Source organism: Mustela nigripes, chromosome 7, assembly GCF_022355385.1.
Source record: "Mustela nigripes isolate SB6536 chromosome 7, MUSNIG.SB6536, whole genome shotgun sequence".
In the NCBI taxonomy this organism is placed as follows: domain Eukaryota; kingdom Metazoa; phylum Chordata; class Mammalia; order Carnivora; family Mustelidae; genus Mustela; species Mustela nigripes.
In genome coordinates this window covers 41,177,255-41,244,640 of record NC_081563.1, presented here as the reverse complement: position 1 = coordinate 41,244,640, position 67,386 = coordinate 41,177,255, and the positions used below count along the sequence as shown (strand labels likewise).

Here is a 67,386-nt window from a genome sequence, read left to right as displayed (position 1 = left end):
ATACTACCTGGCTTGGAAAAAGTGTCTTTGCTTAGGTGATTAAGTGAAGGCTGAATAAAGAGATGAAGAGATTATCCTGGATTATCCAGAGGAGTCCTAACTGCCAAGGAAACCCAACAAACCCCAACAGCCTCCTCAAGCTGATGACTGTCCCCCAGAGCCTCTGGAGGTGTTGCGGACCTGCTGACATCTTGATTTTGGACTCCAGCCTCCAGAATTGTGAGAGAATAAATTCCTCTTGTATTCCTGCCCAGTTTGTGGTCATTTGTTGTGGCAGTCCTGGGAAACTAACAGAGGGCTACTTATTTCTCTTAACTGTAACGACTTACTGATTCCCACAAAGAATATTCAAAATCCTAATACTAATTTAAATTGCCAACCGCTTCAGAATTTAGTATTTCCAATTCCAAGTAATAATAATGTCCATTCAGAGGTCAAGCTTCTCACCTCTTTGACCGTCACTATCCCTACTCCCACTCCCACCTCAGCCCAGCCTCCAGCGGGGCCCAGGGCCTGCCTCAGTCAGAAAGTCCGGTGGCAGGGACAGGGCACAGTTGGGTTCTTTCCTCCCCCACCTCCTCCCCACCATCTTCCACACTTGGCAGCTGCTGTTTCTCACACTTCCAGCGTCAGAGTAGGAGAGCTGGAAAGTTCTAACTTGACCAACACTATCACAAACTGGCTTTGCTCTGTCCAGTCATGGGTGCTGTTTATAGATGATTCCTACTCCCTTCAGGTTCTTATCTCCTCATTCCCACTCCATCACCAGAAACCTGTCACCAGCCTCTCTCACACTCTTCTCTGGATCAGTGCTAGCAATCACCAAAGACCAACCAGATCACACTAAGGATCTCAGTACTTCCCCGGTGTCAAAATGAAAGTTCTTGCATATCAAGATGTTGTTAATTCAGCAGCCGAGAATGCTCTCCTTCCCATATCAGAATACTAATGAGCAAAAATGGTATTAAAAGATAGAACTCCTTTACTGGAATAAGAGCCATCTGCACGGACCTTCACAACATCAGCTCAATTTTCCCATGGATTACAGCATACCTTACCAAGCTTTTGATATTGAGCAATTTTGAATCTTGATTCTAGATCTGAGAGAGCAAACACCAGACACCAAGGCCCACAGAGTTTGATGGGATTCTTTTTTTTTTTAAGATTATGTTTATTTATTTGACACACAGAGATCACAAGTAGGCAGAGGGGCAGGCAGAGAGAGAGGAGGAAGCAGGCTCCCTGCTGAGCAGAGAACACGATGCGGGGCTCCATCCCAGGACCCTGGGATCATGACCCGAGCCAAAGGCAGAGGCTTAACCCACTGAGCCACCCAGGCGCCCCTGATGGGATTCTTGATAAAGTAAAATTGATGAGGAATCATGGTTCCCTTTCTGGAGGCTTATCTGAAAGCTGTTAAGTCCACCTGGAATCATCCATCCCCACGGGCTGTGGTCAGCACATTAGTGAGACAAGTCTAGCTCTGTGACACTGAAGCCAAAAACAAGGTTTTCACTCCTGCCTGATTCTCCAGCTTTACTCCATCTGAAAGCCATAGACCACTCTCGGATCGTGCCCCCTGCTAGGCTGAGCCTATCCCACTTGTAGAGTATATAAAACTCAAGGAAGGAGGGCCACCACCACCACTGTATTCACACTGTTTGAATACCTATTTCTGTGTGTGCAGATTCCTTGAAAATGCTGTCTATTCTAAGCACCTCCGATCCCCTCCAACCACTTTGTGATGACCAGCTCTGATGTCCTCCCCTTGAGTGAGGCCCAGTCCTGGGATTCTGGAGGACAACCCATTCCAAATTTCAAATTTTGCTTTTGCCACCAACTTGGTTGTGATTTTAGGCCTAAAATCATTCATCAGCTCTCCCACCTGCAAAATGAGGCTAGGTCAATCTTTCTTCAGATCTTTTCTGTACAGCAGCTCTGTGTCATCTGGGAGACAGGGGACAATGACAAACTGTCTGGAACCCCCATGAAGGGAATTCTTCCTGGGCCAGGGTCACGTGCCTTGGAGCCTTAGGTACAAGTCCTGTCCTGCCTGCCACACTCTGAGCAAACTGTACCATGCCAGGGGATTTCCGGAGAACCAGAGAGCAGCCTGGGACCAAGGAGTTCACAGCTGCACCGTTGCCTCCTGATGCTGGGAAACCACAGAGCAGGAGTCCTAGGCTCTCTGCAAACACTGCATTGGCCCAGCCTCCTGTCCTCTCCCCTCCCGGGTCCCAGGCTGTTCACCTCCCAGGCCCCAGGGTGCTCATCTGCCCCGACAGCCTCCCTTCCTTGAACATCCTAAAGCTTACTTCATGTGTCTCACGGGACACTCACCAAACCTCATACCATGGTCTACCCACCAAAAATGCCCCTTTATCTTTCCACACCCTAGGGAGCACACAAATAACTATTCCCCCCTGCCTGGGGAATACTACTTAGGGTAAAATTTAAAATTCCACTAAAGGTTTCCCTGGGGGTGTCAGTTGTTGTCCCAAATGTGCCCATGCTGATCTGCCACCATACCTGATGCCAATTTTCCCCCAAATGGACTTGCAGCTGCCCTGGCTGGGATATTATCCAAGTGTGAAGCCACGGCGGATAAAATCATGATTCTCCATGGACCTCTCCATATCCCTTCTCCACCCTTCTCTGCCCTGCTCAGCTCTGCTCTGTGGCCCCAGGAGGCTGCCCTATGCATGGCATCATCAGGGTTTGCCCACCCCTGCTTTTCAGTTGGGTCGAGCTAGTCCTCATACTGGCAGGAGACAAGAGGACAGAAGGGGTGTGAGATCAAGGCATTCAATCCCCTCATTTCTACCATGTCAGGTCTTGACTGACTGGTCCCTTCCTCAAGGCCATAACACCTGCCCAGGCACTCTCACAGAGCTACTGGTCTCACCTTGGGAAAACAGCTTCCTCTCATTGCTAATCAGGCATAAAGGTGGTAATGGCTTCTCACTCTTTCTGATCCCAGGGCACTTTATTTTTGAATGTGCCATCTGTCAGCCACCTCCCAGAGACCACCCAGGGGGCAGAGTGCTAAAAGGCACAGGGATACCCAAGCCAAAATCCACTGAAGGGAGCCAACGTTCAAATACATGAGAGAACAAGCTCTAATGCCCAGTGCAGGAGCAAACCAGGAATCAAGGTAGAAGATGCAGGGCCGAAAGGTCAGGACCCGGAGAAGACAGGACCAAATGAACCAGCCTGGTCAGAAACAAGCAAAGGGGCTGTCAAGGGGCTTGCCAATGGCAATCATGCTCAACTTTCTAGGCAGCAGTTTAAGAGTTGATTGCTTAGGATAGACTGGTTTCAAGGAGGAAGGGCACAATGAACTCTCTAATTTTCATGTAAAGTTCCTTCTCCAAAAGCTTAACATTAAAATACAAATGCAAAAAATAAAAAATACACACACACACACACACAGGGCTCTAATATGGAGACCACAGTATGTGAGGGTATGTATTTCTGGGCAGAGGCCACAGCATTTATTGAATTCAACAAGGGATCTAGGGTCAGAAATGGTCATCATTTCCAATGAACCTTATCATCCATTTACCGCTCAGTTTTTCCTTGGAAAAAAAGTCCCAACTGCTTTCTGTTATATCAGTACTAATTTCTTATCATTTTCCAAATTCTCCACATGGCCCTGCCTCCTTATTGCCCTACTCCCCAGCCCAGGCCTTGCAATTCAAATATGTAACATCTAAGGGCACCTGGGTGGCTCAGTGGGTTAAAGCCTCTGCCTTCGGCTCAGGTCATGATCCCAGGGTCCTGGGATTGAGCTCCACGTCAGGCTCTCTGCTCAGCGGAGAGCCTGCTTCCACCCCCCCCTGCCCCCGCCTGCCTTTCTACTTGTGATATGTCTGTCAAATAATAAATAAAAATCTTAAAAAAAAAAAAAAGTAACATCTACGACGAATGCCACTTTGAAAACAGAGGCAAAGCCTGGTAAACTCTCATAGCTCCACAGAAAATGTTTCTGTTCCTCTCAAAAGTACAATCCAGGATGATAAAGCCCTCCTGGGTGCCCCCTTATATGTCAGAGTTGGCATTTGCCATCCACGGGTTCCAAAGGACATTTGGAACCTTCACAACGTCAGCTCAATTTTCCCTTGAAAATTCTCATAAAGACGTGTGATCTGAAGGGCTGCACTCATGGGATGATCACTGAGTTCCCACTCCCCAACAAGTCTTGGGAGTCTGAACTCTGCACAGCAGGCTTTAGCATCAGAAAGGACCTTCAGTTATGGCCGTGTCTTCTAGAAGGCACACTGTACCATTCTTTGTGCCGTTGGTACGCTCGAGCTCCATCTGAGTCTGACCTCCGGATGGCGTGGAAATGCTCAGAGACGGGGTGGTCCAGACCTTCTCTTCTGTTTCCCTAGATACTCATCATCATTCCTGTAGCTTATGTGATTCCTGCACAAAGACAAGCCAGGGTGCCCAGAACTCACATGGACCGTAGCTTACCTGACCTTGTCACCTGGAGGAAATGTCAAATTCAACACTTCATCTCAAGTTTCCTCCTTTTTTTTTTTTTTTAAGATTTATTTATTTATTTGACAGACAGAGATCACAAGTAGGCAGAAAGGCAGGCAGAGAGAGAGAGGAGGAAGCAGGCTCTCTGCTGAGCAGAGAGCCCGATGCGGGGCTCAATCCCAGGACCCTGGGATCATGACCTGAGCCGAAGGCAGAGGCTTTAACCCACTGAGCCACCCAGGCGCCCCAAGTTTCCTCCTTTTCTATCAAGCCAGGGCCTCAGATGTCTCGCTGCTCAAGCTGGAAACCAACTGGATGTCTCATCTCTCATCCTTCCTCCCGTAAGTCCAATGACTCACAGGTATTGTCCAGTTCACTCCTCACAGATCTCTCAGACCCAAGCACAGCCATCCTCATCTCTCTCTCTCTCTCCTGCCACCATTCTGGCCCAAGAAACCACCAGCCCTCAGCGGCATTAATGCAATGAACTGCTGATTGCTCTCCTGCATCCACATGGGAGCCAGAAAGCTTTCTCAAAAATGCAGATGCTGCTACTTCAAACTCTTCAAGAGCTTTCACTGTTCTTGGAATACAGTGCAAAAGTCTTAACTTGGGGGTACCTGGGTAGCTCAGTCAGTTAAGCATCTACCTTCAGCTCAGGTCATGATCCCAGCGTCCTGGAACCAAGCACCACATCGGGGGAAGCCTATTTCTCCTTCTCCCACTTGTGCTTTAAACATTCTCTCTCTCTCTCTAGTAAATACATAAAATCTTTTTTAAAAAATTATTAACTTGGCCTTCAAGATCTCTTCTCATTTTAATTCTCTAGCTTTGTCGATGGCACATTTCTTCACCCTGGTCCATTCCAGAAAATAGAGGGAAAAGGAACATATTGTGGCATATCCAGGCAAGGGAGTAGAGAGCAGCAGTAAGTGGGAATGAACCGTGGACCCATGCACTGGCCCAGTGAACATCACAGAAATTATGCTGAATGAAAGAGGCCAACATAAAAGACGGTGCACTAAAGACTCCCTTCATATAAATGTCTAGGACAGACACAAGTAATATAAGAAGAATACAGTACACCGATCGGGTAGGCTAGAATGGAAACTTCTGGGAGGTTGGAAACGTTCTGTGTCATGAGAAGGATGTAGTTTCACAGTTCCATCCATTTGTCAGATGTCTTTGGTTAAGATTTATCTGTTTCAGCATAAGTACATCTTGCCTTCACAAAACAACTGTAATAGCACTGGGGGCATTGTGGGAAGGCATGACTGGAGGTACAGCTCATAGAACAATAGCAGGATAAGAGCAGAATGCTGATCATTTCCAAAGCTGGGTGATGGGTAGAAGGGGCTCCGTATTTTATCATAATTGTTTTATAAATGCTTCAAAGTTTCTGTAACAATAGTTTTTAAAAACAGACTGGCAGAGTGCCTGGGTGGCTCAGTCAGTTAGGCGTCTGACTGCTCATTTTGGCTCAGGTCACAATCTCAGAGATTGAGCCCCGCGTGGGCTCCGTGTTGGGCATGGAGACTGCTTAAGATTCTCCCTCTCCCTCTCCCTTCTCTTTCAAAAAAAAAAAAAAACAAAGAAAATGCACTCAGGTCTTGAGTGGGACTTTCATTCCTGGCTTGGTAATAATGAAGTCAGAGGAAACAGAACCCAAGTGTCTCTCCTGTTGCTGCTTGAGCTGCTGGGACCAGAGGTGGTGGCAGTGGCCAGAGGGGAAAGGTGGTCAGGAGGAAGTGGTTTCACAAGGCCCTGGGAGGGATGGAGAGGTGTGGGATGGGGAGGATGGGGCTGGGAGAGAGAAGAAAGGGTTGAGAGGGCACTGAGCTTGCTGGTATAGGCAACAGGAACAGAGCTGTAAGGCAAGAGATGTTGTCTTGGGGTAGATGTTCAGGGGACAGGACAGGGCTGAGCCAGGCCTAGAGCTGCCTGGAATCAGGAGTGGACACTCAAAAGCATCTCTTCCGGTAGGGTCACCTGCCCCTCACCTGGATTGTGTTCCTATCACAAAGCCTCAGTTAGACAAAAGAAGGTGATGTTTACCTCGTAGGGACCTTGGGGTGGGGGTGCCAAACAAGAAGACAGGAAGTGCCTTCCTCCCTGGCCATGGGTGTCAGCCTGGGCTGCCCTCACTCAGCACAACAGGAGGCAGGTTCAGTTTAGGAGCAATGCCAAGCCCCAGGCGAGCCCACCGCGTGAAGAGCAGCCTCACATATCCCATGAGGTACCCTGTGGGATGGGGCTTATCATCCCCACTTTCAAGATGAGGGAACAGCTATGAGCAGGAACTGAGGACCATCAGACCCAAAGCGCATCACCATGTGTCCCTTGGTCCAGGCAGAATCCCTTTGTGCCCTCAGCAGCCCGAGCATGGTCATGGGAATTCCAAAAGCACCTGTCTCCCCTGCCCCCCAAACTCTCCTCCAGCCCCTCCCAGGGCTCACTGCCCCGGGAGATGCAGCACTCCTTTACCTCCTCAAAGTGAGCTCTTCCCCTCCTGCTGCCCCTGCCTGGGCACTCGGCCTGCTGCGTGACTGGTACCTTCCCAGCCTCCAGGTCCCAACTCATAGCCTCTCCCCGGGAAGGCCTCTCCCAGACAGTCTTTCTTCAGAGCCTTCTCCCTAATCCTATGTTTGTTTCCTTCAGGGTAGTTACACAATTTGAGACTATCCACTGGAATTGCTTCTTGTTAACAAGCTCCCTTTTAAACCAAAGTAGCATGGCTAACCATTTTCCTGGGGTTTTTGGCAGCAGATGTCTTAAATCTCAAGCAAAGAATAGCAGGCTCTGGAGGGGGAAGGGGACAGCCCTCTGCAGAACCACAGAAAAACACAGCACTACTGCAACCTTCCATATCTCAGCTGAAACACAGGTGAGCTTCTGCCTGGAGTCCAGCTGGGGCTGCTGCTGCTGGCGGCGTGGACAACAATGAAGCTGCTTATTACGTGCTCTAATCCTCAAAACTGCCCTTCGGGGGCACGTGGGTGGCTCAGTGGGCTAAAGCCTCTGCCCTCGGCTCAGGTCATGATCTCAGAGTCCTGGGATTGAGTCCCACATTAGGCTCTCTGCTTGTCGGGGAGCCTGCTTCCTCCTCTCTCTCTGCCTGCCTCTCTGCCTACTTGTGATCTCTCGCTGTCAAATAAATAAATAAAATCTTAAAACAAAACAAAACAAAACAAAAACAAAAATCCTGCCCTGCAATACAGTGCCGTTAGCCAGACCCATTAGAAAACGAGGATTCCGAAGAGAACTAAAGTCATTCGACGTCTGAGATAAGGAGACCGCCGCCACCCTGACATTTTTACAGCTTCATTCTCTCTCAAGTTTGTTACGCTGTTCTCTACAGAGCCCATCAAACTCCACACAGCTCCCCCCACACACCTCCGTTTCTCCCACTCTCCCTCATCCCCGCCTTGTCGGAACACTGGAAAGCTGCAAAGGCATATTCAAATCAAATGGTAGGTTTATTGGCTGTCTGTTCCATAATGAGGTGGAAACATCTCAATTTAGGACAGTCTGAACCTTATTTTGGCTTCCTGCTACTGACAGACCAGCGACAGGCACACGGGCTGACAATTAGGGACAACAGAAGCAAACCGCTGCTGCTTCATATTTCCATAATGATTCATTCCATAGGTTTAGGGAACTTCTTGTTTCCTTTTTCATAGCATCTTCCTCTTTTCAAACTCCTTCAGAAAGAGAAAGGCAGAGAAGAGAGAGAGGATAAAAAGATTTAAGATTCAAATATCATTCCCGGTCAAAGTGATTCTGAAACCTCTTATATTTAGGATCCTTTGAACAACCAAAAATTACAGAAGTGAAATGTACCAGGCTGAGGGTGCTTGAACACAACAGAACAGCTTCACATTGGGCTGTGTCAGCTGGAATTTCACGAACCTAGATATACAGCCTCTACTTTATATCTCCCAAACACAGAGCTCGAGAGGCTGTGAACTGTACTTGTTTTTCTGTGGCAGTATTATTATTAAGAGCTGACAAACTTGACTACTTAAGCAAACCCTAAAAGGCCACACATGAACCACACTGGACTTTTTAATAAGGCAATGGAAACAGCTTTGCTTAGTTTCTCCAAGAGACTAAATGCCGATTCAGTTAAGATTTGAACAGAATGTCAAGCACCTCAGAAACATCTGAAAAGAAAACAATACTGAAAATCACATCGCTCTAGACTGAAATCAGAATACGACCGATATGTAGTTGCCTGCTGCCACTTACTGGAGCCAAATGGTAATGCATGTGTCCAAATTGAAGGAAAGAATTTGCTTCACCCTTTTCCTGCCCCCATCCCGCCCCACACACTCACTAACCACCCAGAACTATGGCACATAATGTCTTATTTCAAAAGACAGGATCAGGCAAAGATTCAGTAAAACAAGAAGCGAGGCAAGGGCAAAAAAGATGGAGCCAAAACATGGTTCCCTCCTGGGATACAATTTGTTGTGCCTGATCTCAACATGCTTATGTCTGGTTTCTGCTTTGCTTTTTTGTCAAAGCTATAACCGTCATAAAAATAAAAAGAAAGAGAGCCTTAAATGATCACTTAGAGACAGGCTAAAACTCATTGCAAAGAGATTATAGAGGATACCTAGTCATTCAGAACATTTTGAACTATTATGTTCTATTAAAAAAGGAAAAGCAAAGCTTACAGTTAAGAAGTTGCTCTTCCATCCTGCAAACAATGGCATCCCAACACAGCCAGGGCCAGAAGCTACAGGCTGGAAACCCCTACCTTCCTCTTTTGATATCCCTTCCCCGCTCCCCATCAACACCCCCATCAACGCCCTCATCACCCAGGTTTCATTTCTTGTCACTCAGCCCCTCTCCCTAGAAACAGAAACCTATGAGATCAGGGTAGCTACTATCCCAAAGGCCCTCAATGAGAAAAATGAAATGCAAGGCAATGCTCCACACTCCCCCCAGATGGAATTCATGGCACTTATGGCCTCTGATATACGGTCTTGTAGATCATATTTTGCCCCTCACAAAAGAGCAAATTCCAAAATTGAAAGAAGTTAAGTTCTTTAAAATCTGAACGTTATTCCTGATCATGCCAATAAGGGCCCTGGGACATGAATGGAGCTGCTAGAGACTGTTAAGCTGCACATCAGAAAGAAAGAAACAGTAAGGCCCAGAAGGACGGACCACGGTTTCTGGGCATCCAGTGTGGCCCACGCTACAATGCCTGTTACTTCAGAGCATTCAGGCCACTGTTAAGAGCTCACCTTGTAGATGGTGGTTCCCAGCTGCGCAGGAGACATGCTGACCACAACGCCCGCACTCTGGAGGGCAGAGATCTTCTCTTTGGCTCCACCTTTTCCTCCAGCAATAATCGCCCCTGCATGACCCATTCTCCTGCCAGGAGGAGCAGTTAAACCAGCGATGAAGGACACCACAGGCTTGGCCTTGGGGCCCTGGAAAGTGATATTTTAAACATTCTGATGAAGAAGTTGCCCAAAACTGGACTTCAAATTCACAACTCTGAAAGGGTGGGCATGGCCCACCACTCATCCTCACTGAGAAAATCCACACACACATGAAGCTATAATTGAAACCACTGCATTCACCTTTGAGATGACTTAACTTTTCATATGAACTCAGGGAAACAATCCTGAGCAACGTTTCTGTCTAGATATTAAAAGTCAACTTCACTGGCCACAAGCTATTTTACCAACATATATGTGATTCTTCTATTTGAAAACAAAAACAAAAACAAAAACAAAAACAAAAAAACACACACTTTAAAACATGTTATGTAATTTGTGATAATAATGACTTAAGACATTAGATTAGGTTGTTTTATTTCAACCTGAATTTATGTCTTAATTCATTATTAGTTTACCCATAATAAATTTGCTAGAAGGAAAAAGATGAGGTGGTAAGGCATACTAGAAAAGATGCAGGACTGGAAGTCACCAGATTCAGTTTGCTATTGACTAAAGCTTGTTGACCTTGGACAAGGCACATCAGCTCTGTAAACCTCTGATTCCTCATCTATGAAATGAAATAGCTAAACCAGAATGATGGCCAAGGGTTCCCCTCTCCTCTGAAGTTCTACGAAGTCTAAGGAAGATCAGGACTAGTTTTATTTAATAAAAATCCATTCTAATATGCAACCTCTAGGTAGATAAAGAGCACTATACTAGATTCTGAGACTAAAAATAAAAAGCCACATGGGAAATATAAGGATTCCTGTGCTCTAGACTTAAAATACAGTTAAAGAAATAATATATTGGGGCGCCTGGGTGGCTCAGTGGGTTAGGCCTCTGCCTTCAGCTTGGGTCATGATCTCAGGGTCCTGGGATTGAGCCCTGCATCGGGCTCTCTCCTCAGCGGGGAGACTGCTTCCTCCTATCTCTGTCTCTGCCTGCCTCTCTGCCTACTTGTGATCTGTCTCTCTGTTAAATAAATAAAAATTTAAAAAAAATTTTTTTTAATAAAAACTTAAAACTATTTTTAAAAACATTCTAGTAAGAAGTGTGGTATTATTTTACATTTTTCTAATTCTTGAATGTCAAATTTAACAAAAGGCAAATGGATTCTGATTTTTTTTTAATTTTTTTAAATTTATTTTCAGCATAACAGTATTCATTGTTTTTGTACCACACCCAGTGCTCCATGCAGTCTGTGCCCTCTATAATACCCACAACCTGGTACCCCGACCTCCCACCCCCCCCTGTTTTTCAGAGTCCATAGTCTCTCATGTTTCACCTCCGCATTCAATCTATATACAATAGGCTGAACTAAGAGAAAATCTGGACTCAAACACATACATGGTTTGAAAAGGAGAAGAATTTTAATAGCCTGTGGATATTCTTCATTGATATGACACAAACCTCTTCAAGTCGTAATTTCTTAGGGTTAGTTGCAATGTTGGAATCTGAAACTACAGCAATGAACTTTCTGTCCTTTCCTATTTTAAAATCCATTGAATGTATCTTTTACCTATAATGATTTTCTAACATTCATTAGTCAGATGAAAAATACAGGTTTACTAAGTTATGCACATCTTCTAAATGTTGATACATTTCATTATTCAATATCAACAAATCATAACCATCATTATCAGGTTCAAAGTCTTTAGTAGGAGGAAGTGATCAAGTTCAGTGGCAGAAACAACTTTTCTGATTTATGAATATTCACTTGATAGCTCAAATTTTATCAGTCAATAAATACTGTAAATAGTTTTCCTTGCTATGGCAGGTTCACTCTGTTCATTTTTGAGAAAAGGTCTGCCAAATACCCCAGTCTGAACAACTAGTTTGCTTGCCAATTTCCTGAGAGTAAATGGTGTTCCATGAAAAACACAGCTAGTTCACAGCTCAAATTGGGAAGGTGTTTTACCTCCCACTCCATCACAAAATACGGACTCATGGGTTAGGATTTAATAAAATTAATACTTTTTACTGCTTCATCAAGGACATTCTTAAAGGAAATTGGTTTGGTTTTGTTTTTCTAACTCTATGTGCCAGTGAACGATCTAGAACAGTTGCTTCCACTGCCCAGCTCTGTGGTATGGTGCCAGCATGCCAGGTTCTGCGTGGGCTGACACTGCTGACTCCAGCCTCATCTCCCACCATTTCTCCCTGCTCTTTGTCTTCCAGTAATTCCAGGCTGCTCCACCTCTGCTCCTCTGCAGAGAATGTTCTCCACCCTCCTTGGACACCTAGCCAATTTCTACTTAACTTTGAGACCTGGATCAAGCCTCCTCTTCCCCCATAAGCCTTCTGACTCTTCCTCCCACCATCTCCACAAACACCCTTGTGAAGACCATCTTCTGTTCAGGGATGTCAAAGTTGTGCCTTTGACAAGGTACTACTATTACACTAAGAAGAGCGGCTGTGACTCATTTCCTGCATGTTCCCCTCCCAAACTATGAAATCCCTGAACACAGGAACTTTGTTCTCACTTATTTCCATATGCCTAGCACTGACAGTGGTACAGAGTTCAAGAGAAGACTCTACAAGTCACTTACTCATTCACTCATGGGCTCTGGAGAGTTATGAACATCCCATATTGATCCCTTTGTCTGCATACTCACAGAAAAAGAATACTGTACTAGAAGGAAATAAGATTTCAATGAACCTAGAATATATATTCTGTCCTATTAACAAAGGAGAGTCACTTGAAATTTCTTTAGGAGAGAAAAATAAAATTAAAAAGACTATGAAGAAGCATGATTAGAAAACAGGATACAGAAATGATGAAAAACAGACCAGTTAGGATGATGTCAGTATAGTCCAAGCAGAGGCCCAGGGCTGGCGACCCTTTTCCTGAATCCCTGCAATCTGATTTCTGAATCAGAATCCCTGTATTCTGATTCCAGAATCCTGAATTCTGATTCCTGAGCCCTCCATGATGCAATGGAGACATGAGTCAGACCTGGGATGGATCCCACCCCTTGGTTCATTTGCTGTATACCTACCACTGGCAAGTCATTAACCTCTCTGTGCCAGCTGCCTTATTTATAAAAGGACAAAACCCCTTACCCAAAGGGTCAAGATTAAACAACACCACTTTTACAAGTAAGTATTGTCATAATGATGATAACAATAAAAACAGCAGTGGTGGCAGCAGATAGCACTACTAAGTGTTCACTCTGTGCCAGGGACTGTGCTAAGTGTTTTATGTCACCTGTTCAACCTAGAATCTTGTACACTGTGGGCCCTTAATAAAAATTCGCCCCAAATCAAAACCACAGTGAAATACCATCTCACAGCAGTCAGAATGGCTAAAATGAACAAGTTAGGAAATGACAGATGTTGACAAGGATGCGGAGAAAGGGGAACCCTTCTACACTGTTGGTGGGAATGCAAGCTGGTGCAGCCTCTCAAAAACAGTATGGAGGTTTCTCAAAAAGCTGAAAGTAGAGCTACCCTATGACCCAGCAATCGCACTATTGAGTATTTACCCTAAAGATACAAATATATTGATCTGAAGGGGCATGTGCACCCGAATGTTTATAGCAGAAATGTCCACAATAGTCAAACTATGGAAAGAACCCAGATGTCCATCAACAGATGAATGGATAAAGATGTGGTTATATATATACAGTGAAATACTATGCAGCCATCAAAAGAAACGAAATCTTGCTATTTGCAACCACATGGACGGAACTAGAGGGTATTATGCTAAGTGAAATAAGTCAATCGGAAAAAGTTAATTATCATATGATCACTCTGATATGAGGAATCTAAGAGGCAGGTCGGGGGTGTTGGGGGTAGGGAGGGAACAAATGAAATAAAATGGGATTGGGAGGGAGACAAACCATAAGAGACTTAATCTCACACAACATACTGAGGGTTGTTGGGTGGGGGAAGGTTAGGGAGGCTGCGTTATGGACACTGGGTAGGGTATGTGGTACAGTGAGTGCTGTAAAATATGTAAGCCTGATGATTCACAGACCTGTACCTCTGGGGCAAATAATATATTATATGTTAATAAAAAAATAAAATTTGTCCCACAGGAACTAACCAGGAATAGGAAAACATGTGCCAAATGAAATAAAACATATATGCTTAGCTTTCTCCACTAAATTCTAAGCTATTCAAGGGATCCAGAGTTGAGCCTAAATACATTTTAAAATTTACCTGAATATAGCATAATGTCACATTAACCCGAATCTTTCCTAAAAAGAAGTCCATTTTTACTTGAATTTCAAACTTTACAGCTTCTCTGAATTTAAGAGACTCTAGTAACATTTTACCCCAAACTCCTGACAATCTACTTTATTCTTTCTGTATCCACCACTTACTGGTGTCTAATGTGTGAAGGGAATGGGTTGGGCACCAGGGTACAACAGTCCCTGTCGCCCCAGATACAGGCTAGAATGGGATATTAAGCCTGCCTCGCAGACGGAATGAGCAAAGGCAACTGAGAATGAAAACAACTGGAAGGTCAGATGGGACACGACGTGAAGAAGAGAGTCAGAGAGGTAGGTGTCTAGGCACTAGAATACCATGCTAAGTCCACACTTGATCCTACGTGTGATGGGAAACTGTCACGGTTTAAAACCCGGCGGTAAGAGGCGCCCATGTCTGTGTTTCAGAAGGGCAGATGATCTGGGTAGCCGGAGCAGGATGGCCTCAGAAAGAAGGAAGAGGTGGTGGCTGAGCAACGGGAGTTGAGATTTTCAGAAGAAACTACTGACATGGTCCAGGGGATAGAAGATGGCAGCTCAAACCAGAGCAGAGGGATGAATTACAGACAACGCTCTGATTCTCAACATACTACTGAGGATAGAGCTTGGTAAACAGGTGGAAACAGAAGAGAGAGAAGTAAAAGATGCTTCTGAGGTTTCTGCCTTGGAAACTACATGAAGTATGATGTTTATACCATTCACACTAAAGGAACCGGCCATGGAAAGTACATCCAGGGAAAAATTAAGATGAGAACAAACAGAAGAAAGACCAAGAAGACAGAGAGGAGGAAGAAGGAACGGAGGTGGCCGGTAGCCTCTGCGAAAGCCACGGCAGGAGATTGAGATTCAACAGCAGCATGGCCCTGATAAGAGCACCAAGTGCCAACTGTGTGTGAAGAGCTATATTTTTCCAAACCCAAACCCAAACTTACTGAATTATGTTGCTTCAAAAATTCTGCAGCATTTTCTTCTGCATTACCACCAATTTCACCAATTAATATGATGCCTTCTGTGGCTGGATCATTCAGGAAGATTTCAAGGCAGTCAATAAAATCTGTGCCATTAAAAGGATCACCTCCAATGCCTGAAAAAGTCAAAGAATACCAATATCAGCTGAAAATTTAAGGATGAATCTTACAAATTAGGCCAAGAAATGTTGTTTCAACTCATTTCTTACTTTGTCTACCACTCTTACCAATGTTTTAAAATGCATCATCACTCTTGCATTTAATATTTTCAAAAAATCACAAAGTGCTACGTTTATTCCTGTTCCTAATTATTACATGAATGGTAAATCGTAGCTGATTTCAGATATTCACAAAGACAAGCTTCTTTTTGTTTTTGTTCTTTTGTCAAGCTTCCTTCCTCCCATGAAATTAATCCCAAACAACTCTTTTAAAATGGGCATTTTAAGAAAAAGTGTGTCTATGTTGCAAGCAAGGAAAATTGTCTCTTCTCTATTTAAACATTTTACAAATGTCTTTGCAGAAAGTAACTATAAGATGTGGCGCATTGCAGATAAACCACACGCAAGTTTTAAGACACAAGTCCCAATGAAAGACAGAGTTGAGTGTACACTGACCCCTCTTCCCTTAGATCCAAGGTGAGTGAGACCACAAACACACACATTTAAGGCAGGATTGATTTCCTACCTCTCAATGCACCTCTGAAGAACTAAGCTGAGGAAGAGTAGCAGCATTTATTGAGTGCCAACTGTATATCAAGTACACGCCCCAGCACATTTTAGACCTGTCACTTCCTAATTCTTCCAGCCCCTCTGTGAAATAAGCATTAGTATCAGCAATTTACAAATTAAAGACAGAAGCTGGAGAATATGAATTTTGCAATTCTATTCCAAACCTTTCCTTATTCTCCATCACACTAAGTTACTCTGTGGCTAAGATTATACTTTGTACATAGAGAAGCTCAATTACTATTTCCAATATTGATTTTATGGGTCTGAATCCTAATAAAAAGAGTCCAGGGCTTTATTTCATATTTTACTATATGAGAAGCTACTTTTGAAAGTCTTTTAACAGTTATTCTAAAAATTTGAAGCTATATTTATAAAAATGAGAAATCTGCCTCACTTCTAGCAACTTTTAAAAGTGGTAGGCAATATAATGTAGCAAAAAGAGAAGTTCTGGGGATCTCAACTGTAGATTTTTCTCACGACTAAAGCTGTAATAGTACAACTTCTCAGCTCACAGGTGCCTCAGGGTTGCCTTAAGAAAAAGATAACAAATGGCAAAGAATTCAGTAACTAGGAAGCACTGAATGATAGCTTATAGGAACAATGATAATTATAGTAATCAAAGCCCTAACATGAAGAAACATTTCTTCATAACAAGCGAAGGAAGTGACGTTTTCAGGCACCAAGGCTCTTCAGAGCACGTGTCCCACGATGCTTGTTCCACAACATGTGCAAGTCAATCCTTAGACCATGAATCTTAAAAATAAAGGATGGTGCCTCATACTGAGGCTAAATAAATTTAAGATCTTAACATCTTTTTTAATAAAATGGTTATCAAAACCTCCTGCAAATAACCAAAACAATAATTATTACTGTACTCATTCAATGAAGTTACTGCATTATAATAACATGATTCTATCAAAAATCTCTCACCAACGCACAAAGACTGCCCCAATCCAACTTGTGTCGTTTGGTGAACCGCTTCATAAGTAAGGGTGCCAGATCTGGACACAATACCTTAAAGGAAGAGAATTTTAAAATATTAGATTGTGTCCCTATCATAGTCTATCATGTTACAGATACAAGTATATAAAAGAATCCATTCCACAATTTGTCATCCAAATCAACAAGTGTAAGATCAGTGCATAAATACCTAGCTTCTCACTATGAATTCGAGTGTACGTAACCAGACTGTCTGCACCAACTGATCAAACTGAAAGACGTGTATTTCGGCACTGCTAGTACCCTATGGAATGCTGTTCGATTGCTCTCTTAGAACAACACTGCTTCTCTCCACTCCTGTGTTCACAGTACTTAACACAGATCCTACACAGAAGGAGCTCAATACTTACGTGAATGGCTCAAAGCTGAAAACCCTTCAATGGAGTACAACCTTCCTCTTAAGCAAAACCTAATTCCAATTGTTTTAAGGTCATTCAATCACTGGACCCTAATTCATGACAAATGACCATCACTACCACCATCCCCCATCTGCCTCATTCATCAGTTCTGCCTTATCGTCTGAGCTTTCTCTCCATCTACACACTGTCTCCTTACAACTTCTCATTTCATAACTGAGAAGGTTGGGTAGGTATTACCTACCTACCTATGCATTCAGTACATTTAGCTTTGTTTAAACAAAGTATAGTTGGTAATTTCCTAGTTGTACATCTTGTGTATGATTGTCTAGTCTCCTTTCCACTCTTCCTACTTGACTCTTATGGTACGATTATGGTCTAGGTGTCCACTCAACATCCTAGATTACTGGGAAAAACAACTATTTTATTTATTCTAGTCTGGTGATGGATCAATGTAATAACCAGTGAACACCAGGACGTTATCATTCTTCTAAGGGGCTTTCATGTGATTATATAAGTGATATGTAAATTACATAAATGCAAACTGCATACACTGAAAGTAAAGACAGTCATGTTTTTAGGGTAGATTACTCCTGTCATTCTTAAAGTATCTATAGTAAAAGAGGCTAGCACTTAAAAATACCTATTAATAAGGATACTTCTGCTTCTGAAAAGTAGAATTACTTTCCTCTCTTCTTCCTGAAAGTACAACTAAAAACCTTGGGCATTCTATGTAAAATAAATACAAGAAATCACTAAGAGATGAAAGGAGGCCAAGTGGCTAGGGACCTCGAGACTCGAGGAATGAAACACTGGTGAGTTCCCTGAGTTTTCTTTTGCTTCATGCATCCCAGATACAGAGCCAAAGAAGCCAGCATCCCACAAACAGAAGGGTACAGGAAAAAAGTTTACCCCAAAACCCTGCTCACTCTAGCAAAAGAACCAAGGACAACCTAGCAAAACAGAAAACTTTTTTTAAGATTTTATTTATTTATTGGAGACAGAGAAAGAGCACAGTAGGTAGAGAGGCAGGCAGAGAGGGAAAAGTAGATTCCCCACTGAGCAGGGAGTTTGATGTGGGGCTCGATCCCAAGACCCCAGGATCATGACCTGAGCTGAAGGCAGATGCTCAAGGTTAAGACGCTTAACCAACTGAGCCACCCAGGCACCCCAAAACAGAAAACTTTTGATATAATAACCACTCTGTACTAACTTAACACTACAGAAAATAACTGTGCCTCCACCCTCACTCACATAGGCAAAGGCCAAAGGGATTCCTAGACCTCCACACTTAGGAGGCTACACTGAGGCACCCCAACATGCCAGCCAAGTCGGTGAAAGAGAAGTAGGCAGTCAGGACTTTATTTTTCTAAAACTATTTTTTTTTAAAGATTTTATTTATGTATCTGACAGAGAGAGATCACAAGTAGGCAAAGAGGCATGCAGAGAGAAAAGGGGAAGCAGACTCCCCGCTGAGCAGAGAGCCCAATGCAGGACTCTATCCCAGGACCCTGAGATAATGACCTGAGCCGAAGGCAGAGGCTTAACCCTCTGAGCCACCCAGATGCCCCGGGACATTCATCTATGCCAGACGATAATGAGCTCCTCTTCATCCCCACGATGTTAATTTGATTATTTCCTTGAGGAACTAAACAAGAATTTTCACTAGACATTTTGAGAAAGTTTGTAATATCCGACAAGGCAAAGTCACTGAAAGACCAGATTATAGAAAGATGAACAATAAAAATATTCAAAGCATGTATATATACTTACAAAGGACTTATGCCCAGAATATTTATGGAAGCCCTCGCTACAATCAACAATAAAAAGACAATCCAATAAAAAATGTGCAAAAAACTTGAACTGATAATTCACAAAAGAAGCTATATAAATAGCCTATAAGCACACAAGACAGTGCTCTGCATATTTAGTTGCCAGGGAAAGTCAAATGAAAACCATGAGACAACATTTCACTCCTAGCAGAATGGCTAAAAATAAAGACTGCGAATACTAAATGTTTGCAAAGATGTGGACTGGAACGTTCATACACTGATGGTGGAAATGTAAAATGAATAGCCACTTCACAGAACTACTGGGCAATTTCATTTATTTATTTATTTGACAGAGATCACAAGTAGGCATAGAGGCAGGCAGAGAGAGAGGAGGAAGCAGGGGCTCAATGGGGCTAAATCCCAGGACCCTGGGATCATGACCTGAGCCAAAGGCAGAGGTTTTAACCCACTGAGCCACCCAGGTGCCCCTACTGGGCGATTTCTTAAAAAGCTACACATACGTCAAACCTATGACTTAGTGATTCCATTCTTAAGAATTTTACCCAAGAGAAATGAACATGTGTCCACTGAAAGACCTCTACACAATTGTCACCTTAGCCTTATTCATAATGATTCAAACCTTGGAACCACCCAAATGCTCATCAACAGGAGAATGAACAAACTGTGGCAGAATCACACAACATAGTATTACTTAGCAGTAAAGTGAAATAAACTACCAATACATACGAACACATGGAAGAAACATGCTGAGCAGGAAAAGAATCTTCAAAAACTCCAAAAAAATTCTTCATTGATTCTGCAGAATTATTATGGATTCTTAATCTCATCCAACGCAGGATAGAGAACTGATTCACTACAGACCTCCCTGGTAAATTCCACTACGGTTAATTAATATAAATTACATTTGCACTATCACAAATTCTCTTGGTGAATTTTGAGCTTAGAGCAAAGAATTTTTTTTTTTAATCTATAAGAAACATACCAATTCTTCCTTTCTTGTGAATATGGCCAGGCATGATGCCGATTTTGCATTCTCCAGGCTGAAGGAAAGGAAATCAGCGTTTCAGAAAAATGAAGGAAAAAAAAAAAACACAACAACCAGTAACTAACAGGTCATACACACAAACACACTTGGCCTGACTGAAAGCTAGTTAGCCTTCTGAAAGCCCAAGTCCAGATCTATTTTGGTTTGTGACACTTACATTGATGATTCCAGGGCAGTTAGGCCCAATCAGCCTCGTCTTTCCCTGGCGCAATAGTTTGTGCTTGACCCGTACCATGTCCTGCTGTGGGATACCTTCAGTAATGCACACGACCAAGGGTACTTCCGCTTCGACGGCTTCACTGATTGCAGCAGCAGCGAAAGGAGGAGGAACATATATGACAGAAGCTGTCGCTCCTGTCTTTTCTTTGGCCTGAAACATTAACCATGAAGCCCTTTATTATGGGTTAAGTTGTAAACACTATAAAATTGCATTCAATACCATGATTTTAATAACATCTTGGGATCAGGAAAGGGCACCACCAGGAGACACTGGATGTCTTCATTCTTCCCATTAGCAAGTTCACTGCACTGTCAGAAAAGAGCAGAACCAAGCAGAGCCTCAGGGCCTCCTCTCTGCCCCCACCCTGTGGACTGCCAGTCTGAATTGAAAGGTTCTGTGACACCCCGTTCCCTCAGGTGATGGCACATCAGGAAACCTGAAAGCAGGGCTGATGTGTGTTTGTGTCCTCTCATTCCTGTGGCCATGTTTATTTTTGTTGCCCTACAAGACATCATATCACCTGTTCAGTACCAACGACCCTATACCTCCCCAGGAGAAAAGGGATGAGAGTAAGCTGCCGAGCCTCAGAACTCAGCTCTCAAACAACTCTTCAAAACATATCATACTTGATAATATCATCAAGAGACGTCAAAAATGATGTGGTTTTTATGCTCACAACTTTTATTCTAAACACGTTAATTAAAAATGAACTAAAGTACAAATGCATAAATGGCCACAGAATGAGAATGTGGGCCAAATAAGCATTAGTGTCTACTCTACATCACCCCCCAACAAATGCAAAGCACTTAAGACCACCGGTTTGACCATGGTTCTCTCCGTGTATCAATATAATGTTTCCTTCTCCCCACCTCTATGTGTGGTCTCGTCTCCTCCAATTTAACGGAAGCTCCTTGAAGACAGATATTGTCAGTGATCTCTGACTCTCCAAGAGAGACAGTACCTGTTCTCTGAGAGACCCTGAAAGACGGCTCAAGATAGGTCTTATTAAGGCCTCACCACAACCCTGTATGCTTAGTAATCCCATCTACAAATCAAGATGCTGTGGCCAAAAGACAGTAAATAACTTACACAAGGTCACATAGCTAGGAAGTGAGTGGCAGAGCCAAGATTCAGATCTAAGTATCTCTGATTCCAAAATGTCTGTTCTTTTCAGTGACAGCAGGCTGCCTCCCTATAAATGTTAAAATATAACTTAATCAAGATAGAAATCAAAACCTTTAGGAAGGCTGTGTCATGGGATTTTACAATGGAAAAATACTAAGCTATGAAGCATACAGGTACAACTAGAAGGGGCAGAAGTAAAAGACAGTGACTTTCAGAATCATCCCTGAATGACTCCCCATCCCCAGAGACCAAGGAGCTTTCTCTACATCAGCTCTGTTAAAAAGGGGGATCTTGACACTGACAGAAGAACAGTCACATCATCAACAAACGATGCCAGAGGTTAAAAATAATATTTAAACTCTATTCAATGTGGTAACAGAGAAGAGGGTACAAAAAAATAAAATAAAATAAAACGTAGGTTGGAAGCAAAAGGAGTCAGATCATAGGCATGTAGGTATTTTTTTTGGAAAATAGATCCTGCAGTCTTCCACCTCTTAAGGCTACAAATACTGCCAGAAGCTAACTACGACAACGGGGTCTGTGCTAACAAGCGATACTGGATTCAGAAAAGCTTTCTGAATGTCTTAAAGAAAGCATTTCTGAATCATTCAGAAAGCTTTTTGTAAGTGCTAAACAGGTGAGAAATATAGTATCTGTCAGAGAACTTACAAAATATTGCCAATGTCATATCCATTTGAGTCATGATGAATAATAAATGAGCTGCTTAGCAACAAAAACTTTCTTTAAAAGAAAGCAAAAAAGGCTCATGAAAAAGTCAAATCTACCTAGAGGAATTATGAAAACAGCTCTATTTTGAGGTCATGAAGGCAGTCACAGGAAAACTTACGGGGTGTGGGGAAACACCCAAAAGTTAAAGCAAAAAGACTTTAAATGATTCTTTTACAGAACATAAGACTTTAATTTTTATTTTTTTAGTCTTTAAAATACAGTACACTTAGAACATACATCCACACTTATAGTACACTCTATTTTCAAGTTTAAAGTAAAATGAAAATTCCGCATTTGAATATTTGGGTTTTTTCCCACATTTTAGGATCAAGAATACAAATTAACTTCAATCCGAAGTTAGTATTCTAAAAAAAGGTATTGAGTCTATAAATTTGTATTTTTTAAAAAAGTGATACTTTAAAACATGCCTTAAAACTATGTTTAAGAAGAGGGGGCGGGATACCTCTTTTATCATCAATACATCAGTCCCAAGTACTAAGTTTATTTCCTAGATTCTTTTTTATTACATAGGCAAGACTTTGTACCACAGTTTCTTTTATAATACGATTATTTTTCTATATATTCATGCAAGTGTAGAAAGAGAGTGAAGGAATACACACGGAGCTTACACAAGCTCTCTAGAAAGGCAAAATCTGAGACATGGAAAGCACCATAAAATTTAACTTTACATATATTTATATCATCTAAGAATTTACAATAAGCACATTATTAATTTTGTAACACAATTAAATTTTGTTCAAAATACTTTAAAAAGTGGGGCACCTGGGTGGCTCAGTGGGTTAAAACCTCTGCCTTCAGCTCAGGTCATGATCCCAGGGTCCTGGGATCGAGTCCCACATCAGGCTCTCTGCTCAGCAGGGAGCCTGCTTCCTCCTCTCTCTCTGCCTACTTGGATCTTCAAAATAAAAAAACCAACTTTAAAAAGTACTAAGAGATCAGCAGTTTGGGGAAGAGACTAGAGCTCTGTGACTTGTCTGACTGACTTCACAGCTCAGTTTTTTTCAGGCAGAATCACCATCCTACTTACACTGAGCCATGCTATCTGCCACTTCGCAGCTATGAACGATGGGCAGGATCCATAACCTCTCTGAGTTTACAGTACCCTTGTCTTTAAAATGGGAAGAGGGATAGCACTTGCACCTGAGGGGGTCAACGGGAGGCCTCAATGAAGCAGTGTCTATGAAGCACCTGGCACAGGGCCTGGAACACAGTCTGTTCTCAGTCAGTGTTAGAGGCTGGATGCTGACATGTGCACTGCTAACATCCTGGAAAAAGAAAGAGTAAGGAAAGGAGAAGAAGCCAAATGGAAGCCAAGCTACAGAACTTCTTCTCTTCACAGCGGAACTATGCCCAACAAAAGGACACAGGCGAGGGGAAGGCATCCTGAGTCTGTGTGACTAAAGTAAACCCAGAGGTTTTTACTGGGATTCAAATTTCTTTACATTACTGGATTTTAAAATCACAAGTGACTCTCCCAGAAGGGACACAATTAAAATCTCTATTCAAAGTATGCTTGCTCTGGGGCACCTGGGTGGCTCAGTTATTAAGCGGCAGCCTTTAGCTTAGGTCATGATCCTGGAGACCTGGGATGAGTACAGAATCAGGCTGCCTGCTCAGCAGGAAGCCTGCTTCTCCCCCTTCCACTTCCCCTGCTTGTGTTCCCTCTCTCCCAGCCTCTCACTCTCTGTCACATAAATAAATAAAATCTTAAAAAGAAAAAAATTAACCACGACAACAAAGTATGCTTGCTCTTCTCCTGCTTTTCTTTGCTTAGCAAACTCAGTACCATTAATTACCTCCTTCACAGTATTAAAGACTGGTAAGCCCAGATGTGTCTGGCCTCCTTTCCCTGGAGTGGTTCCTCCGACCAACTGGGTGCCATAATCCAATGCCTGCTGGCTATGAAAGGTGCCCTATGGGGAAAAAACACAACATGAGAAAAGACAGGCTGGGAAGCCAGAAGGCAATCTTCAGCAACCTGGAAGAGAAAAACAAATAGGTTAACTATTTCACAGAATGTGATAGATGCATACATATAGCAGTCTCAACAACCTGATAAACCCAGCTTTGAACCTTGAAACAATACACTCCTCTGCAAAGCCAAAATAGGAGATTTTGGTTTTGCTTTTCTTTTTTAAAGGAGAATATTTTGGGGCACCTAGGTGGCTCAGTGGGTTAAGCCTCTGCCTTCAGCCCAGGTCATGATCTCAGGGTCCGAGGATAGAGCCCCGCATCGGGCTCTCTGCTCAGGAGGGGGCCTGCCTCCCCTCTGCTTGCCTCTCTGCCTCTTTGTGATCTCTCTCTCACTCTGTCAAATAAATAAATAAATCTTTAAAAAATAAAAAATAAAGGAGGATCTTTTTCATTCCATCTTCAAATATGGCTGATGGTCAGAAACACCCATGTGTTTACTTAAAAATCCCTCCTTTTCACTGTTCCTCTGTCAACTCCTGATGTACTCACATCCACAGCTTAAAATCCATTGGCAGTCATTATAAATCCACAACAACCTTGGTTCTCTCTCACTTCAACTTCCACATCTGGCAGAACCACAATCTTGGTTAAATCCAGTCCCCTACCTACTCTAAGTAAGACTGCGGATGTGCAGCCAAGTAGAAGCTGGAAAGAAAACAGAACAGGATAACTGGTCTCACTTTAAATCAATGATCACTAACTTTAGGTGAGCTTTTAATGCTGCCCGGCCGATAGCCTATAGTTTGCTGTCCATCACTCTCCCTCCTCAACCTCGGCTCTACAGACATTTGGTCACACAGATTCATTGTTATGGGAGCTTGTCCTGCGCTTTGTATGAGGTTTAGCAGCATCCCTGGCCCCAACTCAGTAGATTCCAGTACCATGCCTTTCTCTCCACCCCTACCAGCTGTTGTGATAACCCAAAATATCTCCACAAATTGAAAGATTATTTTTCACTAGGCTTCCCCTGGTTTTCCTCTTTTCTTTTTCTCTCCTCAGACTTCTCTTTTTCATATAAATTTGTACCCTTGGTGATCTCATCCCCTATCAGGGCAATAAACATCATTCATATGGCGACCCTTCTCATACACGCGCACGCGCACACACACACACACACACACACCCATACCCAGCCTGGACCTTTGCCTTGAGCTCTAAACTCACACTCTCGACTGCCTATGTCACATCTCCACTTGGAGAACTAGCAGGCATCTCAAACTTAATGTGCCCAAAACCAAATTCCCAATCATTCCTCCCCACACTCCACCCCATCTTGGTTAATGACAATTCCACTCTTAACAGATGTTCAGAACAAAAACACTGAAGCTATCTTTGATTCTCTATCTCACATCAGGCACACTATTGCACTACCTTCAAAATATAACTGACAATGTCTCAATCCCTTCTACTGCTACCATGCTGGTCTAAGTCATCATCAACTCTTGACAGAATACTGCCCCTGGCTCCCTTTCATCTTTCTCAACACAGAAGCCAGAGTAATGCTGTTAAGACATAAGCAAGAACGGATCATTCCTCTGATCATAACTGTCCAGGGGCTTTCCACTTCTTTCACAGTAAAAGCCAAACTCCTTATACTGACTCCTAAGTCAATATTCAGCCTACATCCTCACATCAAAACTCCTTAACTGCCTGGCCTCATTTACTGTTCTCCCGCTGCTCATTTCACTCCATTCACCCTGGTCTTATGACTTCCACACACAACAGGCACAGTCCTGCCTCCGGGCCTTGCTATCTCCTTTGCCTTGAATGCACTTCCCTTCAGATCTGCTGCTTTACTCCCACATTTCCCTTAGATCTTGACTAAGGTCAGGGTTCCCCTGACCACCTAACATAAAATTCCCCCTTCCCCATCCTGATCACACCTCTGCACACAGTCACACATCTCTACCTCTGGTTTATTTTTTCCACAGCATTTATACTTTCTAATATACCACATAATTTTGTGGTATGCTCTGTTGGTTGATTTTGTTGGTATGTTTCTTTCCCTCCCACCACTAAAATGTAAATTACACGAAGGAAGTGATTCTGTCTACTTTTTACACTGAGAGGTGGTACCTAACCCAACACATGACATACAGTAGACATTCAATAAGCAATTGTTGAAACTGAATGGCTACGTGGTCATTCTATAGGGACCTCAAAATGCAAACCCAACAACTCAAGTTCTATTGAAGGCCTAATAGTCGGGGCTAAGAGGGACTTCAGAAATTTCCTGATTCAACTTCTCCGTTTTTCAAAACAGGAAACTTAGCCTCAAGCATGTTAACTAACTTGTCTAAAGTTAATGATGGAGTTTTGAAAAGAACCCAAGCCAATGCTCTCTCTGTAAGTGGTGCTATTCAAAGTGTAATCTGTAGAACCCTGCAGATCTGCAGTGAGATAAACACAAAAAGAAAAAGAATAAAAAATTACAAAAAAGAATACAAAAAAACAAAAATAAAAAAATAAGAGAAAAATTAAATTAATTAAAACAAAATAAAAGAGAATGTTTGCAAACTTTTATAGCAATATAATATTGCTGCAACTTTTACTGTATTTTGCAAAAAATATTGATCTGCATTATACTGGAAATTAAAAGCAAACAGACAACTGAACTGGTCTTTCATTCCAGACAGTTTGAGAAGCACTGCCCTAGATCACTACTTTGTTAGATAAATTCAAATGGACCAATTTTTTAGTCCTAATATAACGGTAAACAAGGTAAACAAAGACATTTCCTGTTAGTAAGTTTATTTTCCTTAGTTTTCCTATCATCACCAGTTACGAACACAGATACTTTCAGCAGCTCAAACCATCTTAAAGCCAATACAAGAAATTCCACCCACTGGAAGCCTGCATTATTGAAATCTACTCCAAAATACAAATATTCCTCATTCATATGGGGAACAATGTATACACCAAATAAAAGAACTAACAAGATACAATGTAGATTTCTTGTGAAAATAAACCCTAAATTTCAGACCTTACTGTTATCTCTATACTAATACAATCTTAACTCACAAATCTGAGACAAGTGAAACTCCCAATTAATTAAATTTAAAAACAGTGAATGAGAAACAATGTACTTGCAGGTAACTGAAAGACAATGAAACCAACCTTGGATTTCAGTATTTAGGCAAACCACCACTTAAATCAGGAAGCAGGAACAGTTCCAAATATTGCTTACACCATGGGCAATGGCTCTTTTTTTTTTTTTTTTTTCAAAGATTTATTTATTTATTTGACGGAGCAAGAGAGATCACAAGTAGGCAGAGAGGCAGGCAGAGAGAGGTGGGGGAAGCAGGCTCCCCACTGAGCAGAGAGCCTGACGCGGGGCTCGATCCCAGACCCTGAGATCATGACCTGAGCTGAAGGCAGAGGTTTAACCCACTGAGCCACCCAGGCGCCTCTGGGCAATGGCTCTTTTAAAAAAAGATCAGAGGTTAAGATGTCACAGGATCATATAAAATTTAGCAAACAAACAAAACAACATATATAATAAACTTATGTGAGGAATTTGGATTAATCAAAACACTTGATTATACGCTAACACAATTAATATATAATCAAAAAGGGACTATGATTTTAATTGGCAAAGGATACAATGTACTTCAAATCTTAAATGAGCATCAATTTTCTTTAGAATATACAGATGTGGAAGTGATACTGATAAAATATATGGCTATCAAAATAATGAAACCAATTTTACCTATGAACAAAATTTCAAAGTTTTGGGTGTTCCTTTTTTTTTTTTTTTTAAGATAGTAGAGGAACAGAAGAAGATCCAGTTATTTCAGAAAAATAACACAGTATTATGTCCAATTACTTCAGAAAGAAGTAAAAAAGTGAAAGGACATTTTATATGAAACAACCTTCCAACCAAATTCATTTAAAAAAAAAAAAAAAAAAACCCTTGTAGAATTTTAAAGCAATTTAAAAACAAAAGTTACAGAAGTTTGGATATTTAGGTATTATCCTATAGATCAAAGTTTGGAAAACTATGGCCTAAAGGTCTAGCCTGCCACTGGTTTTAGAAACCATTTTACTGGTACGCAATCACCATTCACTGACATACTGTCTATGGCTGCTTTTGCTGCTACAGTGCTTTTGGGTCGTTGATACAGCATGGCCTACCAAGCCTAACATTTTCATCTGGTCCTTTTCCAGAATAAACTTGCAGACTCCTGCTCTGCAAGGAGCAGAGAATGGATATACCCAAATACCACAGAATGGACATGAAAATTATTATTATTCTTTTTTAAAGAGTATATTTATTTATTTGACAAAGACCACAAGTAGGCAGAGAGGCAGGCAGAGAGAGAGGGAAGCAGACTCCCTGCTGAGCAGAGAGCCCAATGCGGGGCCGGTCCCAGGACCCTGAGACCATGACCTGAACCGAAGGCAGAGGCTTAACCCACTGAGCCACCCAGATGCCCTGAAAATTCTTTTAATTACAGAAAAATCATTAACTTTTAAATCACACAAAAAAAATCATGAACTGTTTTTATTTTGCCATGTCTTCTTTTAATAATGAAAGGGATACTCTGGGTTAAGGCTCATGGCTATCTTCTAATTGATTTGGTGGTAGTCCTTTGTTTTAAAAAAAAATCCACATCTACTTTGGTGGAACTACAAATCTGTACAAATGTTTTAAAGGGTAACCTAGTGATAGCTATTAAAGTTCTAAATACACAGAACCTTGAGATTCAATTTTTCTTTTATTAATCTATTTTATAGATTATATATAAATGTAGCATATACATTATGGAGTAACATGACAGGAAGGAGGGAAAGGACACTCTTATGTTGCATTTTATTGTGGAATCACATTGCAAATATATTTAGAACTTAGCAAATTCTGTGATGTAAGTAGGGATAGGGAGAGACAATGAATATAAGTGAATGAGAACAAGTTAAAATACTTCAGGCAATTCTGCTTGCTAGTCCCCTCAAAGACCATTTGGCCAGAGAAAGTATAAGATGAGACAAGTCAGCGTGCTGCTTCTTCTGTGTGTCTCGGTTCCCATGCGCCTGACTGGGCTGGAGCATTTCCCCACATCATCCTGTGTTTAACAGGACACAAGCCATTCATTTTACCTAGTTTTTAATTAAACAAATGGTAATGTACTACAAAGCTGGAGGAAAACCAGTGGTGTGAAACTTGCTGAAAGAGAGTATCTGAGTTTCCAACATAATGTGCTTGTAGGAAGGGATTTTCAAGATAAGTTTAAACACAATTTACATCTTACAGGCTGACTATCACACCAAACCCCCGCCTAAGATACAACTCCATCGCTGTACTGTATACTCTTATGCAACAATCATATAACTTTTGTGATTATTAAAAAAAACAGAAAATAGTTTAATGTTTCTGTATCTGTAATATGCATCTTTATAAAACATCTTGACACATACCTGCTTACCAGTGAAACCCTGGCAAATAACTTTCGTATTTTTATCAATATAGAGATGTTTCCGGGAAGCTACATAGGAACAATGCCGAATTCCATTCTGTTGCACTGAAAAGTAAAGAAAATATGACACATTATAATTTTCTTCAAACTTTCGGACCATGAACTCAACTCAGTGACAAAAAAAAAAAATCCTCTCATACAGAGGCTACCTTGTGGTCATGGCAACTTCAGATTAGACACGAAGACTACAGAAAGAGAGAAACAAAAAAAAACACCTTTCTATTTTCCAGAACACCCTCTTTACCAAGAACTATTATGCAGCTTGTTCTAAATGTATAAAGAAAAGCTTAAGTTTATAACTGTCATTCCTCAGAAGGAAAACTGGGGCTCAAAGACTAATGACTCAAATTTAATCCAGGGATGGCAAACTAGGTATCACTTGTACTAACTATGTTTGCTAAACAGCCACACCCTTTGCCCATTTTACGCAATCTTTTTTTTTTTTAAGTTTATTTATCTTCTTAGTAATCTCTACACCCAATGTGGGACTCAAACTCGCAACCCCAAGATCAAGAGCTACATGCTCTTCTAAGCCCAGCAGGCACCCTTTACCCAACCTGTTTAAGCTCCGCATATAATACGTAAGCTAAGAGGTACACTTTGTTGGGAGAACTTGTAGGAACTATTCTGCAACTCATTCCCCAAAACTATATTAAACGTTAACATTAAATATTAAGATTAAACCTTAAATCAAAGATAAAGCTTGTCTGATATATAATCCAAAATTACTTAATTTGATATCTTCTGATGTAAGACACCAGACCTTACATAAAGATGAGATAAGGAAAATAAAATAAATAGATGAAGGGAAAAACATGTAATAAACATCTAACTTATCTTCAGCAACTTACCTCAACAAAAACTGAGAAATCTATGTATTCATAACAGCTCACAGTATTTCAACAGTCAGTTAAAAGTAGGGCATAGATGAATTAAAATTGTGGGCTACTTTCTGACTACTTTTAAACCTTCATTTCAGGTCCAACTTGCTGTCTGTGTGGCCCATCCCTGACCCTTTCAAAGTGTCAGGCCTTCTTCCTACCACTGAGGTAGCCCATAAAAGCTAGCTCCAGAAAAGAACGTCTCATCACGTATTTGTCCAGGGTCCATTCGAGCTTTCTATCTTGAATCACTGCTTCATGCCCTCCTCAATCCTCAGAACTTAGGTTCCATAATTGATTGCATCTGGCCCTCCAGGCATCTCTTGAGTTGTCTTCAACTCCCATGTTAATGTCTGCTTCTAACTCTGAATTTTGGAATGTCCTATACCTCTAGGAAAGAGACAGGCCAGGATTTTGCTCTTACCAAGGGGAAAAGGAATTTTCTGTGTGCATACGGATCTGCTGGGTAATAGACAGCTGCCTTCTCAGACTAGATTATGCTGAACAGGGAGCCATGAGAGGGCACTGAGGGTCAAGTCCTGCCACAGTAGGCACAGCTAAGCACCTGAACCCTGGCACAGCAGACACTACAAAGGGATTTTACGGTGTCAGGGCCCACCCCAGTCAGTGCTGCTACTTAAGGCTCATTCTTGCCTGTGGCTCCCACTTCTCCCAGCTAGAGACCCACAATCACTATACTTGTGGAAGTATTTCTGCCGCTATTCCTGGCAGAATCTGTTCCACCAGTCCTTCCTATTCCTGGAATCTTCAACACATGGTCCATCTATCAGAAGTTTTCAGACAGGATAGCAGATTTGATTATAAGATCCAATCTTAAGATATCTGGAGCCCACACTTATTAAAAGGAAACCGTTGCTTTTTGAAGGTTGGGCCTCCACAAGTATTCTTATACTCAGTCTTAAGTAAGGATCAATCAGTTCACCTCTCCTTCCACAGAGGCAGGGGTGGCCTGGTCACCCTGAGAAAAAGCAGGTCTGCCTACATCCATAAAGCATGACTCAATAGCAGAACTAAGATCACTCTCTTTTCCTACTCCTACTCCAGACCTACTGGATCAACCCTGTGAAGCTCAGGGCTTCTAAACCCAAGATCTCTAGTGCCCATAAAAACTGCATCAGGAAGTGTGATGACTAGCAATTCACCTTCCAGTTTCCTAGCCCTTTGGTACTGCTCAGACTATGCAGTGACCCTGACAGTCTAAACCTTTGGGAAGCCGACTAGGGAGACTTGCCGTGTGCATGTGTATGCACATGTGCATGTGATCTCCTATCTACAGCTGCAGTGAGCTGGAATTAATACTCTCTCATCACTTTGGGCCAAACCCAAAATCTATATTCAAACATAAGAAATTTCTGATCATATTTGGGCCTGACAAGAAATGTATATGCTGTCAGACCAGGTATCACTGGTACTGAAATGAGAGGTTGCTAGAATAGTCAAGCACATATTCCAGTTTCCTGAGTTGTCATCAATTTTTTATTCAATCAGCCATCGGGGAACACCTATGCCAAGCCACAAAGTCAAGTATCAAGGATAAAGTGTTGAATAAGAGAGTCTCAGTCCCCAAGGAATTCACAATCCACCTGAACTGATATAAAACAGGCCATAAGCACACAGTATGAAAAGTACTGTGGCAGGAATAAGTCTTGGACATTTGGGGCATATACACTCTGGGACACCTGGGTGGCTCAGTCAGTGCAGTATCTGCCTTCAGCTCAGGTCATGATCTCAGGGTCCTGGGATCAAGCCCCTCATAGCGCTCCCTGCCCAGTAGAGTGTTTGCTTCTCCATCCCCCTCTTTCTTTGTCCCTCCCTCACTCCTGTGCATTCTCTCTCTCTCCTAATAAATAAATAAATAAAATCTTTATGAAAAAAATGTCCTCTGAAACCCAAAGGAAAACCTGAGACACCCCCAGCAAGCCATGATGGTACTCTATTATCACCACAAATGGTCTTTTAATCCCAGAAACTCGCCTCACACCCAACGAACGTGTCTTAGCCCTGGATCTTACACCAAGCGCACTCTCCCAGCTACCGCGACTGTGAGGAAGGAAGACCTAACCCACACAGACTGGCTGTAGTACACTGTAATTCTCCTCACCTTAATTTCTGCCTCCTCTACAGCTCTGAGATAGAAATAATGCAAAATATGCTTACATTCCAAGTCGAAGCCACCAAATTCTAAGTTACTTGCATCATTCTCCTCATTCTTCCCTACTTTATAATATCCAAAATCCAGAATCACAGATTGCAGGCTCCCCATGAAAGCAACCTGTCCTCAACCCCACCCGGGCACCTCTTCACCTTCCCTCCCACAATCTACCCCCCCATTCTCTTTCTTTCTTTCTTTCTTTCTTTTTAAGATTTTATTTATTTGACAAACAGAGATCACAAGTAGGCAGAGTCAGGCAGAGAGAGGGGTGGAGCAGGGAGGCAGGCTCCCTGCTGGGCAGAAAGCCTGAGGTGGGGCTCGAGCCCAGAACCCTGCTAGAGCCCAGAACCCTGCTAGCGAAGGCAGAGGCTTTAACCCACTGAGCCACCTAGGCGCCCAGCCCAGCTCTCTTTCAAGTGGGCTGGTAGAGCACAAGCCCCTAGCTGCTATAAATATTAAATCTGTCAGACCAGCTCTTTGAATTTTCTTTCCCCACTTGATTTCCTCCCCACCCAAACCAAATGCCCTAAGTAATGAAAAATAGCCTCTTCCACTTCTGCTGAAGAATGCAAACTGATTTACAGTGCAAATCTTCAATCGTCTGTCTACCGCTAAAAGATGCTCAAACTACCAAATATCTAGAATAAATTATTCCATAAAGTTAAAATCCAGAACATAGGGCATACAATAATGGTCAAACCATTTTGCAAATATCTCTCACATTTCAATGACAGAGTCAATGTACTCAACATCTCCCTGAGAATTTCACTAGCGTTAATTCATATAAGTTCACATTTAAATAAAACACTGCACAGTGAGGAATCTTTAAATCTTCACATGACATTCCTGACTTGTGAATATAATGAGGGGTGTTTAAGGGATCTGAGATTAAGAAGAATGGAACCTGAAAACACTTCCATGTGGTATGTAGCACTTATGCCACACGCCGTAAGTGGGGGGATGCACACATTTTGTTACTCCCTTTACTGCATTACTTCTAAGAAAATTATTTAAGGTTAAATTTAGTTCATGATTATTTCAAGTATCATCTATATACTCTAGAATTTCTAACTGTAAATGGAATGACTATAAGGCCCATGCCTTGTATACCATGGTGTCTCCCATATGGTACAGTGACTTACAGAGTTGGAGTACAAAAAATGATTCACTGAATCTAAGGACAGTATATAAAAAGCACACTTATAAAAAGCAGAATGTCCTAAGTTCCATCTCTTTTTTTCCCACTTAGGAGAAAAACCTACATCCATTTTTGGATCATAGGCTTCCCTGAAATTATTATGAAGATTGTACAGAAGTCCAGCCTAAATGCTATTAGCAGTCCTCAAAGCTCTTATCTTAATCCATTACAAACTCCATACTAACATTTAAAAAAAAAAAAAAACAAATAAAATCCAGAAGTACTAATGTAACACAACTGGACTATTTCACAATAGGAGAGTTAAGGCAGTAACAGACCACGAAGAGTCTTCTCATAATATTTAACAGACAAGGAAATAACTTGGGCAACAGGAAGCACCACCAAGGTAGAGCCCAAAGCCTTACAGAAAAACAGAATAAAGGTCATGAACAAGAAACAAAACTAAAGACAGACAAATGATAAATCAACAGACGATGAGATCTCTAACTTAAATAAGAAAATGAGCATTTATTAGGGCAGCGGGAAGGCCTGAGGCTGGACACCAGGAAGAATTTCCCAATGAAGGCCATAGCTGCCACATCTTGGGTCACCTCCAGGGAAGGTGGTGGTGTCACCTTCTCTTCAAATTCTTAGAAACGAAGGCCTAACCCTGGGACTGTATCCCGGGAGCATCTGAGAACTGCTCTGAAGAATCAGACAGGCCTGGGCCTGAGTTTTTACTCTGCTGCTCACCAACCATTGACCTGAAACAAATCTTTTGATCTCCCTTAACCTCAGTTTTCCCTTCTATAAATGGAGTAGCTGCCCATAACAGCACCACTATTCTGTGATTGATATGAGATTATGATTGGGTAAACTGGGTAGCAAAGTAGCTGGTATGCTCCCAATATCGGATGCACATCCTACATGAACACAAAGGTAAAACTATTTCCTAAAAAGAAAAAACATATGATTCATATTTTAAAATAAGTCCAATGTTGGGGCACCTGGGTGATTCAATCAGTTAAGCATCCAACTCTTGATTTCCGTTCAATCAAATCTCAGGGTTGTGAGATGGAGTCCCATGTCCGGCTCTGCGCTGAGCATGGAGCCTGCTTAAAATTCCTTCCCTTTTCCCTTTGCTCCTCCCCTCCTTCTCTCACCCTCTCCCTCTAAAAAAAAAAAAAAAATCCAATGATTTATTTTATATATCTCCTCATGCATATCCTGTTTATCAATAAATATATTAATCCATGTCTACATGTAGTGTGTACAGACATGCTTGTAAATTTTAACCATAACATTTTTAAAGGAGCAGCCTCCCTGTAAAAAAAAAAATGGGGATAGTAATACTATGTACCTCGTTGGCAATATGAGAATTAAATGAGTTTATAATATAAAAAGCACATAGAACAATGCCTAGGGTACGGCGAGTGCTATTTCATTATTAGCTCTCTATTATCATTATGATTACCAATGCAGAATGAAAAGACCATACTGCTTCGAGGTGTTCTTTGTGCCAAGCTATCTGCCCAGTACTAGGAATTCAGGAGCAAACAAGATGGACTCAGGTCCTACCTACATGAAGCATCCTACCCTCTAAGACAGCTAAACAGTAAACAAAGAAACACAAACTACAGAAGTTGCAAACTGTAACAAAGGCTATGAGAGAAACAGGCTGAGTAATGTGAGAGACATGTGCCTTCAAGAAGGGTGATAAATTTGTATCCGTTAGCCACATGCTGAGTCCTCCTCCCCAAAGAGAGCAACCACAGCATTTAGAAGATGGCTGTGGGATGCATGACGGGAGGTCGGGCCAGAGAGCACATGCGCAGATGTGACTCAAACCATAGCCTTGTATGATCAGGACCATGCTCCCAATCAGTAATCTGAATCTCTGTTCATGAAAATACTTCTCTTCCAAAGTCACCTCGCAAACTGTGTCCTTGTGTCCATGCATGCACTCATCAATAAATGGTTATTCATTAATTACATATATTATATATACATTATTATATATACATAATATATATAGGACATCACGGTTCCTACCTAGAACCTTATAGCAGAGTAACTCAGCAGCCACTTACTCCCAAACCCCAAACAATCCACTGTTCAAATGCAAAATTATATATTCATTTAATATATACTTACAAATTAAGCTAAGCTGGCCCAAAGTGCCATATTTCATCAAATCTAAAATACCACTTAAGTACTAATAAATACTAGCAAGAAAGAAAAAATGCTGCCAATTTACTGTAGATACCATCAATTATAAGAAATATCCAATTTTAGAAATGTTAGAAAGAAAAAAAAAATGGGTCAATAGCAACATTCCTGTCCTCTGGTAAAATGAAATTGTTCTTCTATGCTTACAAACATTATTTTGAACACCCCCAATTATGTTCCTACGGAAGAATGAGTTTGAGGTGAGAAAGTCGAATTGCTTTCTCATGGTTGCACTGGTACATTCAGATCAAGACTATTTTGTATTTCTGAAACAGAGATTTGGTCCTTAGATGTAACAGCAACAGACAGTAGTATCAGAAACATCATCGTTGAGGGCCCCTTTTGCCCAACTACACTTCTCAATGCCTGATTTCAAAAGTGGCTTACACAACTTGGCAAACACATGGAAAAGGCAGGTGGTAACTTTGAGCAGGGTAGTCACCTGAACAAAACAAGGTGGCCAAAAAGGAAAAAAAGAACTAAAAAGAAAAAGAAAGACTAGAACTTCAGAAAAGGAGACTCACAGTATCACACAGCACATACTAGCAGAAAGAATACTGCAGAGTTAGAAGACCAGAGCTCTAATACCCATTCTGACATTGGCCAGGAAACGTTCTGGGTTTATTTCTCGTTTGCCAAACAGATATGGGACCAGCTGGATTAGAAGGTTCACTTTCTGACATTAAAACACCATAACTTGGAGACTCAAAAATACTGGCTCTTATTCCCCACTTATAAGATCTAATTTATAGGAATTCCTGGCTTATGTTTATTATTATTAATTTTTTTAATCCCCTGCCCCCGGTTTATGTTTGAAATGAGCTTGCCTAGCTTTATATTTCTTGAAAAGCTTTACTATCTCAACTTCAAGCGTGCTTATAAAATCCTTAAACTTTCTCATGGAAGAAATCTTCCTTATTTTTCATTTTAGTTTCTCTCCCTACTTCAACTGGACTCTCCCTTTTTTCATAAACTATAAAACTAGTTTGGTTTGGTTTTCAGAAACTATGTAACAGGTTTCGTAAACTATAAAACCAAGCCAAATTTTTGGCTCCAAAATTTCTAAAATTTCTAAAATTTCTAAACATTCCAACAGGGCTCTGTAAGACATCTACAAATGTTTGAGTTTTGTTCTTGTTTTTCGTTTTTCCTAACTCAAATCAATATTGCAACACTTGTGACCTTTAGCACAAATGTACCATCAACTGAAACTTAAGATAACAGAGGAAACAAAATTTGCTAGCCATCTGCAGGTCTATTACTAATCTTAGAGCCTAAATAATTTGTGACCACCTTTTAAAAAAGTTTATAAGGTGATATTGTTGTGGCTGTTTTTCTAGTGGGAGTGGAAATGGGCTTAAACATGTGGCATGAGAAACAGAAGATTTCGAGGATTTAGAGGTTTTTCTGTATTAAACACTATAGTCTTGCATAAATACAGGAGATAACTTGATTCAGATCTCAGACCTCTCCAACCCTTAATAACAGATTAATCACATGACTAGGATACACTCCAGCAAGAGAAAGCTAAACTAGATGATCCTTTAAGGTCTTGTGGTCCTGACAGTCTAAGAAAAAAGAACTTCCAGCTCTGAGAAAAGGACCGCTAAGGGCAGATTAAAGATCCTGATTCTTTAGACACTTTGCTAGATTCTCCTCCTAAGACAGCAGACCTATCTGAGGCTAGGATTCTTCAGAAAATCTGATATGCAGGACCCCAGGCGAGAATGACCTGGCTGTAACTAATCCCTTTTCAACCTTCCGCCTAGGACACCTTCAAGAGTCCTTTAATTATACAGTAAGAATCTTGAGAAAACTTTCCTAAATAAACCCAATTTTTTCCTACTTGCCAAAGTTATCTAGCCAGAGGTCTGTCCTCATGTTGTCGAGTTAAGTAAGTGCAACTACTGAGTGCATACTTATCCTGGCACACTTTTGGAATGTGATCTTCTCAAGAAATGAATGAAATCTGTCCAATATTCAGTACAAACAGAATCAGGAGTAAAGTGTAAGAAAGGAAGAAAGAAAACTAACTTTAGTTGAGTGTGTATTACATCCCATGTGCCTTATGTAAATTGTTTCAACTATTCTGTACAGTGAACCCGGATTATCCTGTACTGCACCCTTTCTAAGATGTGCATTTTTTCACTTTTTAACATCTCATGTCTGGAAGCATCTGACAACTAATGGCTGGTCACCATTAAGAAAAGTCCCAGGTTTATTACACAGACTGTAAGGGGTTAGCCAGACTTCAAATATGATTTGGTTTGATTCCAAAGTCTCTTTCTATACAGCTTACCTAACAAAGAAGACTTTGAACATAGCAAGAATTTTTAACAGCGTTATTCAAAAACTAGCAACCTTGGGTATTAAGTTTTCAGGGAGTGAGGGGTTCACACCCCTGGTGGAGACACTGCAAACAGTTGGTTAAAGTCCCAGCCAACCCTAAACTTGTAGGAGTATTCTGGGCTATGCTCACTCTGGGGTGCAGAACCCACTTTTCTGCTTAGTCTACAATTTGCAGGGAAAAACAAAAACAAAAACTAAGGGACAGCCTTACCCTCTTCTCCCAATGTGCTACTAAGACATTCCTCCTCCTACCCCTCAATCCAGACACTCACTCTCCCAGCTGACTTAATCCTGGACCACCTCACCTCTCACTCCCAAACAGGGACAGTCTAGACGCCGCCCCCATCCGGCCATTCATCATCGCGGGGGGGCAGAGCATGCCCCCAAGTCTACAGGGCTCCCACACCCGAATCTTGGCTCGGCCACGCCACTTAACCCAGCTGCCCAGGTCATGTCCCACCCTACAAATCCAGCAAAGCCACTTCCACCCCAGGTGGTCCCCGACTTGGGGCCGCACTCTCGCGCCTCCCAGGCCCCCACCGAGGTCCGGCCCCAGAGGGCCCAGCCGCGGCCTGGACCAGGATGTTGGGCCCGGCGAGGCCAGGAACTCGCAGAGGCCTGGAAAAGAGAGTCTCGGCTGGACTCACGGAGGAAGGAGCGCGACAGAAGGCGGGCGACAGCCATGCCGCTGCTGCCAGAGGCCATGGTCGCGGTGACAGCGACAGCAGCAGGAGCTGCGGTCATCCACCAATGACACTCCCAAGCCCCCGAGGACCTGGCAGGGGCCGAGGTTCCAAGAGGAAATGGGTGGCCATAGCAGTCGCCTGAATAAATTTCCCGCCACAGAGACATTAGAGATCTTCGCCGAACATTAGAGATCGCACGTGGAGGGGGAAAAAGATATCTAAAGGAAGAAGTAGACGATAACACGGCCGTTCCGCGGAAATGTGGCTATGATCTAACATTAATTACAACGGCAGCTTAGGGAAAACCCCATGCGAGGCCCGTCAGCGCTTAAGCACTATGGGAAATGTAGTTTGATGGCTTCGACCTGGTTGTAGTTTAAGTGGAGGCTTGCGGGAGGCGGAGCGAGCCGCAAAGCGGGTACTCGTGCCGCGGGGATGGGGTGGCAAGAGGAATGAGGGAGTCGTGGCGAGATGGGAAGAGCAGCGCAGAACCCTGCGTGTTTCTAAACCAATCTGCTCTTCCATTTAGCTCGGCTGGCATGTGGAGAGGCTAATACTGCTTACCGGCCCCCGCTGTGAGGACCTGGAAGAATTACCCACGGTAACAGCCCTATTATCCGGTGAAGATAAGAAGTGATGAGAAAGACCAAAAGCTACCTTACTGTCACTTAATTTCTTGGAATACGGATCTTTTGGTTAAACAAGCTATGATACAGCTTTTAAGTAGCACTAAATGAATGAGTCACTTTTTTCCTGGGATCTTGGATGACTGAAGTTACAGATCAAATATGACTGCTCCCTGTTTAAACCAAAGGTCACTGCTGTAAGAGCTTTAGAAGGAACCTCAGAGTCCCAGAGTCAAAGGGTAAACACGAGGTAAAGTAATCCATCTCCCTGCCTCCAACCATGTTCCTGAGATTCCTCATCATTTTCATCAGTGGAATTATTATTCTAATTGACTGAAGTAGTAATTATAATTTACACTGAGCTGTTTGATGTATAAAAGGGATTACCCAGTGGAGATTGCCTAATATTTCTTCTATGACCCAGATATTGTCAGTGCCGGCTTGGACTTGACTACTCACAAATCCCTCCTTCATCTAATGTATCGTGTCCTTGCAATCATTTATTTAAATACTATCAGTGGCTTCCATATGGGCCCAGTATGAAGACTCATTTTCAGTGGCAAAGTTCTTTCTGAGCCTTCACATGTTAAGTCATATTTTCAGTTTTAGTTAATTAGTAAAATGTGTGATGACAAAAAAATGTAATTTCTGCTATGATTTTAACATTTTTATTTCCACAAGAACAGGGATTTTAGCTTGTTTGGTACCCTGATGTATCCCCACCTGGCACAAAAAGAGAACTCCTTTGCTGAGCATTATTTGTTGAAGTGATAGATAAGAAATAGCATATACATCTATTTATTGAATCCACACACGATGTTTGATGGGCCTATTGTGATCAATTACTCACAATAACTATACTTCCACCGTAATTCTGTAGCTCGTTGGTGGGAGACAATAGCAGTAGACGCTAATTGCACTACTCATTTTTATATGCAGGTTGATTTTGAAGTCAAACAGATCTGGATTCAAATTCCAATTCTGATGTCGGCCTATGGGACCTATGGGTCTCAGGTTTTCTCACTGAGATGGGCATGAAAATCCCTATATCATAATAGTGTTGTGAGTAGTTAATGCATTAATATGTAAAATTCTTTGTACCTTATAAACGTTCAGTAAAATGGTAGTTATTAAAGATAAGAACTTTCTTTACATGGCAGAATGTTATTTTGAAGTTTTTAGCAATATGAGTAACCAGATGTAAACTAGGACATTTCCATTTGTAACAAAACTTTGGCTAAAGCCCCAAAGCTGAGGGCAACAGGCCATTAGAACTCTGCATTCTAAGGTGGGCAGCCTAAGAGCTAGCCCCCTCCGGATTTTAATAAGAGCAGGTCAGACTTGTCTTTGAATTCTTATACTCATACTCTAACAACTCAAATAAGCAAAAGACTGAATTCATTGAACGAGGGAATGCAGAGTCATGAGTGGTCCCCGAATGTTCCCCTCTCCCCTCACTCCCAGAAAAGTTGGTGGCAGAGGCTCCTTACAAGAAGGACTGGCATGAAATCTGAGATAAATTCCCACAGAACCCCAGAAATCCATGAGCCTACCTCAGTGCCCCAGAGCAGATATAGTCAGAGTACTCAGGAAATCTTGAGTTTGATTTCAGACCTACTCATAAAGACTAATGCCTGTTTACTGCCTGGAGAACTCAAGGCAGGAGGCTGGCTGAAGCAGCCCTTGTTTGTAGGAAGGGCATTATTTGGTATGGCAAGATGTGTAATATTCGATTGATTCCAGGAAAGAAATCTGAGCTTCCCTCTAAGAACCCTCTGCTGCCGCAAGGGACTATAGCATAAAAGACCATGAAGGATCCCCCGGGGACAGGAGGGAGACAATAGTGGGGGAGGGTTTACAAGAGATCAGCCAAAGAGCACATAACTCACCAGGATACTATGCAGATGGAATTTCCTACACAGGGTGGGGAGGCGAGGAGCCACTGAAAAACCCACAAAGAGCCAGCATATCAGAGTGTAAGGACCAGCGGGAACCTCCAATTGCACCATTTAAGAGATTTTATCCAAAGCTTACCCGGCCACTGCTGGAGCCAAGAGCAAGGAAAGTAAAGATGAGGAGGAGTAAAAGGAGGAGAAAACAGACTTTGACTCCTTCCCAGCTGCAGGTTGTGGAGCCACAGATCCTGCCAGTCTTCAGAACTTGTAAGGAGCTTTGAATTAGGTATAAGATTTATGTTTTGAATTGGACTGAACAAGGACTTAGAATTATTCATTTTTAAAGTGGGCTATCTTTCCAATGAATAAAAAAATCAAAAGTTACAAAAATTTATATAATAAAAAGTCTTCCTTCTACCTGTTTCCCCACCATCCAGTTCACCCTGGGTGAAATCCATATTACCCAATTTCTTGCGTATACTTCCAGATCCATTTTGCACATATGCACGCATACATCCATCCTCTTACTCCCCCACTTCACCCTTCTATGTGGCTGCTAATGTGGGAGGAAAAGGGGACAATTGGGACTCAAGAACAAGGCTGGTGGGGGAGTCAGGAGACCAGCAGTCGAGACAGTTAGTGTCTATGCTTACTACCCCAGGGCAGTGTCTTTTTCTGCTTAACTTAACCTGAAGTGGTCTCCGCTCTTTGCAACCAAGAATCTTGAGAGATCTGAGCTAAGGAAAGAGCTTCTATCTACTGGAACAAAGTTTCTCATTTGCCTTGTTTTTAAGAAAATAAATCAGCTGTAGTCACTGGTATTTATAATCCAAGCAGAAAGAGAATCTGACCAAGACTCTGGCAGATTCTCTACCTGATAAACAAAATACGTTTGGGTTTTTTTTTTTTTTTTTAATATATATGTACAAGAGGAGTTATAGTTCTGTATTTTACCTTCATTTTATTCTGAGCCCCCATTCTGCCAGGATTTCAAATCCATCTCCTTTCACCAGAGTTTTACCTAAATTTGGATTTCTGCTGGGGTAAGGTGAATGAAGTAGAAGAAGCATTTGATCCTCCATCTACACAGGTAGCCCCTAATACATGCATCCTTCTATCTTGTTCTCTGCTACTGCTATATCGTGCCTTCCCCCTACTTGCAGCATTCCTTTTGGTCTGGCTCTATCAGCCGTCTATGGGCTCTTGAAAGACCAAAAGAACCCCCCTGGCTAGAAGTGCATTTTTATCCTGTTAACCAGCTAGTTTGGCTTCTGTATGAACGCTTGCTTTTTCCCGCGCGCGGGCTAACCGGCCAGTTCTGCTTCCGGAAGATTGCTTTGTCTGCTCTCACGTGCACCCTTTGTCTGCTTTTCACGCGGACCCCTGCTTTCGTGCGCGGGTCCCCTGACCCAATCCACTGACGCCAAGTATACCTATGCAAACTGTCAACCAATCAGCTCAGCCCTACCCAAAACTTGTTTGTATCTGTCTATAAAAACCCTGCACCAACCCAGCTCTGGACCTCTCGGCGTTACCGGCAACGAGCGGCGCAGAGGTCCAGGTTCGAACCTGCAATAAACGACCCTTGCTGCTTGGCTTTGACTCACGTCTCTGGTGGTCTTTTAAGGTGGGAGTAATACTCAGTTGGTATTTCACTCTTCTCAGATACATGAGAAGCACTCAGCCCCTCTTGTTCCATGTGGAACCACAGCAAATATCCGTGCTTGCCTGGACACACTGTTTAGCAGAATTTTATAACCAGTCAGCTTGCTTTCTCTCTCTGCCTCTCCATCTGTCTCTTTCTCTCTTTGTTGGGGGCAACAAGTTCCTGAGTTATGGACCAAGTTATCTCCCCACCCCCCAAATTCATATTTTGAAGTCCTAACCCCCAGTTTGACTATATTTAGAGTGAGGAAGTAATTAGGATTAAATTAAGTAAGTTAGGATTAAACACCAATATTATTAGTGTTCTTCTAAAAAGAAATACCAAAGAGTTCTTTCTTTCCACCATGTGAGGACATAGTGAGAAAGCAGCCATCTGAAAGCCAGCAGAACTCTTACCAGGAAACAAATTAGCCAGCACCTTGATCTTAGACTTTCAGAACTCAGAACCATGAGAAAGAAATTTCTGTTGTTTAAACCACCCAGTCTATAATATTTCTTTATAGCAACCTGGACACACTAATACATCTTGCTTCCCATAATCATTTTGGGATTCTCTCTTCACCTTCAAGCAGGGAGGCAAGGGGGAATCAACACCTCAGCTCTCCTGCTCCCTGCCTCTTTCCTAGCCTGGGATCCTTTTCTGGTCTTGGAAATATTAATTCACACTTTTTGGCCTTAATCTAAGTTGTTTCTGTCATTCTCGGGGAGTTTTAGGTACACAATGGACTGAGAAGGCCAAAAAGAAATTGGTGAGGGGAAGGATTAGAAATACCAGGGACAAAAGGGTCAAAGAATAGAAGGAGATACTGGAAGGAAAAGTATTAATATCACACATTACCTTCCTGCTACAAGGTGGATATGCCAAAGCTTTGTGTGTATTCACCTAGGCATTCTGACTCTGCCTTGTGGGAATGAATAAAAGGAACCTTCTCTAGGGCCTTAGTTCAGGGTGCTGTGACAAAGTACCACAGACCGAGTAGTTTATAAACAACAGAAATTTATTTCTCACAGTTCTGAAGGCTGGACGTCCAAGATCAATCAGGGTGCCTGCATGGTCAGGGTCTGGTGAGGACCCTCTTCTGGGCTGTCCTCTTCAGAGCAAGAAGGGGGGCAAGACAGTGCTCTGAGGCCCCTTTTATAAGGACCCTGATCCCAGTCATGGGGTTCCACCCTCATGACCTAATTATCTCCCAAAAGCCCCACCTCCTCATACCTTCACATTGGGGAGCAGGTCTCAACATAGGAATGGATGTCTTGGCCTAGTTCTGCCAATATCTTTCTGGGGAAAAACAAAACTTCCAGCCACCTTCCAAAAGGAGAAAAGCTGCTTCATCCTCGGTGATACAGGCACACTTCCAGAGAAACGTACTGTAGCCAAGAGACGCTGAAGAGCCAGGCTGAGCTCTCAGGCACCACTGTAGGTATGACTAATCTCTTCATAAAACAAATGCAGTGAATAGGAGCTTGTATCCTTGGCCTTACTTATGGAAGATGGTACAACACAAATCAGAAACACTTGACCCCAGACAGAGCTTCAGCTCTTGGAGGACTACAAAAAATCAGTGAGAAAGATGGGATTATTTTCATCTCAAGTGCAACTTCAAAGAGAGGCAGAATCACACAGCGCAATTCTAAGAACGAACCAGCTAACTAGCACCACCAGCTGATTTGAGCAAAGGTTCTTTCCCTTTTACAGGGGGGGCACTGCCACCTTGGCTGTCTTGGGGACAAAGAACTTTCTGAATTGCACTTGCAGGGCCCTCCTGAAAGCTTCTTACACTTCTTTGAATGACTGTTCCTTTCAGCACCTGCAAAGGGGAGGTTTCATCTGCACTGGGTCCTTTCAGGAGTGTCAAGAGCTTTGACCTCCCCTTTAGAGGAAATGGTTTCCAAATATAATTTCTTTTCCCCAGACTTGTTACAGAGCCTGAACACCCTGTGCAAGAGTATCCTGGGGTCCAACTCCTGCAGAAGGGAAGAGAGCAAGGTTGGCAAGATTGGTCGAGCTTTGTGCAGGTTCAATGACATCTTAGCCAGTGCCCTTCAAAATTGCCCTGAATTAGACAAGATGGTCGGGGTTCACCAAGGTGTGAACAGCCCTGGGAAGGGTATGATCATAGGGTAGGTGGAGACACCAACCTGTGTTCAGGAAATTCCTGAAAAGGTTGTGGGGAGCTGGAGGCAGCTGAAGACTACCAACAGCACTCCTTGTTGGGAGGGCAGCGTGTCTTTCACTAAAGGGGCATCTGGATGGTGCATCACAGTGTCTACCAGATGTCCCTTCCAGGAGAAAGTCTGATAAGCAAGCAAGGGTCAGTCCTCAGCAAAATCATGAAGAAAACAGCTTGGTTTGAGTGTCGCTCTTTCCCCCTTCTTTCCAAGGCTGACCCCTCTCCTTTTCCCTAGAGAGCCAGTGCTCTCCCAATGCCCAGTGCTGGATCCAGCCATTCTCTCACCAGCTCTAAGAACTTGCGCAAACAGTGCCCTGTTTCTCAGGGTCATGCTGTCTCCTAGGGATGAAATACCCTAGGACTTTGGCCTAGTTTGATAGTCCCTCCCAAAATTACATGTTTGTTGTACATTTTAACAGAGACTGCCAGTGTCTTCACATGAATGAGTGATTCGCATTGAGAATTTCTGGAATCATAGCCAGGAAATCTCTTTTTCCACCAGCTTCTGATCCTTCTAGAATAACTTTTTTTCTTCAAGTACATCTTCTGGAAGTTCTTTGTGTATGTATTGTTTAATTTTTTTTTATTTTTTATTTATTTATTTTTTTTTTGGTAGCAGATGAAAACCCAAGATACTAGGAGAGAACAAGATTCCCTGAGACTCTGGTGTGTAGCTGAAGAGGTTGTGACGTGTGTCCCACTCTGCAGCCTGGTAAAGGGGCGAGGAATCCCAGGAATTGGTACTAAAAGGAAAGAAGACTGAGGCCTATGGAAAGGATTCTTGGGAAGCTGTTTGTTGCCTGAGAAAGGACTCTAAGGTGGGAGAGAGTGACCCATGTTCCCAGAAGACAAAGCACTCCATAAAAAAAAAAACAAAAACAAAAACAAAAACAGCTACCAAGTTAGGCAACTCTGGCTCAGGCTTCAACACTCATCTCTGGTCAACATTTAAATCACCTGGGGCTTTGAAGGTTACCTTTTTCACTGGGGCCTCATAGATTTGTGCAGTGAGTAAGAGTGTTAGGCTTTGGGGCACCTGCATAGCTCAGTGGGTTAAAGCCTCTGCCTTCGGCTCAGGTCATGATTCCAGGGTCCTGAGATCCAGCCCCACATTGGGCTCTCTGCTCAGCAGGGAGCCTGCTTCCTCCCCTCTCTCTGCCTGCCTCTCTGCCTACTTTTGATCTCTGTCTGTCAAATAAATAAATAAAATCTTTAAAAAAAAAAAAAAAGTGTTGGGCTTTCAAGTCTGATATCCTGACAGAAGTTTAAAGGATCTACATGGACCCACAAGGACGCACACCTTCCAATCCATTCTAGAACATTTTCTAACATGCCCTCCAAATTATTACTTCATTCTCTAGGAAGATGAACCTTTATTTAACTTCTTTCATGGTTAAAGCAAAAACAATATACTTGTTTGTTATAAATTTTGCAGATAATTTCTACTTTGGGATTTATTCTTTTCAGTATCTTTTAAGTGTTCTCCAAGGTTAACATTTTTATAACCAGAAAAAAAAAATTGAGTTTTGGTTTTTTATGGATGAAATGTGATTAGGACAGACTATGCAAAGCTCTCCATTAACTTTAATATTTTTGTCTGGTAGAGATATAGTTTCTATCCAGCAGAAAACTCAAACCCTCAAAGTTCATTACTCATGTCCACCTAGTTCTGGTGAAGGGGAACAGCTCACAAACATGGAACAGAATATACACAGGCTTCACCATCCCCATCCAGAGCTCATATGTCTGCCGTGGCACACACAGCAGTACCAGCCTGGAATTACCACCTCATTGCTCTCTGAATCTCAGATTCCTCATTTATTTTTAATGAAGTTCAAGGAGTGACTCGTATGCTCTGCTTCACTCCCCATATGCAGAAAACAGCAAGGAGATCTGACATTCTGTTCCTCTTGATGCTTCCGACGGTCTGAAGGGAGCAGGAAATGACCCAGCTGGCTGTTTCTGACAGAACTAGGTGACAGCTGTCCAGGCTGCTGCAGTCCATGTTTTCAGGCAACACTGACTGCTAAGCCTCCTTCTCCTATCAAGCAGTGTCCCAGTGATCCTGGAGTACTGGTTGAAGACTAGCCCACCTTGCAGATCCAGCATCCTCTGCTTCTGGTCACCCCCAATTCCCAGTTGTCCCTCCTCTCCACCTTCCTCTTAAGAGAGGTCACATCCTGTTGATGTAGAGAAAGATGACTTACTTAGAGTTCAAAGTCAACGGCTGAAATCCTTGGTGCAAAATGGTTTATTAAAGCACAGAGACAGGACCCATGGGTAGAAAGAGCTGCACCTGGGTTGTGCAGGGTGGCTGATATATACAATGGGGTTGGGGGAGGCACTTTCATTTGCTAAAAAGCACCTACATGGCCTTGCCATTGTCAAGGTTGTTTTTCCCCTGCAGCAAGGCATTAACATTAAGACAGTGGGGAGATTCCTGGAAGATGTCACATGAGTCCCACCGAGGAGTGGGGGTTGCAGGGTGTCAGCTTCTGCTTTGTCTTCAGCCATCCTTCTGTTAGCTAGCTCATTAACCCCCTGAACAATTTTGACCCTGAAATCTTTAAGGCTGTTGAAGGTAGAAGGTCTCATCTTCTGTGATATCTTCCTGCTGAAATAGGGCATAGAGATGTCCCTACCTATAGGTCAATACTGGGGTTACAAAAGGGCAAGGCAGGTGAATCCAATGCTGTCAAGTCTGAACCTCCTTGAGTAGAAAGGATCATCCATTAGCTGGAAGTTAGGTCAGTGAAGGAGTCTTAGCACTAAGGAGACAATGGAAATAACAGAGTAAGGTTAATATTGTAACTGAGAAAAGAGAAGTCTGAATAAGAGAGAGCTCTGATAGTTGACCTTTGATAATTTTCCTCCAGTCCAAGAGTTTAGAGCAATCCCTGAAGGGGAAATATTTAAAGCGCCATTTTAAGTATTCATGTCAGTCAGAAACCCAGAAGTTTTTTGTGGTAACCTGACTGTATGCACAGCATCCTGTTTTTATGCTAGCCCAAGTTTCACCTTGTGAAACAATTGAACATTTAATGCCATTCAATTATGTAGAATGATTTCACACATTTATGTTACTTTATTATTTAGTGGAGAGATGCTCTGAGTGTCATTTATGGCTTTGACCATGTAATTAAGAGTTTCTATGTGTCAAACAACATTCTCCAGTTTCAAAGAGGTAACAGAGATGGATGCTAGGTGATTACACCAATGTAACACAAACTGTGCCCACCACTGTTTTAAATTTGGAAAGTTAGCTGGGTTGGTAATGGTTTTAATAAAGTGCCTGTGCATCCAGGCAAAACCCAGAGTACAGTGGCCTGTCCCGGCTGGGGGAAGCCATGGCCTCAAGTTAGAGTTCCATAGCCATTAGGTCCCAGCCAGGAGCCAGCCATATAATACTGGGGCTCTTTGAAGTGTAGTCAGGATTTCAAGGGCTACTCAGTTTTGGAGGGCCATTCTTTGAACGTGCAATAATTTTAGGCCCATATTTGATTGGGGAGTTGTGGCTTGATAATAGTCCCATAGTTGGAGTCAGTATAAATATTTAAGGCTCTTGCCAATTGCAAAGCACAGCTGGGCATTATTAACTCTGCTCTTGGGGCAGACATATTTGCCAGTAGGGCTTTGGCCTCAGTCTATTAGACCATAACATACCCAGCTTTTCTTATCCCTTCCCATGAAACTACTGCCACTAGTCTTAATTAAGGAGGAATCACTGGCAAATGGAGGAAGACTTGTTAAGAGATAAGAGCATCCCCAAGTCACCATCCAGTCCAATCACCAGGAAAGTGGGATCATCCAATCTATTAGCTCCACAAGCCCATAGTTAACCCTTTGGAGTGGGGTATGCTCTGGCTTTCAGGGAAGGATTTTTGTCATTCCAGCCACATAGAATTGGTCAAGGTGCTAGTAGAGTTATACAGCTTTTGGGGAATCAATCCCATTTCGAGTTGTTCAAATAATCATATGCCCATGGGGTGCTGTTATTATCCCCACAGAATGTAAAGCACAAAGATGGTCTATGAGCTATTGTGGCAATTTCTCTGAAGTTTACCTCAAGTTGTCTAGCTTTAGGTAAACAATAAGCATTTAAAGACAATCAGAACTAGAATTTAACATCCACAAAGTGTGTTATTGAAACAATTTTTTTCCTCTCTAACCCTTCATTTCCAGAGATAGCCAAATCAAGACTAATTTGTTTGCCAAACAAGCACAATTTTAACAAACTTGGCATAATTATTTACATAAGCTTAGCAAAAGAGTGATTGATCATATAGATCTTTTAGAATCTGCTTTGCTGGAACTTTTTATAAGGAATCTCTAGGTTGAACTTTTAGTAGCCTCTCCAGGCCAGAAGCCAAGCAGGTACTTGCCTGCAATCCCTGTAGAGTTGGGCAGATTTCTCTTTACTGAGATTCCCAAAGTATCTTAAGGTTCCAGCACCTGCCAGGAAGTGACATTCTTTACTCAGCTGGTGAGGCTGCTGGGAACTCTTAGGCCAGGTATCAGGCCAACATTTCCAAGGGACTTTATGACTTCAGGTTTCATAAAGTCAACCTTAGTTCCTTAAAGCTGTTTAGTCATATCCGAGTCTATGCATGTCTCTGAAGTATGACATTCCTGTCAAAGCCTTGATAAAATAACCAATGTTTCCAATGGTGTCCTGTTATAAGGAGAATAGATTCTTATTAAACTTGTGCAAATGGCTATGATTGCCATGGAAGCATACTTACTGAGATCTTTTGAATTTCAGAGAGTTCAGGTAGAGAGAAAGGTTGAATGCTTTGATCTGTTTACAAATGAGTATTTTCACATTTCTGTAAGTCACAGATCTTAAAGGTTCCTTAGCCTAGAGGAGCAAACATTAGAGAATCAGCAATGTTTTAAATCAGAGTCACAAAAAACTCAATTTTTTCCAATTTAGTTAATCCTGTGTTACTGTTTCTTGTTTAGTTTGAACGCAGTTTTAGTTCTGGAAATTCTAAGCCATTTCAGTTTTATTAAAAAAGTAATTTAAAGAACCTGTATTTGCCTTGAATCCCTTTTTATGAATCTCCTTGAAGATGAATCTCATTTTACAAGAGAATTCAAACAATTATAAATGACAAAAAGCTCAGAATGGACTTAGTTAAAGATCTGATGACATTAGAGTTTACAGTATAGCTGGCAAGGAAATGTGATTATTTCTCTGATCCCTAACACTTCAATATCAAGTGGTGACCTTACACTGAAACTTTAGGAATTGCCATTTCTAGGATAGTTATAGCACTTACCCCAAATTAATCTCCTAAGCCTTATTTATCCTTTAACAGTACTTCCAGAGTAACTTAGCAAAGCTAATAAAAAGGCCTAATGAGTTAGAGAGACTTCATTTACAATTCCAATTTTGGGAAAGTTTAAAACCTTTAAGTTATATAGTACATGCCTGAATAGGATTACAGATAATTACAAAACATTTTTATTTAACCAAAGTGACAGTAAAAGATTTGAAAGGCAAATATGTAGGACTCTATAGATGTTAGCAAAACTTAGCTTCTTTAATATTGAGAAGTTTTAATCAAGTAATGGAAGACCTGATAAAAAACAAAACATAGAAACTGGTTTTCTGAGCAGACAAAAGAGAAAAAAAAACAAACAACTTGGTTTCCCATTTTCTTATCCAGAGCAGATGAACAATTCAGGAAAACTTGTCTTTTGAACAGAGAGAATGTCAATTTTATACCAGTGTTCCTTTAAAACCCATTCATTTCAATCTTAGTCCATTATGATCACACCTAAAATTATTTTCCGAGTATTTCCCTTCGCAAACGTTGTACAATTTTCTTTTGCATTCAGATTTTTGTTCCATGCCAAAAAACCATCTTATTTAGGACAAAATTACTTTCTTTTACCTTAAAAAATGCATTCCCATTCCTTTTATCTTTCTTAGATACCTCCTACTTTTCTACATAGAGTTGCTTCCCTTATTATTCCCTAAATAATTATATTTAGTAGAATTTTGCATTCTTTAGAAACCTTAGTCTCCAGTGAAGACTAAGTAGTGACCCTTTGTGAACTGCTACACCAAAACTTTTAGACAGCAGGCTTGCATATCAGTTGAGCAAAACATGTTTAACCAACAGACTCAAATATCCTTAGTTCTTTGCAATAAATTAAAAGCACTTACCTACATTCAGTACTCAGAGCTGTAGCACTTTACCCTATTTGGAAAAGACCTAGATGTCCAATGAATTCAATCCCATTTCTAATCCAATAAGAACTGTAAAGTTTCAGGTTACCAAAGATTCTGAAAGCTATTTCAACAATTACCCACAAAAACTTTGATGAGCAATCACTTTAGTCAACATTTTACTAACAAATTGCAACAGAGATAACATGAGCTAATTTGACCTTCCGTAAACCTCCACAGAATAAAATTTCCACGTTTAGTGCTGGTAGCTTTAAGGACATATCTATTTTAATTAAACCAAGAAACCTAACTTCGTTTAAATATTGAATGATGTTCTACCCGGATCCTCCCCGTTTTACCCGAGACACTGGTGGGGAAATCTGGAGTAGGCGGTTTTGGTGATGGTGTGAAGAGGAGGGGGAGCCATGTGCCTGAGGCACCGAGGATGGTACAGAGCCGGTTATGCAGGACTCCCCCAACGTGGTGCAGAAATGGGAGAAGGGGATGGGGACGCAGAGAGGCCACGTGCTGCCAGAAGGCAAAGAAAGATTTCCCAGTCCTAGAGCTCATCAGCTCCAACAGAAGAGCAGATGCCATGTTTTCCTGCCAACAAGGCAGGATAGACAATCCATATTGGGCCAGAGAAGACAGGGAATTTCCCCAAAACAAAGGAGTTTTGGTAGCTGCTTGGAAATATTCCTTAAGGTCCCTGTCCCAAGGGAGACTAATCACAGTTGGCTCCAATGACAGACATCAGCCCAGGAAATGAGAGAGGGAGAAGCCCCCACATCTCTTAGGGGGAACAGTGAAGAGAGTAAGAGAGTCAGAGTCCCCTTTGCTAGGCATGGCATTTATTTCCTCCAGCAACCTGGGTTTGGTTGGAGGCTTATTTAGATAATTATCATCCAATGTCAGGAGAGAGTTTACTAGCCAAATATGTTCTCCAAGAGGCCATTGGGGTGCTGGTGTAGAGCAACAGAGGCCTAGGTATAAGCAATGAAGGTACCCCAGGTCCATTTTCCCGGTTTCCTGCAGAAGAGATCTAACTGATAGATCCCACTGAGGCCTTGCAGTGTTACAGGAGATCAGTACTTCCCTAAATTTTGCAATCTGAATTGTCTCCAGTGGGTTACAAGGCATCCCAAGGGAGAATCCTTGGGGACTGAAAAAACTCCCATGAGGGTGCTAGAGGGAGTCCATTACCAAAGAAAACTCCTAACTCCTAAGTGGCATCCCACATGCAGGATATGTCAGAGGTTCCTGGTGTCAAAGCAATCCAAGGCATCCCTTAACAAAATCTCTATGATCACTGCTGTTGAAGGCCTCTGTAAGATGGAGGGCACCCTCCCACAGCTTTCCCATCGCATTCTAGACTACAATGGGTGCTGGCGAATGGACCAGCCTTGCCTTAAAGAACCTGCCATTTTAAGCCCATGGAGAACACTAGAAAAGTTTTACAGGGGGGAATTAACCAATTTTGTAATCTAAATAGTATAGGAAATTGACAGAAAACAGTAAAGGTAGAAATCCATCATGATTCTAAGAGATACCCCAACACATGTGGGCCTTATAGACAACTTCCCTAGGAAACAGTTCCCAGTTGGGTTTTTTTTTTTTTTTACATTTTTTTTTTTAAGATTTTATTTATTTATCAGAGGGGGAGGGGAGAACGAGCACAGGCAGACAGAATGGCAGGCAGAGGCAGAGGGAGAAGCAGGCTCCCTGCCGAGCAAGGAGCCCGATGTGGGACTCGATCCCAGGACGCTGGGATCATGACCCGAGCCGAAGGCAGCTGCCCAACCAACTGAGCCACCCAGGCGTCCCCCCAGTTGGGTTTTAATTCCATCAGGTACTGGTTTCATCTGGCTCCCAATGGAGGTCCTGAGGCCGGAAGTGGCTAGATGGGGGATATGAAGGGAATCATATTAGATCAGTCAGGAGAAAACCTTATAAGCACAGGAGTCTCAAGATCGGCAGCCATGCTAGTTATTTAGGTGGCTGTCCCATGCCCAAGATAAGATGACTTTATGTAAGAGAGGCATCAAGTTTCTGGGTCTTACTACCATACTGGCCAGGGGAATAACTTCCAGCCAAAAGTCAGACTTTCCCCTCCCCATAGAGTAGCCATGGGCTAGAGATTGCAGCCTGATCAACTGGTATGAAAGTGCTCCAATAAGACCATACTCCTTGAATAGCCCCTGAAATGAGAGTAAAGGAAAAGGAGAGAAAGAACTCACCAATTTTGCACTGAAACTGTGTTCAGATAGAAAGACTCAAAGCCCCACGTTCAGGCGCCAAATGATATGGGAAAGATGACATGAAGTTTCTAAGCCAATGCCAAGAAAGAATTTTTATTTTATTTTATTAAATTATTTTTATTAACATATAATGTACTATTTGCCCCAGGGGTACAGGTCTGTGAATCGTCAGGCTTACACATTTCACAACACTCACCATAGCACATACCCTCCCCAATGTCCATAACCCAACAGCCCTATCCCTACTCCTTCCAACCCCCAGCAACCCTCAGTTTGTTTTGTGAGGTTAAAAGTCCAAGAAAGAGTTCTTGAGATGTCATTGGTGCAAAACGGTGGCTTAATTAAAGCAAAGCATGGGGACAGAAACCATGGGCACCAGGGCTGTGAGGGGTGGCTGATTATATACTATGGGGTTGTGGGAGGTAAGGAAAAAGGGAGGTTTTAAAAGAACTTTCATTTGCTAAAGAGCAACTACAATAGCCTTGCCATTGTCAAGGTGGTTTTTTTCCCTGTAGCAAGGCATTAACAGTAAGACAGTGGAGAGATTCCTGGAAGATGTCACAGGTGTCCCACCCAGGAGTGAGGATTGCAGGGTGTCAGCTTCTGCTTTGTTCTCAGCCAGCCTCTGTTCCCTCCTTGCTGTTATCCCAGGGAGGTCCACCCTACCCACCTAAGGGAAGCTGTTTTCAAAAATTCCCAGGTGATTTCTTGCATCTGCCTTTCACATGACAAAGGTGGCAATTTCTCTAGATAAAGAAGAGGTGAATATTGCCCCCCACACACACACATACACACCTTCATATATTTAATCTCTGGGGAGTACCCCTCTTGTACAGCTTCCACAAACCATATGTTTTTTATATAAAATATAGATAACACCTACCTCCCAAGCTTATTATAAGGAATAGAAGAAACAGTATGTCCAAAAAGCACATGGCACCCTTCCAGACACATACAATCTCCCCGGTAGTGTTAGTTCACCTTCCCTCTGACCCAGTTAGTTGTTTTTATGGTGGTATTGGAGCTGACATTTAAGTAATGCGTCTGGATAAAATAGATGACCAAAAGTTTTGGATCATCCTGAAAATGACATAAAACCAGACAGGTGCTTAATGTTATCAAGCTACTGAATATGATCCACTCATTTTTAAAAAGATGGGGTGCCTGGCTGACTCAGTTGGGAGAGATGTAACTCTTGATCTCGGGGTTGTAGGTTTTGAGCCCCACGTTGGGCACAGAGATTACTTAAAAATAAAATCTTAAAAAAAAAAAAAATAGGACTCCTGGGTGGCTCAGTGGGTTAAGCCGCTGCCTTCGGCTCAGGTCATGATCTCAGGGTCCTCAGATCGAGTTCCGCATCGGGCTCTCTGCTCAGCAGGGAGCCTGCTTCCCTTCCTCTCTCTCTGCCTGCCTCTCTGCCTACTTGTGATCTCTCTCTGTCAAATAAATAAATAAAATCTTAAAATAAATAAATAAATAAATGAATGAAATGAAATGAAAAATAAATAAGAGAGAGTGCAATCTGTTGCCTCCTGAGGAAGCTGACGTAGGTTGTCTTCCTGGAGCCTGAAGCCACCTGGTGAATCTGTCCAGCCCCCCGTTGTCCTCACTCATGACAGGAAGCAACAACCCCAGAGTCCCAGCCCTGTTTTTTTCCAGCAGCTAGTGTATGGATGCAGCTCCTGGGACAGACCTGAGTGTCACTTCTCAGGGTCTGGCAGATGTGGCTGAATGGCACTCAAGGTTTTGCAGTCAATTTGTTCTCATTGTCAGAGGCAATCACAGTGTTCCAAAAGCACAGCTTCTGGCTTCCGTGTAGAGGCCTGGGAGGACTTCCATACCACCCTCCACCGCTGTTTCCCTGAAACAAGTGTTCAGCCCCCAGGAGGAAGCAGTTAAGAATGCAGGTGTCAGACTGGAAGAGGGGGTGGGGGGCAGCGAACACAAAACAGTGAGGGCAACAGGTTTGTTTTTGTTTTTTTTAAAAAATATTTTATTTATTTATTTGATAGAGATTACAAGTAGGCAGAGAGGCAGGCAGAGAGAGGAGGAAGCAGGCTCCCCACCTAGCAGAGAGCCCAATGCTGGACTCGATCCCAGGACCCCGGGATCAGGACCTGAACTGAAGGCAGAGGCTTTAACCCACTGAGCCACCCAGGCACCCAAGGGTAACAGGTTTTATCTAACTCTAGGTTCTTCTCACATTCCCTTTTATTCTGAAAATTAATCAGAACTGGTTAAACCAGTCATCAAAAACAATATGCCAAGGAGAGTGAAGAGAAGTGACGTGCCCCAAGTCATAGATTTAGAATGGAACAAATCAAGGAGCATCACCCACATCTTTTTACCTTGTCCACTCTGAGTCAGAGCAACCGCTGCAGCAACAGGAACCACAGGGGCATTGGCTCAGGGATGCTTCTTCAAGATCAGAGCTATCAGAATCTCACACGTGAGGCATCTCAGGAATTTATATTTTTAAAAAGTTCCCTCGATGATCCTCATGTAGCCTGGGGCATATGGGAGCTCCCTGCTTTGGACCAGTAGTTCTTAGGAGTTCATACTTAAAATCTTGTTTATACTCTTTATGCCACACACATCAGGAAGGCCAGCAGGTACTGAGGACAACAGAATGTTGCAAAGAGAAACAGTGTTTCAAAGTATTTACCAATTGGGAAACAATTAGAAATTTGCTCATGTTTGGTTGTTCTCTCTCTCTCTCTGCTGCCCTCCCCCAACTCCCATATACAGTCCTCTGGCATGATCATGAGAGGACCAGAAAGAGGACAGCAAAGTCTTTGGGTTTGTTGTTGCTGCTGTTGTTGTTTTAACTTTTATTTTGAAAGAATTACAGATTTACAGGAAGTGGGATGATAGTTCAGGAAGGGCAGGATGCCATGTTACTACGGAATGGTGGTGAAAGTTGTGGCTTCCCACTTGACCAATTCTGACACCATCCAGGAAGGGAGGGGGAAGGGTGCCTCATTATTGCTGGGAGGGGGTGGAAGCCCATCATCCCACAAGGCTTTTCGGGGAGGGGGAGCTTTTATCATTACTGAGGAGGAATGAAAGGGCCAGCTCCCCACCAGGTCTTCTTTGAGGGGGCCTGGGGGACCTTGAGCAAGGATGGAAGTTTAGGTCACCCCCTTGGCCTTTGTTGACAGGGGTGGGGATGGGCCCTGTTTTTTCTCCATGCTGTTTGGCTGGGGTAGAGTACTGTCTTTGTTCAGAAAACTATAGAAGAAGACTATAGACTGGGTAGCTTATAAACAAGAGAAATATATTTCTCTCAGTCTGGAGGCTGGGAAGTCCAAGATCAAGGGGCTGGCAGAGTCACTGAAAAGCACCTTGTGTGTGTCTCCGTGTTCAAAAACCTTCAGTCACCATAGAATAAATGTTTATGAGATACTAAGTGCTAACAAAGAAGTTAAAACCATGATTTTACACAATATCAACCTGGTGAAATAAAAGAAAATATTTTATCTTAACTGCTGGCTCTTCCCCCCAAACTCTTTTCTGCCTCATTTCCCATTACAGACATTAGTTTATCCTACACACATTTTTACACTACTCAATCTCTTAAGCATATCCTAACATTTTCACAATTCTGTGACTTGTACCTTCGATTTAATATAAAGTAAAAGGACCCTGATATCTTGAGAGGTCATCAATAGGGAATAAGCCTCAAATGATAGCAAAATAAATGTGAAATTTGAGGAAAATGTAAGAAGCCGTTGAAGTCTCCCCCTTGATGTAAGAAAGATGTTAGGATTCGAAGCCGATGGCCAAGAAAGAATTCTTGAGTTGCTGTTGGTGCAAAAGGGTGGTTTTGTTAAAGCATGGGACAGCACCCATGGGCAGCACTGGAGTCAGGAGGACTAGCCCATTATATATTTTCAAGTTGGGAGGCAGTTAGGGACAGCACAAGCCTCCCAGGTATTTCGGCAACAAGGTTTCCAGGACCCTGAGGGGGCTAGCTATTGTTAGGAAACCATCATTTATTACTGTTTAGTAAGCCCTCAGTCAGGAGACCCTTCTGATGTATATGGGTGGGTTATATGCTTGGAGGATAATTGCCAGCATGTAACTTGGGGGGTAGAGATGAAGGAAGTTTCCAAAGAATTTTTATACGTTAAAGTAGATTTACAAGATCATGGGTTGGGGAGGCTAAGATGGCCTTTTGTCCTTGGCAAAGTATTAACATCCAGTCTGTAAAGGAACATCACTCTGCCTGTTTCAAGAATTTGTCAATGGGCTGTAGGCAGTAAGGAAATTTAATAGTTTTTCTTCTGCCTTTGTTTCCCACATTACCCTGACACCCCATAGTCAATGCCTAAGGCTACCCCTTTCCAGCTATCCCCACCCCTCAGTCCGTAGGCTGCCTGCCCTCTGTCACTTCCTACACCTTAAGCTGCCTGCTGCTTATTGTAACCGTTGCCACTGAGTGCCACTGAGGGGAGGGAAGGAGGGGAAGAGCACACTGTAATTGCCCAAGACCTGAATTGGCCTCACCACTTTGAGCTGGAAAAAGTCAGGAATGGGCCTCCAAAGGGACGTGCCTACAGTTTGATAACTAGCTCAATTATCTTGTCTGCTGGTTAATAGCTAAACGGGTTGCTTCCTTTACTGCCCTGCAGACTTGGCTATCTTCCAGGTTTGCGTGGCTGTTTGCCTTTCCCATGGCAAGAAGGGAGTTTTCTTCCACTGCCAATGCAATATGAGAACAAAACATTGAGCAGACAAAGGACAAATATACCGAAGGAAACCTGTTCCACTAAACTATCTGGATTCAGTGTCCGAGAAGGAATTTAATGATTAGAACCAATTATCACTCGTTCGCTCAACAAATATTTATTCTGGATCGCCTCCGGGTCTGGACCAAGGCAGGGTGCTGAGTTCAATGGTGAGCAAGGAGGCTTTCTGGACAGGCTCCAGCGGGGAGCGCCAGAGGAGCCAACAACAGCCGGACCGCAGGTGGGACCTTTACCGTAGCTTCCCACGGGTTTTCATTTCTCTTTTTTTTACTCATTCATTGAGGACAGAAGTAGCAGATATGACCTGGGGGTTAGGAGACCTGGGATTTGGGTCCTGTTATGGATGAAGACTCTTAAAGGTTTAGCTTTCTGTATGCATGAAACTTCCCCATTTGTCAAACGGTAACATGCATTTCTGCCTCGCCTATATTGTTCAGCACTATTTTGAGGATCAAATGTGGACAATAATAGAAGATGCTGAGTAAATGGATATTATCACGTTAGCTAAATCTCTCCATTCAGGCACCCCAGTTGTATCTGGCCCTGCCTCTGCCGTATAATGAATGAATGAGAAAACCCAGCTCATCCCTGACAGCTTGAGAAACAGCCATGTTATCCACGCCTCACAGCCACATGGAGTCTGGTTCATATTGTATCCCTGGGTGACAAAAAGCAATTCTTGCAGAGCCAATGAGCCATTGCCTCTGATCCTTGGATGGTGCAGACAGAACCCAAATTTATTTCCTGCATTAAAGCCATAGACAACGCCGGAAAGATTTGTTGCTAATTCCCAAGCACTTGCAGACACTCAACAAATGATGCTAATGATACTGGCTATGAATTAGGGGCCTGAAGTCTGCCCTTGATGAAATCCTGCCAGACTTTCACAAACGGGATTTGAGTCCATTGAAAGCAGCAGCTAGGGAGCAAAGAACAGCTGCCTTTCCCAAGTCAGCAAGGAGAGCTGAGGTCAGCCTGATGCTGAGCTCTTTGGACCTGGCACCATGTCCCTATTGATGACGAAAACTGCAGAGAGCAAAGTACGTCTCTGGGGACAAACATTCTATTCTAGGACATCATGACCCTCTGGGATATTTATACGGGTCAAACCTGTCTTTTTAAAGGGGTTCTGTTTCTTGTTTTCTTTGTTAACTGATACCCTCTAAAGACCCCAGCCCACTTTTATACTCAGTTTGGAGAATAGACATGAAAAGAAAATTGTCCCAAGAAAATAATCCACATGATTATCATTAGTTATTTAAATATTACTTGAATTCTTAGTCTGTCTTCTCCCCCTAGTAAGAGGACAAGAGCTACATTTTATATTTACATTTCTTCTGAGTATCCGCCTTCCTACATCTCTCCCTCCTCCCAAACCCCCACTCCTACCTCTGTGGTATGTACACAACAAGCAGTCAATAAAAGCTGGAATTTTAAAAAAATATATTATTTATTTATTTGAGAGAGTGAGAGATCGAGCACGAGTCAGGTGAGGGGCAGAGGGAGAGGGACAAGCAGACTCCCCCGATCAGGGAGCCCAACATGGGGCTCAATCCCAGGACCCTGGGATCATGACCTGAGCTGAAGGCAGATGCCCAACTGACCTAACCACCCAGGCACCCCAATAATTGCTTGTTAATAACTGAATGTCCTATTCTTCCAGATAAAAACATGAATGTTTATAATAGCCAGGAAAGTGGAGACAACCCGCATGTCTATCAGCTGATGAATAGACAAATAAAATGTGGTATATCCATACAATGGAATATTCTTCAGCAATAAAAAGAAGTGAAGTACATGCTGCATCATGGGTGAGCCTTGAAAACACCATGCAAAGTGAAATAAGCCAGTCCCTAAAGACTGCATGCTGTATATGATCCCTTTTATATGAGATGTCCAGAATAGGCCTATCTATAGAGACAGAACTAGATGGGTAGATGCCTAGGGCTGGAGGGAATGGGTTGAATGGGGATGAGTAGTAAAGGACATAGGGTTTCTTTTTGAGGTGTTTGTAAAGGTTCTAGGATGGACTGGTAATTGTCGCACAATTCCGTGAATGTACTAAGAACCATTGAATTATTCACTGTTAGTGACTGATTATACATCAATAAATGTGTTACTTCAAAAGAAGAACAATGCAGACATCTTTACAAAGATGAGCACAGAAACACAAGAACTGGTCTAGATGCCCAAAGGTAGGAATACCAGGCAGGTATACTCGTTACCTGTGGTGGCAGGAACACATTATCTCCAACTTAGTGGCCAAAAAACAACACAAGTTTATTTTCTGACTGTTGTGGAGGTCAGCAGTCTAAAATCAGGGTGTTGGCAGCACTGTATCCCCCACAGAGCCTTGGAGAGAGAACCCTTTTCTTTTCTGGCTTCCACAGGTCACTTCCACAGGACCTTGGCTTGTGACCCTTCCTCTCATCTTCCAAGTGTACCATATCCTACCTCCGCCTTCTTAGCACTTCTTTTTCCAACTCTGACCCTCCTGCCTCTCTTATAAGGACCCCTATGATGGGCCCACCCCGATGATCCAGGATGCTTCTTCCCCTGGCAAGATCCTTAACCACATCTCTGAAGGATGCTTAGACTTGTAAAAAGTCACCAGACTGCTTTCTGAAGTGACTTCCTTTTTGGATTCCCACCAGCCATGTGAGAGCATTGCGGTTCCAGCCATGTTTTCAGTGTTTTACTTGGCTCACTTGGGTTCCTGTAGCAGGCACACTTTCCCACGTGGCACCTTTCTACCTTTTCTTTGCTGTCAGTAGAACTCTCTGGGGGTTGGAGGGGAGGCAGAGTAGGTCTAGCCTGAGGTAATGGATCATGATCATTCCAAGTCACTGATGACAATCCTGTTCCCTACCCACTCAGCCTCCATTTAAGCGAGATGTAATCTTTGGCCCCAGTTCTGGCCAATGAAATGTAAGGAGAAGTATTATCTAATAAAGAACCCTCTGGGAAAGCTTTTGCTTTCCTACTATAAGGAGATCTCTCTATATATGTATATCTATGTAGATATAGATATAGATAAATATAGGTATGTCTATCTATATCTATATTTATATCTATATCTATCTATCCTTTGACTTTACTTCCTTATTTCTGTCTTGAAAGTGGACATGATGGCTGAGACTGCAGCAACCCTATTGCCATCATAATGAAAAGGCCAAGAGAATCATAGAAACACCTATTATCCATGACCCCACCCCATCACCCTATTTAATTAAACAACTGTTGATGTGGTTTTCTGTTACCTGCTATTAAACACAATCCTAATGGATATAGCCTCTTCCCTTCACTAATATGTGGAAGGCAAACACTGTCAATGCACAGCATTTTCTTTTACCTTCATCTTTGTTTTGTGGCTCACATAATCTGTCTTTCAGACAAATTGCTCTAGAGTTTATTTTCCAGAGGATCCTGTTGCGACAGATAATGAAAAGTAAGCATATTCTGGGTCCATCACATTCAATGAAATTTCATGTATTTTTACCTTCATGAGTTGTGCAATCCTTATGTTAAACAGGGAAACTCAGTTGACTTGGAAAGTTGACTTGGAAACTCTCTGGATATAGAGTACAGATTAAAAAAGTAAACCCATAGAAAAGGCAATACCATTCATGAGGCCCACCAGTTGATTGCAAATGAGGAAAATCTATTCAAACTTATGCTTTTTTAAAAAGTGTTGGAGTTTATTGGCTCATACAACCAAACTTTGGAAAACACAAAAGTAGCCTTAGAGTTGATGGATCTTGGCACGAAAAGCCACTAGGAGTCCATTTTCCATCTCTATGTGATCAACTTTGGCCCTCCCTGTCCAGAAAGGAATATGGCCTCCAGGAGCTCCAGGCTCAGCACCACAGCTAGCGAGGAAGAGAGGATTCTCTCTCAGACCCAGTCTTTGCAATCCAAGAGAAAGACTCTGATCATCTCAACTTAACTCATATGCTTACCTCTCAAGTTGATTTTCCTATTTGAATGTTTTCCTTTCTGTCTGTTGTGTGAGAGATCTTCCATGATTTGTCTGGTAATCCTTAGCTGTCTGCTTAAAGGGAGGGTCTAAAAACATGCCTGAAACCTCCACACACCCAGGTGGGACTTATTCACGGTGAACTTCACCTCAAAGTTGACTTGACTGGACCACTTAGTGGAAGAAGCTCCCCTCTCCATATATTCAGGTCTTTCCCCTTAGGCTGGTCAGATTCCTCAGAGATGATTCTCCTGGTTTCCTGCCTGGAAGTGTCTAAACTAGGGTAACTAACTCATCCTGGTTTGTTCAGGACTGTCCTGGTTTTAAAACTGAAAGTCCCTGGGTGCCTGGGTGGCTCAGTGAGTTAAGCCTCTGCCTTCGGCTCAGGTCATGGTCTCAGGGTCCTGGCATTGAGCCCCATGTCGGGCTCTGCTCAGTGGAGAGCCTACTTCCCCCCTCTCTCTTTGCCTACCTCTCTGCCTATTTGTGAGCTCTCTCTCTCTGTCAAATAAATAAAATCTTTAAAAACAACAACAACAACAACAACAACAAAAAACACAAAAAATCCCCCAAAACCTGAAAGTCCCTATCCTGGGAACATCTGCAGTGCCAGGAAAATTGAGATGGTTGCACAGGCTATGCCATTATTCTGGAAGTTGAGTAGTGAAAGAGGGTTGGGTGATCTCATCATCTTGCATGTACACATTCAGGTAATCCACTATTTTCATTATGATACCACACCCCCATAAGCACCTAGTCTAGACCCCTTAGTCTAGAGACCTTCTGTTTGACCCACTCCAGAGAATAAATTTCCAGTCTTCTTCTGGGATTGGGGAAGGTAGAACAGACCCATAGAACTGACCACTCCCTGAAAAGCAATCTCCTTATTCAAGTCCCTATTCCCAGAAACATCCGGTACCAGCAACTCCAGAGTCCTTGGGGCATCCATAATGTGTATCAAGTTGGTTATTATCTTTACCCACCATTGTTTAGAATCTACCCTTTTTGTGTTTGTTTAATCACTTATCATTCATAATTCTGCTTTCCAGAGTCCAATTTTTTTTTAAAGATTTTAGTTTTCTTTAGATGAGAGCCATAGCAAGAGAGGGAACACAAGCAGGGGAAGTGGGAGAGGGAGACTCAGGTTCCCGTGCAGCAGGGAGCCAGATGTGGGGCTTGAACCCAGGACCCTAGGTTCATGACCTGAGCTGAGGAGAGATGTTAAATGACTGAGCCACCCAGGTGCCCCTCCAGAGTCTAGATTTTTATAGCTATTGTCCCATCTCCCATTCTCCTAATTTCTCTGAGTTTATAAGTTGAAAAAATCCTTTTAGTAGGGCTTTAGGGGGGAATGAAAGCAATTAGGTATAGTCAAAATGCCACATTTGCCTTCCAGTCTACAAGAATAATTTTTTTAAACACTTTTTATCCAAATATCTCAGTGCCTTGGGGAATGTAGGTCTCAGAGCTCCCTGCTGTTATCCACTGCCAGTCACTATCTTCTGCCCTTTGAAAGTACAACTCACAGACTCTTTCTGATAATAGCTTACTGATTTCGCATCCTGTCTTAACACAATAATAATAATAAAAAAGATACAGACTATAAAATCTCAATAGAGGCAAAAGTTGACAGCACTGAGAAGTTCCCTGAAGACTTGCCCTACTCAATGCTTATACTACAAAAGCAGCCATAGAAAATATGTAAATAAATGAGTGTGGCTATAGGCCAATAGCACTTTATTTTTAAAAACAGGCAGCCATTTGGATTTTACCCATCAGACAGTGTTTGCTAACCTCTCTTCTACACTCTCAAGATTCCGGTCCCAATTCCAGTGTGTATGGATTTGTTGGGAGAAATCCCACACCAACACAGAATTCTGGGACATCCATGGGTATCCCATGATTCATCACAATTCATCACACTATTTACCTGTCAATGTGACAGATCCCACAGGTTAAGGACTCAGTCCCACAAGACAGCTCAATCCCCACCTGGGCTCTAGCCACAGGCCCACGTTATCACTGTGCCCTTGATATACCAGCTATACCCTGGAGGTACCAATTGATAGGTCCCCCCAAAATGGGTCAGTGATCAAAGGAGCAAGACTGATACAAAGTGAAGTTCAAGCAAAGCTTTATTTCGCGCCAAGCATTGAGAATCAAACCGACTGGCCAAGGCCGTCTCTTACAAAGAGGCGACCCCTCCCAGCCTCACAGACTAACTTTTACAGAGCGAAGGCCATGTGGTTGAGCCTGGCCACACACAGGGGGCCAATGAGATTGCAACACACAGAGAAAACTGCACAGTCCTGCTCGGTCACACACAGGTGGCCAATTGAATTTCAATTTACCCAGTAGATATTTGAATTAGCCTATCACCTTGGTCAGAATTGGCGCCCAAAAGGTGGGGCCCACTCTCCTTGGTAGCTAGGGAGACAGTATGCATGCCCCACTGATTGGATGTCTCTACCTGGCCTGACCCGCCCTTGTATTTGGGCTTTGCTACCTGGGACTGGTTTCCCAAACTTGCTTTTAAGTAAGTTCCTCTGGGAGGGGCAGGGTCAGTCTAACTTTACTGCATAAACAACAAAATGGCTCCCTCTGGCTAAGTAGGCCCTTACACAATGACCCCTTCCTGAAGTTCAGTTAGTTTGCTGGAGCAACTCACCTAACTCAGAGGAACATTTTACTTACTAGACTACCAGTTTATTATAAAAGGATGCACCTCAGGAACAGCCAGATGGAAGAGATGCCCAGGGCAAGGAAAGGAGAAAGCATGCAGAGCTTCCTTTTCTCTCTCTGAGCATGCCACCCACTCCAAATCTCCAAGTGTTCGCTAACCAGAGAGCTCTCTAAACCCTGTCCTTTCAGGTTTTGAAGGTTTTACTACATAGGAGGTTTTACTACATAGACGTGATTGATTAAATTATTGGCCATTGGCAATTGATTCAACCTCCAGCCCCTCCTACCTTCCCCAGGTGTTGCGGGGGGGAGGGGGAGTTGACTAAGGTGAGGAGGGTAAGGGGGTGGGGGAAGGTGAGACTTAAAAGTTCCTTTAGCGGAACTAAACCTTTACAATTTCACTTAGGAAATTGTAAAGGTTTGAGGAGCTCTGTGACAGAGTGGGTGAAGACCAAATATACACACACACACACACACACACATATATACATACATGAAATATATATATTTCTTATTATGAAACACTTATCACTTATATATAAATATATAAATTCTTATTATAAATCACAATATCACAACTATATAGAGACAATACACATATACAAATTTTATACTATATGTATGGACTTCATGCCATATGCCTTTTTTAACAAAATGGGATAACACTGTGCATAATATTCTGAAACTTGTATTTTTACTTAATATGATATTTTGAGTACATTTCCCCATGTCATACATACAGCTTTGCTTCATTGTTTTAGTGGCAACACCAATTTAATGTGTACCATAGTTTCAGTATTATATTTAATTTAAATGTGGCTTTAATACAAATCTGTGTGCCATTGGTCAAATATTTTTAAGGTAGATTTCTGAAAGAGAAACCATCTCCAAAGGGTATACATAATTTTAAAAAAATCAAGAAAGTCTGCAAAGATTTTCTTCAAAATATTGTGCCAATTTGAACTCTGATAAGAACATTGGCCAGGCCCAGGTGATTTAAATTCCTGGAGTGAGCGTTGTAGAGTTAAGGGGTGGGGCCCCTGACTGACTCAGTCTGTGGAATGTGCTGACTCTTGAACTTGGGGTTGTGAGTTCAAGCCTCACGTTGGATGTTGGGTGTAGAGATTTAAAAAAAAAAAAAAAAACACAACTTAAAAAAAACTTTTAAAAAGTTAAAAACAAAACAAAACAAAAACTTAAAAAAAAAGTTAATGTCATCGTTATAAATGCCAGAAGATCTACTATGCAAGTGAGACAAATGGTCCAAGAAGAAGTTGACATGGGATAGCCTTGGTAGACACAACAGCTTCAGGCCCAAAGATGGATCAAGGGGTGGCTTAGTGAGCCCAGGCTGCTGTGAAAAACTACCATAATCTTATTGAACAGTAGATATTGATTTTTCACAGTTCTAGAACTGAGATCAGAGGGAGCAGGAGGAGTTTGGTATGTCCCCCAAATCCCCCCCGCCATGACCTCCCCATAGCCACACTGAGGCTAGAGCTGTCTCTGCTGAAGAATGTGGTCCTAGGGAAGTGGGAGCACAGGCCCCAACCCCCTCAGCCTCAGACTCCCATGGTGGTCTCTCTGAGCTCAGGACACTGTCAACAGTCACATGTAAATGTGTAAATGACCTGAGGTTCTGGAACCAACGGCATTAATTTGTTTGCTGAATATAGCTTCTCTATTATTCACCATTTAACCAAAATCCTGACCAATGTCTGATTTCCAGGAAGAAAAAGGAAGCATTAATAGAAATTCTAGATAGAGGAATGTCATTTTCCTTCTATGCTCATTGTGTCACACCACATCTAGAAACTCACCTGCAGTTCTGAGAGCCATTTTTCGGGTAGAATTACTAGGCGTCCTGTAAACATATCCTACATAGACTAAGGAGACTGGAAGATTGGGAGAGAGGGATTCAAAGAAGGAAGATTGAAGGAAAAACATTTCTGCCTTCAAGTATTTGAAGAGATCATAGGAGCAGTTAGCAGAACAGGCAAGAAGGTAGATTTTGTCATCTACTTAGAAAAGAATTTTCGGACAATTAGAACTTTCCAACCATGGCATAGAAGTCGTATATTTCCGGTAACTGGAACTGATAAAAAGTGACAAGCCTGTCTTTCTGACACCATTCCTGT

The 67,386-nt window shown here is 42.4% G+C and overlaps 1 protein-coding gene and 1 long non-coding RNA gene across 4 annotated transcripts; both read right to left on the bottom strand.

The window, feature by feature from the left end:
• Positions 1 to 7,945: 7,945 nt before the first annotated feature.
• On the bottom strand, positions 7,946 to 39,143 carry SUCLG1 (succinate-CoA ligase GDP/ADP-forming subunit alpha). Its single transcript, XM_059405713.1, has 9 exons — positions 39,008 to 39,143; positions 29,532 to 29,635; positions 23,939 to 24,055; positions 20,205 to 20,417; positions 19,985 to 20,042; positions 16,785 to 16,868; positions 15,091 to 15,242; positions 9,744 to 9,932; positions 7,946 to 8,189 (listed from the first exon to the last, which is right to left on the bottom strand). Exons 1-9 carry the CDS (start codon positions 39,102 to 39,104, stop codon positions 8,163 to 8,165), a joined length of 1,041 nt encoding a protein of 346 aa, XP_059261696.1. The 5' UTR covers positions 39,105 to 39,143; the 3' UTR covers positions 7,946 to 8,162.
• A 7,826-nt stretch (positions 39,144 to 46,969) lies between these two features.
• Positions 46,970 to 51,815, bottom strand: LOC132022490 (uncharacterized). Of its 3 annotated transcripts, XR_009405592.1 has the most exons (4): positions 51,579 to 51,815; positions 50,146 to 50,261; positions 48,046 to 48,171; positions 46,970 to 47,583 (listed from the first exon to the last, which is right to left on the bottom strand). It is a non-coding gene; the product is annotated as an uncharacterized LOC132022490 (long non-coding RNA). The 3 variants fall into 3 exon arrangements; XR_009405591.1 differs by lacking the exon at positions 48,046 to 48,171 and having other exon boundaries at positions 51,579 to 51,805; XR_009405590.1 differs by lacking the exon at positions 46,970 to 47,583 and having other exon boundaries at positions 47,592 to 48,171; positions 51,579 to 51,807.
• Between the last annotated feature and the right edge of the window lie 15,571 nt (positions 51,816 to 67,386).

Coding starts and splice junctions, on each gene's coding strand:
- SUCLG1 (XM_059405713.1), bottom strand. CDS start 39,104: ATGACCGCAGCTCCTGCTGCTGTCGCTGTCACCGCGACCATGGCCTCT. Junction 20,418..23,938: donor TCTTTAATACTGTGAAGGAG/GTAATTAATGGT, acceptor TTAATGTTTCAG/GCCAAAGAAAAGACAGGAGC. Junction 15,243..16,784: donor GGGGCAGTCTTTGTGCGTTG/GTGAGAGATTTT, acceptor TGACTTTTTCAG/GCATTGGAGGTGATCCTTTT.